Source organism: Mus musculus, chromosome 8 (assembly GCF_000001635.26).
Source record: "Mus musculus strain C57BL/6J chromosome 8, GRCm38.p6 C57BL/6J".
Lineage (NCBI taxonomy): Eukaryota > Metazoa > Chordata > Mammalia > Rodentia > Muridae > Mus > Mus musculus.
The window spans coordinates 125887295-125958036 of NC_000074.6; the positions used below are offsets into that span (position 1 = coordinate 125887295).

At 47.6% G+C, this 70742-nt stretch overlaps 2 protein-coding genes and 2 long non-coding RNA genes across 9 annotated transcripts in view; 3 read left to right on the forward strand and 1 right to left on the reverse strand.

Annotated features, from left to right (window-relative positions):
* Positions 1 to 11038, reverse strand: part of Pcnx2 (pecanex homolog 2) — a 146829-nt gene extending 135791 nt beyond the window's left edge. Inside the window, exons 1-5 of one of the 4 annotated variants that reach the window (XR_003947294.1) lie at positions 10635 to 11038; positions 4533 to 4738; positions 3741 to 3861; positions 2345 to 2381; positions 1 to 899 (exon numbers count right to left, since the gene is read on the reverse strand). The exon at positions 1 to 899 is cut by the window's left edge and continues 361 nt beyond it. Coding sequence is in view for 3 of the 4 variants with exons in the window: in XM_011248395.3 (XP_011246697.1) it covers positions 1 to 899; positions 2345 to 2381; positions 3741 to 3861; positions 4533 to 4738; positions 10635 to 10787 (1416 nt within the window). In the remaining variant the exon portion in view is untranslated. Of the gene's footprint in view, positions 900 to 2344; positions 2382 to 3740; positions 3862 to 3966; positions 4056 to 4532; positions 4739 to 10634 lie in introns of those variants that run through there. The other 3 variants (XM_011248395.3, NM_175561.4, XM_011248396.2) reach the window with 3 other exon arrangements.
* On the forward strand, positions 10620 to 20850 carry A730098A19Rik (RIKEN cDNA A730098A19 gene). Its single transcript, NR_155422.1, has 2 exons — positions 10620 to 11160; positions 20414 to 20850. It is a non-coding gene; the product is annotated as an RIKEN cDNA A730098A19 gene (long non-coding RNA).
* Positions 20851 to 23155: 2305 nt separating this feature from the next.
* Positions 23156 to 60146, forward strand: Map3k21 (mitogen-activated protein kinase kinase kinase 21). 2 transcript variants are annotated; one of them, NM_145608.2, is made up of 10 exons: positions 23156 to 24139; positions 36724 to 36904; positions 38781 to 38929; positions 40237 to 40412; positions 47635 to 47875; positions 49912 to 50034; positions 51407 to 51557; positions 52555 to 52652; positions 54259 to 55017; positions 57316 to 60145. In NM_145608.2, the coding sequence occupies exons 1-10, from the start codon at positions 23383 to 23385 to the stop codon at positions 57687 to 57689; spliced, it is 3009 nt and encodes a 1002-aa protein (NP_663583.2). In that variant the 5' UTR covers positions 23156 to 23382; the 3' UTR covers positions 57690 to 60145. The 2 variants fall into 2 exon arrangements, with proteins under 2 accessions (NP_663583.2, XP_006531034.1); XM_006530971.1 differs by lacking the exons at positions 23156 to 24139; positions 36724 to 36904 and having other exon boundaries at positions 38857 to 38929; positions 40290 to 40412; positions 57316 to 60146.
* A 9510-nt stretch (positions 60147 to 69656) lies between these two features.
* Positions 69657 to 70684, forward strand: Gm31069. Of its 2 annotated transcripts, XR_388207.3 has the most exons (3): positions 69657 to 69761; positions 70015 to 70147; positions 70455 to 70684. It is a non-coding gene; the product is annotated as a predicted gene, 31069 (long non-coding RNA). The 2 variants fall into 2 exon arrangements; XR_388208.3 differs by lacking the exon at positions 70015 to 70147.
* Positions 70685 to 70742: the final 58 nt, after the last annotated feature.

Genomic DNA, 70742 nt, shown 5'->3' on the forward strand with positions numbered 1-70742 from the left:
GGTGGGACTTCCATCCCCAGGCCCAGAGCCAGAACAACGATCAGGCGACATCACCTCCATTCTCTCTGGGGTCCTTTCTCCCCCATTCCCTTCAGAACAAGAGACGCCTCTTCCTCCTCCATCCTCCGTTAACTCAAGGGTGATCAAAGGGATTCTGACCTGCTCCGGGTCAGCAGGACCGGCCCCTCCTGAGCCAGCAGACTCTGCACTGGACCTGACACTGGTTCTGTCAGAGCTGGTTACCCTCAGGTGCAGGGAGCTCTCCAGGTCACTGATGGAGTTTTGGGTGCTGCTCATGGTGATTACTATCTTAATGGGTTCGTGAAGACTAAGTGGCTCTCCAGGCTGGGAGGTGTCGATGAGAGTCACTGCAACCTCGCCGTCTGAGTCGACCACTTCCTGGTTCAAGGGCAGTTCCACCTGCCCGGATGTCCTGGTCAGCTCCTCCTCTGTGGGTTTGGCTAGGACTGTGTTGCACTGACAGCAGCTGCTGCTCAGGCTGTCCTGAGGCGATCTGTTCTGTGGCTGTGCCCGGGTGGCGCCCTGGGTACAGTTGGGCTGTGGAAGCAGAACTGAGTGCTCACTGCCCCATGGCTGGAAGGAGATGTCAGTTTCTAGTAAGTCATACTGGGACAATGACAGCTGTGGCAACTTCTTCAAGGCTCCAGGGTTCACCAGGCCACTCTCGGACCTGTGGCGGGCTGGGCGCTGGGCAGTGCCCCCTGACTCTTTCCCTTTTCTTGCTGTGAAGAGTTCTGTGGTAACTGGCTTCAGTGGGCATGCCGGTCTGGGAGTGGGTTCTGGTGTACGCCCCTGAGAGGCGGGTAGACTTTCTGACTTCATGCCAGGTGAGGTAGATGACGCCAGTGCCTCAGGTTGATCTTCTGACAGAACGACACCTGAGATGGATGATAAGGTGATGTGAGACACATCTGTGGGGACGTATAATACCTCAGAGTGAGACATTCAAAACCAAAACCAAACCAGCAACAGATGCACCAAGATGGCTCTGTGTGTGTGTGTGTGTGCGTGTATATAAGTGTATGTGTGTGTGCGCACATGAGCATGCATGTGTATGTGTGTTTATGTGTGTGCAAGAATGAGTGTGTGCACACATGTGTATATGTGCATGTGTGTGTACCCATGAGTGTGTATGTGTGTGCATGTATGTGCATGTATGTGTGTGTGACTGTACATCCATGAGTGTATATGTGTGTGCACCCACGAGTGTGTGTGTGCATGCATAAATGTGTGCATGTGTGAGTGTGTGTGCATGTGCACATGAGTGCATACACTTGCATGCATAACTGCATACACATTCATGTGAGCATGTATGCACTTGTGCCTGTATGTGGAGGACCAAGGTTGACCTCAGCTGTCATTCTTTCAGATGCCATTCACCTTGTTCTTTGAAGCAGCGTCTCTCACACTAGCCTGAAACTCATGCACTGGGCTAGACACTGGCCAGTGAGCCTCAGGGATTTCCTGTCTCTGTCTCCTCAGTGCTGGAATTGTAAGCATGCACCACAAAACCCAGCTTTTTGTGCAGGTTCTGGGGACTTGACTTGGATCCCCGTGCTTATGCGGCAAGGACTTTACCTTCTGAGTGGTCCAAGCCCCTGGTGCTTCTTTGATAGGAACGTCCTGTGGCTCCTGAGACATCTATATTTACAACTGTGGCTCACACTTTTTTCTTTGCTGTGCTGCGGCCTCAAGAGGCAGAGCAGTGTGGTCTAAATCACAGGTACAGGCCTTGTGGTTGGGAAGAGCCAGGCTCTGCTCTCCACCACCTTCTCCTCTTGCGCAAGTTACTTGGTCCCTCTAAACCAAGGGAAACAACTGTGGTCCAGGGTACAGGCTAGACAAGCTCCTTCCTTGCTCTGGGGGATCGCTGTGTGCACCAGAGAATGCTAAGTATCATCCTGGCTTCTGTCTGGTCCATGTAGCTGCACTCTGTCCTCACTGTGACAATCAAAAAGCCTTAGGGAGGGTCACATGTCTTTGGGAAGCAGAACCCTCCAAGAAAGACTCACGGCTTGAACTTTAACATCTTCACCTCAGAGCTGAAGGGGCAGCTCAGAGTTAAGAGTGCTTACTGCTCTTGTAGAGGAGCCTAGTTCAGTTCTGGGCACTCACATCAGGCAATTCTCAATTGCCTGTAACCCCAGCTCGGGGAGGGGGGGGTCTGGCACCCTCTTCTGGCCTCTGTGGACACCTGCACTTACTCGTGGGAGCTAGTATGCACACATAGAAATATACACATACACGCATGACTGAAAATATATCTTCGTATTTCCCTGAGGATGCAGCTGTGATTTCATACCAAACAATAAAAACATTCTACCTTTGAGGTCTTCCACTGTCTCCTGTGCTGGCAACTCCTGCAGAAACAGAAAGCAACATCGAGATAGGATTCAGCTCGCTGCACATTTCACACAGTCCACACAGCTGACCACCGCCCTTCACCCCCCAGGGGCAGCTCAGTCTGTCTAACTGGTTCACAGGGAAGGGACCCCTCAGCCTCTTTGCTTCTTAACTGTTTATAAAATGGACAAAGAAACATGTCTAAGGGCAGACGTCCTCCCAAGATGGCTGCATGGTGACAGAAAGGAGGAGGATGCTAACAAAGACACAAAAACCAGAAGGAATAAGGTTTTCATCAATCGTGGGTGGAGACCTGTAAAGCTACCCAATGTGAGAGGTAATATATTGAGATTCCAAGAAGCAAGATTTAATGCAGAGAGCAGTGGAAAGGGAGAGACGGCAGTCCTTACAAGTGGGAAGTGTAAATGTAAATGTTGCTTTTATTTCCTCAGACGAAGTGATGAGATGAGAGCTGTACCCAAGTTCTATAAATACATGGCTTGGGCTGAGCCCAAAAGGTTTATATCTAACTTAAAGCCTTAAAGGCTTCAGCTTCCAGCCTCTGTCTGCTAACCTAGGCCAGAATGTTTCAGTCTCTCAGACTTACTTATTCAGAACTCACTTCTTTTAGCTCTTTCTGAGCTCTGGCTCACTGGCTCCACTCAACTATACTGGCTCAAACTCCTCTCCAAGCCAACTGATTCAAATTGGTTCCTCTTCGCTTCTAACTCAGTTGCTCTGTCTGGAAAAACAGTCTCTGAACTACACAGACTGGGTTGCTCCAAACTGAGCAGATCTGCTTTGAACCGAACTGATTCAATCTTCTCTCCCTCACTGCTTTCAAACGGCCTTCCTTTCCTGTCCAGTCTCCTGAGAGATGGGCATGTCCTACCTCTGACTCATTCTGTCAAATCGTTCTCTGATTTGACTTTGACTGCCCCTCAAGTAGAGGTCATCGTTTGGGATTAAAGGTGTGCTTATGGTGAGTCTGTATTCCAGCCAGAGGAATCAAAGGTGTGTGGTGTATTCCAGCCAGAGTCTATCATTGGATATGATCCCTTGCCTGAGCAGGCATGTTACTGGATTAAAATTCCTCTGCTGGGAAGCCCTGTCAATCTGACGACCTCATGGCTGACTGGAGAAGAGAAGAGGAGGGTAGAACTTTGCACTATGGTTCTCTGACAGGGAAAATAGCATGAGAGGCTGCTGCTGGTGTTCTGGAAACACACAGTAGGTAAAGTCTGATGTCCCAGGTATGCCCAGGGGCCATTTCCACAGCCCACAGCATGAGAACTACAAGGGGCCAACACAACCACCCACGCTGGATGTTCCATGATAAGGAGTGAACACCAAAACAACAGGAAGAGGTCACCAACCAATGGCCCCGAGGAATGCTGGGAGTGGACACTCTGCCCTCGGGAGCTGCAGCAGAGGGGTGGTGTGGTCAAGCTCCCTCGAGGCTCTTCCTTCTTGGTGCTGTGAATCTGCCTGTTATTGCTGACCCGGGGTGAGAAAGAGCAGATGTTACCAGAGAGCCAGGCTCTTCTGTGTGCCTTCCCAACTATGCCCCTTAGGTCTATCCCTCATACACAAAATACTTACAAGATAAAATACTTAAGTAGACTCTTTTGCATTGTTAAGCTTAAGCCAAATGAATTTCAGATCCTAGTGTAAAGCTAGAATGATGACCAGATAAGACATCCTGATTGTAAAAAAAAAAAAAAAAAAATCAATTCTATTAAGTTTAGTTTTAAATATAAGCAAAGTGTACAGACCTATGTCTGCCTGGAATTTTTACCCTTATATATAACTCATAAATAGAAGGCAACTTCTATTTATTTATTTATTTTTATTTTACTTTGAGCCTAAGTTTTGAGTGGCACACATTGGCCTGGAACTCACTATGCACCTATAGATGACCTTAAACTCCCAATCCACCCACCTCCACCTTCCATGTGCACAAATCACTAATACCAGACTTCGGTGGTGCCCAGCATTGAACCCTGGCCTTTGTGAGTGCTAGGCAAGTGTTCTGCAGGGTGAGAGACAACCCCACCGCAGACAGAAACATTGTAACTAAAAGCAGATCTTTTCCTTTGGGAGGAGCAGACAGTAACATTGTAACTAAGAGCTCTTTTGGGAGCTGGCACTCTCCTGGACAAGGATACCTTGGGTTTTTGTGCCTGGCGGTGTGCTGGCTGCTGGCCTCTCCCTCTGGCTTCCGCTTGCTTCTCTTTCTTGGGGATCGGTGCTGGATTGCTTCTCCCTTGTCGAACATGAGGTGCAGGCGGTAGCTGATAAGCTTGATGACTGCAAAGAAGATGGTCACAGAGCCGCAGTAGAACAGCGCTGTGAGGACATTTGGAGGAAAAGCCTGTGGGAGAGAAGAGGGAAGGGACACTCTTGCCGGCAGGCTTCCACTTCGCTTTAAACCTCTAAGCACAGTCAGCTCTTACCTGAATCTTTACTGAGCACAAGTCAGGGGAGATATCAATTGCTTCTGGTTGGGGACATTTTCTGGTTAGAATATCAATGGAAAGGAGTTATATTATCTATTTACCTTTGGTCTTTCCTGCTTCCCGAGTTCTCATCAGTCACTTTGATGACCAATGTTTCTCCTAAGCTCGTTGCTTTTTATATATGAATGTTTTATTACTGAATTTCGTTACTGAGGACGTTACGAGAAGTAGCAGGATTCAACCTTTACACAGTGTATGAACCAGTCTATGCATCAGTGTGCTGTTAGTACATGGGTTAAAATAGGCAGGGAACACAGCTCAGTGGTAGAGCACTTGCCTGTGTGGAGCCCTAAGCTCAATTCCCAGCACTGAGAGAGAAAGAAAAAACAAAAAAACAAAAAACAAAAAACAAAAAAAGAACAACTATTGAGGAAGGGGAGTTGGCTCAGCCTGTAAATGCTCACCACACAAACATGAAGACCAGAGTTCAATCTCTGAAACCCACATGAAGAAGCCAGGCACAGTAGCCTGAACTGATAACGCAGAGCCAGTGCTAAGAAGACAGAGCCAGGGGGATTCTGGGTGCCCAACAAACTCTGGGATGCTAGTGTCTCTAATTCCCACTGCCATCCTTGCTGCCACTACCCATCCTTCATCTTTAAAACTACACCTGGATGCTGGGTGTGGTGGCACATGCCTTTAATCCCAGCACTTGGGAGGCAGAGGCAGGCAAATTTCTGAGTTCAAGGCCAGCCTGGTCTACAAAGTGAGTTCCAGGACAGTCAGAGCTATACAGAGAAACCCTGTCTTGAAAAACAAAACAAAACAAAACAAAACAAACAAACAAACAAAAACCTACACCTGGATTTACTACTACTTATTAGCTAGTCTCCAGACCATAGATACTGTTAACAATTCAGGTAATAAAGTCAGATACAGTTTAAAAATGTAACAAGGAACTTCAGAGTAAATTCACACACACTTGCTCTTCTGGTACTGTAGCTGCTGAGCTTTCTCCCCATTTTCTATCTGCCTTTTCTTTTGAGATGGTAAAGATTTGGGATATATATATATATATATATATATATATATATATATATACATCTTTACATCAGAGAATTAAAGGACTAAAAGAGTCTTAATAGCTCTCAAAGACCAAAAAAAAAAAAAAACAAAAAACAAAAAACAAAACTATATTTCTTTTCTATATTTAAGACAAATCAATAGCCATAAATAAGCTAAAGCCATTGTTGTTTGATTTAATGCTCTATAATTTGTTTTTCAATGCTGAGGTATGAGGGATACTAGAGGGTGGCTATCACGCTAGAGATGATGGGAGGGAGGAAGAGAAGGAAGAAGGGAGGAAGGGAGGAAGGGAGGAAAGGAGGGAGGGAGGGAGGGAGGGAGGGAGGGAGGGAGGGAGGGAGGGAGGAAAGGAGGAGACTGTGAAGAGCTGAGGCAAGAAGCCACAGCCTGAAGGGCTGAGGATTTCAGACACCAGAGGCCTAAGAATTTTAATGCTAGCTGCTAGCCAAGAGCAGAGAGTCCAAGAGCTAGAGCTCTCACCCTTGTATTGGCTGAGCACCCCAATACTGGATGTCTTGGTTATGGTTTTACTGCTGTGAACAGACACCATGACCAAGGCAAGTCTTGTAAGGACAGCATTTAATTGGGTCTGACTTACAGGTTCAGAGGTTCAGTCCAGTATCATCAAGGTGGGATCAGGGCAGCATCTATGCAGGCAGAGCTGAGAGTTCTACATCTACACCTGAAGGCTGCTAATTGAACACTGACTTCCAGGCAGCTAGGATTAGGGTATTTAGACCCTCCCCGCTTGGTCACCAACTGAGAAAATGCCCCACAGTTCGATCTCATGGAGGCACTTCCCCAAGTGAAGCTCCCTTGTCTGTGATAACTTTAGCCTGGGTCAAGTTGACACACAAATCAGCCAGCACACAGGGGTTGTTGAAGACTATAGGAAAACACAGATATTTACAATAGGATTCATAGCAGTAGCAAAACTGCAGTTATCAAGTAGCAACAACAACAACAAAAAATACTTTTATGGTTGGGGGTCATCACAACATGAGGAACTATGTTAAAGGGTCGCAGCGTTAGGACGGTTTAGAACCTCTGGCCTAGAGTAATAGGCTTCTGCTTTCAGAGCTTAAGCTGCAGGTTCTGGGTCTTCCAGCGCACAGCTTGGACACCTGAGAACCCAGGATTCTGGTGACCAAATTGCATCTCCGTTAGTGCTAAGAGTCTCCATCCAAGTAGAGTAGAAAAGCCAGGGGCAGATGACTGATTATAGCTTCTCATCAAAGGAATTCTGAGGAGAAGGGATGGAGGTGCCTGCCACCTAAGCACGAGGACCCCAGTGACCCCTAGTACCCGTGTCAAAGGCACGTGTGGCTGTATATGCTTGCAATCCCAGATCTGGGAGGTGGAGATGGAATGATTCCTGGAACTCACTGGCCAACCTGCCTAGTACAACTGGGGGACTCCAGGTTATAAAGCAGAGATCAATGGAAGAAGACACCCTACCCCACGCCACAATGTGTCTCTACGCATTCATGGTTCACAAGCACATATCACACAGACAGAGAAAATAATGTCAACTACAACCAACAGAGCACACCTAGAGGGAGCAAGGTAAACGAACTCTCCCTTAAGAAGAATGATACCAACTGAGAAAGCTTGGAAGGACACAGATGCAAAATCAATTTCTTAAGCGCCATGGTGGTAAGTATTTTAAAGCAGGGTACGACAGCCACTGAGTTTAAAACTGTTGGGGATGAGATCTGTATAGTTCTCAATTTACCTATTACTGAGTGCAGAAAGGGAATATATACTTCACAACGCAGAAACTGGGCAGACTCTGCCCTGACTGGTGACCATGGTTAATGGTAGCATTAATGGACAGAGGGGTGGAGAATACACCATGCCCCTCTGTTGTGCTGCACAAGGACACAGCCTTGTTGGGTATTGCCTTCCGAAACTCCTAGTCAAACACATGATCCCAGAAAATGGAAACACAAGTTAAGAAACATTCTATAAATGTTATAAATTCTATAAGACAATTTTAAATGCTACAAAAGCCAAAAAGGGGCTGAGGACCCTCTGGAGTAAAGGTTAATTAAGGACCTAGAGGCCTTGCAAGCTCCTCTACTGAACCTTGGATCCAGAAAAAGCAAGATGCCCTTCCACCCAGAACATGATGGGGGAATCTGTATAGAAACCAGACATTAGACAAGAGAGTCATTTCAGTCACCATCTTAATGTGAGGATGATATAGTGACTGGCAGCCTTCTCAAGATATACAGTGCTGTCGTGATGCTGGCAGTGACTTGTGGCACATCACTTATTTTGAAATGCTACACCATGCATATATTAATACACAAGAGAGAACACTGAGGTATATGTGTGAAGCCTGTGATGGCGAATCCTGTCAATCGCACAGGATCTAGAGTCACATACAAGGCTAGCCTCTAGGCATGCCTGCAAGGGAGGTTCCAGACTGGGTACTTGAGGCTGGAGACCCCACCCTAAATGTGGATGGCCCCACCCCATGTGCTGGGTCCCAAACTGAATAGAGAGTATTTGGTGAGCTAAGCACAAGCATTCTCCTCTCTCTGCCTCCTGACTGAGTACATAACATGACCAGCGGCCTCACACTTCTGCCTCAAGGTCTCTCCCATCACGAAGGACTGCACCATCCAACTGTGAGCCTAGGGTGTTTTTTGGTGGGTATGTTGCCATAGCAATGAGGATGGTAAGTAATACACATGGTAAAATGCTAAGAATTGGTTTCTCTAGTGAATTTGGTGCAACACCCTTTGTACAAGTCTTGCAACTTTTCTAAATGTTAGACTTTTTTATCTCTCCACACTAACAACTGGAAGCCAGGGATGCTGGTATACACCTGTCATCTCAGCACTTAGGAGGGGGAGGCAGGCGAGTCAGAAGCTCAAGGACAGCCTGGGCTACATGAGATTCTGTCTCAAAACACAAAAACAGTAGCAAACAAAACAAAGCAAAAATGTGGGGATAGAAACTAATTCATACCCTATCTCAAGCTACTTGTTGTGTTTGTCTAAGTGTTTTTTTTAACTCTAGGTTTTTATTAACTATAGGTTAATAAGTCCTATAAGGTCCTAAAATGGTCCCAGACAATTTCTCTCAAAATGTCCTACCACCCTCCCTATTACATGACAATCTCATCTCTCTTTTTTCAGAAGTGGGAAAACACCATGACCATGGGAGTCCTTCCCTGTGCTGGGAGGCCCCCTGACTTCATGGACCATCTGTCGCCTTCTCTTCTTTGAGATCATAACCAGAAGACCGGGTGGCCATACACATGGGCCACTACTGTTCTCTGGAGAGACCTCCACTTAGAAAACTAAGGTCGGGGTAGGTCCAGTGTCAGTCTAATAAACCAGACTGTCCTGAAGAAGACTTCATATGTACTCTCGTTGAGCACCACGGCTGGCACAAACTGGTTCTAATGGCCAGTAAGATAGCTCAGAGAGTAAAGCTGCCTGCCACCAATCCTGATCCAAGGATCCCCCAGAGTGGAACCCCTGCCAAGTTGTCTTCTGATCTCTCTGCATGCTTTCAAGCACACACACACACACACACACACACACACACACACACACACACACACACAGGAGCAAGTATCTTGTTCTACAGCCAAGGAAAGTAAAATGTCAAAGTAAGTCAACTCCTTCCATGGTCCCAGAACTGGGAAAAGCTGGGCCCGGAGTTCAGCTGAGCCAGTCTGTTTCCAGAACCACAGCTCTGAACAGCCTGCCAGTAAAAGAGCCAGGGTCTAGGGGTGCCAAGCCACCAGGCATCTCGAAGGTCAGACTCAGGATCTGTCACCTATGCAAACTCATTGAAGATTTTGTGGAGCAGAACATGACCATGTACTGTTCTAGGGACAAAGTCCTTCACAGACACATCAGAGACGGCTCCTCGCCTCACCGGCAAGTTAACAGCAGGCAGCTTTTTAAGGGTGCCCCATCACGCCTTGCGCTACCTATATGTTTAACTGACCTATGAAGGTCATAGGTAACCATTCAGTAAGCATTCACTATCCCCCATTGTTGGCCATCCCAGAGGAGGAGCTGCCACACTGCTCTGGCATAGGTGTATGACATTTATCCACTCCTGTATATTTTTAATTTTTTTTCAGACTTCTCTACACCATAGTGAAACTGCAGAGTGATTGACAGTGGAATCTACCTTCCTAAAGCAAAACAAGAAGAGAAGAGTAGGAAAAAAGAAAAAACGACTAACAACCGAAATCAGGTCGCCCTGAGAGGGATTCGTACTGCCTTTTTATTGCGACTGCACCTGAGGTGTTATAGCTGGTGTTATAGCTGATATCATCCGAAGTCGTGAGGCTCCATGGTTGGTACCCATAAGCCAGTCTCAACCGTTCAGACAGCAGGGCCTGACTCATCCAGGCAGCCCACATCGATTTTTAATGAGCTCACAATCCCCAAAGTCCTACATACTTCTTTCCGGAGACTCTCCAGTGCCCTGCAGGACTGTTGTCCCAAAACCCCTTGCCTCATTCTTCCGTCCCTACTTCTCAAAGTCACTGATTCCTTCCCATCCTGGGCATCCTCTGTGGCTCCCCCTCCCCTTCTTTCATAACCTTACTTCCTATTTAGTTCTTCCCATCTCCTTCCTTCTCTCCCCCTTCCCTCTCTTCTCCTGTTAATTTTCCTTTCCGCTTCCTGTTTCTCCTCCTTTTCCTTTCCTCCTCCCCCTCCTCCACCCACCCCTAAACTGGGGACTCACCAGGTGCAGAGCCAGTGGCAGCAAGAGCAGGAACAGCCACAGGTAGAGGTGGCAGCTATTGGTGAATTTGCTATGCTCCGGGTCGTGGTACCAGCCCCCTGTGAGAGCGGCCCACACACCCTGCCTGAGCAGCTGCAGCACCTGGGACGCCATGCCCGCAGAGTCCGGCAGAAACCGAGCGTGCCCTGGGGCTCAGCACCCTAAGCTCAGCACCCTGGAGCTCAGTACGTCGGCGCGTGCCGGTGTGCTCCAGGCGCGGTCCCACCCCCGCCGCCACCGCCCAAACCGCGGTAGACGCTGAACAGTACGGACCGGCACAGCGCGGTGCTGGAGCCGGCTGGGGCTGCCAGGCAGGTGCGCGCCATGTCCAAGGGAAGGAGGATTTTCCCATCATGCTCTGCGATGGCTGCTCAAGGATGCTCCGGCGGCTCCGCCCTGCGCCCACACAAGTCTGCGAAGGAGCTCAGTCCCTCCCTCTCCTTGGTGGCTGGAGCTCCACCTGCCTTTTCTCCTGAATCTCCCAAGAGTAAGTTTGCAAGGTGTGAGAACCAAGAATGTTCCCGTGTGAGGACCACAGACAGGAAACTTCTTGGCTTTTGTTTTTGTTTTGTCTCCTGCCCCAAAAGGTTTGTATAATCTGGAGGCCTAGGCTTGCGGTACTCAAAGCGATGTCCTCTGAGCTCCACCTGCGGGGCTTTGATCCCTGTGACCTTGGTTGGCTACAGACTAGAGGCTCTAAAGTTTCATGTGCGACATGGTCTGCTCCCACTGACCTCTTTCCACCCTGACTTTTCTCCTCCACCCCCGATTACCTAATTGGACGCACAGAAATGATAACCGCCGTTCTGAAATAATCGTTGGAGCCTCAGTTAACCACACATTTTTACCTTACATTGTTTTATCTTACTGATAAGGCACGGTCTCACTCTGTAGACTGAATTGGCTTGGAAGGGATTATGTAGCTCGGGCTGGCCTGAAAATTCATGGCAATTCTCTATAGAGTATTGAGATTATGAGCATAAGCAACTACATCCAGCTTTCTTTCTTCTTATATATTTCCTGAACATAATCTGGGATAGCAATCTACCATTTCAACCAGGAGGAGAGGGGGGCGGGGAAGGGCGGGGGAAGAAGGGAGGAGAGAAAAAAAAGAGAAGAACAGATTTTGATTGCGGCGCTAGGTGGCGCTAGATCGCTGCTAGAACAGAGTAAAGCCCATTCTTGATATTGCCAAACCAGCAATGAATCCTAACCCTGATTAATAAGCAGGGATAATCCAATACAGCAGAAAGCTTGTTCACAAAATGAAGGGTCTAATCTTTACTTTAGTTTGTTTGCTCTTCACATGTGTCAGTGTGTGTTCTGTGTACCTTGTGGAGATATTGTTTATTTTTGGTCTTTTTTTCTTTCTTTCTTTTAATTTTCTATATGAGAGTCCCTGAAGCACAGGATAGAAATAATGGAAGGGAGATTTTGAGTTTCAGTTGAATACATTTTGAATAAATAAGAAAATGACTTTAAATATTAAATTAATGTGCCATGATCCCAAACTCTAAATGAGATTTTTAAAACCAAACAAAAGTCAGCTTTAAGTAAATCATAGAACCTTGACTTCTATAGCCATAAAGAACTGATGTACACTGTCTCAAAGAGACAAGAAAAATACAGACAAAGCAGCTAAAGCCAGCTATTCCCAACTCCAGAAATGCAGTAAAGCCCCAGACAAAATGGAAAATCATTTATTTAAAATATATATTAATCAAAGCAACTCTTTGTTGCATGTTTACCAGAGCTGCCTTCTCCATCACAGGCAAGAACCCTGCTCTGGGTTAGGAAAATGTAGAAAGGACCTGTCTTAGTCAGGGTTTCTATTCCTGCACAAACATCATGACCAAGAAACAAGTTGGGGAGGAAAGGGTTTATTCGGCTTACACTTCCATACTGCTGTTCATCACCAAAGGAAGTCAGGACTGGAACTCAAACAGGTCAGGGAGCAGGAGCTGATGCAGAGGCCATGGAGGGATGTTCTTTACTGGCTTGCCTCACCTGGCTTGCTCAGCCTGCTTTCTTATAGAACCAAGACTACCAGCCCAGAGATGGTCCCACCCACAAGGGGCCTTTCCCCCTTGATCACTAATTGAGAAAATGCCTTACAGTTGTATCTCATGGAGGCATTTCCTCAACTGAAGCTCCTTTCTCTGTGATAACTCCAGCTGTGTCAAGTTGACACAAAACTAGCCAGTACAGGACCACAGGTGACAACTTGACTTTTTGCAGTGACCCCCCACAGCCCTGCCAGGGAAGTTGTTAAACAGGCAACTACAAAGCAAGTATAAACATGTTCTATATATTGCTCCCCTTGTCCTGATGTCTGTTTAAAAGGACCACAGCAAAATGTAAAAATCATAAAACTGTGGCCAGTGAAATGGCCCAGAGGCTTCGAGCACTTTCTGTTTCTGCAGAGCACCAGAGTTTGGAGTCGGTAAGTCCAGCTCCAGGAGACCTGATACCCTGCTCTGGACTTCAAGGACACTGTGTTTGGACACAGCAGACATAAACACAGTCGAGATACCCTTGCACATAAAAGTAAAAATAAATAAATCTTTCTGAAAATAGGTTGTCATCTTCAGGTACTGGACAGTTATTGACAGCCACTGAATTGATCTGTGCAGGGAAAAGAAATGGTGTGTGTGTGTGTGTGTGTGAATATCTGTGCCTGTTAGGTGTTCCTTTCAGCAAATTATACAGAGAGGAAAGAATTCTTTTCAAATCAATATACCAGTCCCTTAGATGGCCTCATTGCACAGGGGCTGACTCCATAGCCTGAGTTACCCCCTCTCTCACAGGAAGTGACTCTGTTATAAATGAGCTCTTGTCTACTGTGTTGGGTCACATAGTAAGTACTGGCACCCCTTGGCAAGGACAGCTTAGCTCAGTTCAGTGAGCACAGGATGGCAGGAGAATCAAACAGACTTGGAAATCAAGGAGAAAGGAAAGACTGCAAGCCTAAAGAAAGCAGCAGAAGGTTTTAGTGGGTGTAAGTGAAGCAGCGAACATGTCAGAGAGGAGGAGAACCCTCGGAAATAAAAGGTAAGCACACAGGGTAAATGTGTGCCCTGGCGGTGTGGGGCCATAAAACAGGTAAATCAATGGCTCACCTCAGCAGAGAGAGGGTAACCACGACTACACCAGGGCTTGGGGGAGGGTAAAATAATAGAAAAAAGACATGAAAAGACTACAACTGTGTAATTAAATGTGAGGGCACATGATAGCTTCAGAAGTGTCTTGAAGACATGTTTGCTGAAATTGCTAAAGTAGGGCTTGGGGTGGAGAGAGAAATGGCTCAGCAGCTGAGCTCACCTTCTGTTCTTTCAGAGGATCTGAGTTTAATTTCTAGTACCCATAAGGTGGCTTACAGCCATCTGTAAACGTCAACTCCAGGGGATCTGATGCCCTCTTCTGACTTCTGAGGGCATTGCACGCACACACACATGCTAATAAAGAAAAATAAAATAAATATTTTTTTAAAAGTGAAATGCTAAAGTAGTTTTTACATATATATTACATTAATATATTAGAATGAAGTTATATATGCCAGGTGGCTGTCAGGTGGGATTCTTTTAATCCCAGCAGTCAGAAGGCAGAGGCAGGTGGATCTTTCTTGGTTTCAAGACTAGCCTAGTGAGCCCCAAGACAGCCCAGCAGTCAGAAGGCAGAGGCAGGTGGATCTTTCTTGGTTTCAAGGCTAGCCTAGTGAGCCCCAAGACAGCCAGGACTACATAGATAAAGATACTCTGTCTCAAAGATAGTGTATATATGTGTGTGCATGCATGTATGTATGTATATGTAAAGTGTCCTATAAAGGATATATATTTGGACAAATTTGTCTCTCATGTATAATTGGATCTGCTCTTGGAGATATAAATTTAAACTCTGAAGCAAGAAAACAGATGGCCAGAGGATGGAGGGAATGTGGGGGAGAAAATTAACTTTTAGATATAAAAACATGTATTTTTCTCATATTTTTATAATGAATATGAAAAATAAAATAGTAGTTATATTTAGATTTTTTTTCTTGGTTCCCATAAGGTAGCTTCTAAACACAGAAAACATTTTTTTTAAATGAAGAAAGATTATTCAGAGATAAATAAACGAATAGGAGACAATCAATTTCATTTTTAGAAATCACCATAGAATCAACCCCAGTGGGGAAACAGGTTTCCAGTACCCAAGTTAATATGAAGGAGAATTTATACGCCTGATAAATGAAGCTGGCTGACGTAATGTTGGCCGTCATGAGGTAATGCTGGCCATCATGGCTTTGGGCCTAGACACTCTTACAGAAAAAGCAGTGAGAACCAAGGCCAGTTCTCTTGAGAGAGAGAGACACACACACACACACATATATATATATATATGTGTGTGTGTGTGTGTGTGTGTGTGTGTGTGTGTGTGTGTGTGTGTATGTATGTATATACCTGTAGCACATTGTAAAGCATCAGTCATTATGGTTGAAAAGAGTCAAGGACATTATAAATAAAATGCAACAGAAACTGTAGGAGCAGGGGGCAGGTGGACAGGCTGGTGCCAGAGTGGAGCCCAAGGTCATGAGTACTATGGTTCTGGGAAGGCAGGGATATCAGCAAGGATGGAGAGTGACCTTGGCATTCTAGAAGCCTTCGGCCTTTCTTCACACTGTAGCACTGCTTAATAAAGTGGTCCATTGTTCTTCTCCACAGCCCTGTTGTAATCTGTAACTCCTGGGCTCTATCTGCAAGGCTGCAGCTTGGCCCCGGGGGATTAAAGTAACAGAAATCTTACAACTCAGGATGACTTTGTCTCAGGCACAGCGCCAGCTGAAACCCAGAATAAACAGTTACCTGATACACAGTCAGCACTCAGAGGTTTTCTTGTAACTCTTGTTGCTCTTCTTGTTCATTTCATTCATCTAACTCCACATTTTAAGGTTGGTGAGGATGGAGACAGAGGGAGGAGCAAGAGCAGCAGGCTAACTCCCAGTCTCACAAGGCGCTGGAAAGGTACCAGGCTGCGTCACGACGAGCTTCTGACTAAGAAACTGAGACCTCCAGCAAACAGCTGCTTCCGAACACTTCGGTGGGATGCTGGCTGCTTCCACTTTGCACTTGCTCGAATCCCTCTGTCCTCTAAGTCTTTGCTCAAGTCTTGCTTTCTGCACAAGACCTCTCTCTAGTCCACCCTTTTGAAGAGCTCCACTGGTTCATGTCACCTCCTCTAACAATTCTTGACCCATCATCCCCTGAAGTCTTTTTTATGTTTATAGCGGTTATTAAATTCTAAGCTAGGCATGGTGGTAAAGGCCTATAATCCCAGTACAGCGGAGACAGGAGGATCAGGAGTTCAAGGCCAGTCTAGGCTGCATAATGAGTCTGTGGCTAGTGTGAGAAGCATGAGAACACTGACCAGAGGGAAAGAAGGATGGGAAGAGGAGGGGGAGTGAAGGAAGTGGAAGGGGAGGAGAGAGGGAGGGGAACGGGAGGGAAGGGAAGGGGAGGGGAGGGGAGGGGAGGGGAGGGAAGGGGAAGGAAGGGGAAGGTAAGAAAAGAGGAAGAGAAGAAGATATGAGAAGAGGAAGAGGGGAGGGAAGGAGAGGATGTTGGGTTTAATTTGAGGCCATGAATATAGAGCTTCAGTGAAGAGCTGGTCTAGAGTGAACAAGGCCCCAGTTCAGTTTCCAGCACAAAAATAAACCTGTAATTATAAAATTCTTGTGCATAACTAAATCAAATAAACCTGTTTCATGGATTCCTGAGGAATGTTGGCTTTGTCTAACTGGCAGAAATATTCTATATTGAACTTATTTCTGGATATGTGGACAGCCTGAAACCTAACACTCTCTCTCTCTCTCTCCCCCCCTCTCCCTCTCTCTCTCTCTCTCTCTCTCTCTCCCTCTCCCTCTCTCTCTCTCTCTCTCTCTCTCTCTCTCTCTCTCGTGTCCATGTGGTTTCACCTGTGTGCTATAATTTAATATGATGGTCCAACTGTATTCATTCTGCCTGTTTGTTTTCATCAAAATCTGGTAAAATATGAGTTCTGTAATGACTAGCATTTCATCTTATCACTTTTTATATCTCAAGCACCCAGAGGGTCCCCACCATCCTATCTGCTGAGTAGCCAGCCATGTCTTCCTGTCTGTCTGTCCTCTCTGTTACCAATGATATGAGTATATTTTTACTGTAGCATTGTTCATAATAAATAAAGTGTGCTGGTGCCAGGTGGACCTAAGGTCCACTTAGCCTCAGGTCGTAGAATTAGCTTAGCTCACAAAAGCTACACGAGGAACTGGCCCACTAGCTGCTCTGGCAGAGGACCTAAGTAGTACTTCTAGCACCCATCTGGTCCCTCTCAACTGTTGAGGTTTGGTCTGTTGCTATGTATTGCAATGCTAGATTCTATACAGGAAGGTCTAGGCCTATGAGTGACTTCTCATGTTTTCAAACTTTTGTTTTACAAAACTTGTTCCTTGATTTAAAACTATACTGGTTAAATAAAATTGGTTGCAGCCAATTACTGGAAGGTGGTTATTATTATTAGAGGTAGGTGGGTTTGGAGAGACCTGTTTTAGGGACAGAGAGGTGGAGTAGGAAGAAGAAGAGAGAGGAGAGAAGAAGCTGTCAGGAGGGGAGACGGACCATGAGTGTGTGGCCAGGAGAAATAGCAAGTATCTGGAGTATACCGCTGGGGAAGGAGCACATGGGCACGCACAATCACACTCGTACACATGCATGCACGCATACACACACATGCACACACACTGACACCCATGCATACACACACACATGCACACGCACACTTACACTCCTACACACACACACACACACACACACACACACACACACGCACACATATGTGCACATGCACACACAGAGTTAGGTCTCAGGCTGTTCACATATCTAGAAATAAGTTCAATATGGACTATTGTAGTGGTGAATTAGTTAAATCGCTTTGTCAGGTCACACTTGCACACTTGCCCAAGAGCTCTCTGGATTCTCCAATGAAAGACATACATAGACCAGCTTAATTTTAATATGTGTTGACTAACTCAATGGCTGGACACTTCTAAACCCTCCCCCCAACCCCCCTGCAGCCAGGAAATACTCCTGCTGGGTTAATATCTTTTAAAATCTATATTTTATCTTTGCTTCTCTGGCTCCTTCTTTCTTTGCTACCCAAGATGCTTCTGAGCAGCCCTTCCAGGGCTGCTTTTCTTTCTTGTACCTACATTATGGCCATTACTCCCTCCTGTTCCTTCCCATGGTTCATCCTACCATTTCTCCTGGTGGCCTTTTCTTTCTCCTCCTCATTCTCCCCCCCTGCCCCCCAGGAACCTAAAAGTCCCTCCTCTTTCATCCTGCCCAGCCATTGGCCATTGGCTCTTTATTAATTAATCAAAAACCAATTGGGGACAGGGACCTTCAGCATTTGGACATGCAGGTTCCCGATTTTGGGGGCTGAATGAAGACAAAGCATTAGAACTAAATCCTAACAGACTATTTCTGGCTGTTAGATAAAAGTCATTGTTCCTCAAGATCCTGTGAAACAGGTTTTCAGTCCCCAGAAAGGCTTCACTTCCCTGACCTCTGGCAGAAGGGCTCTCCGACTGGTACTTGTGGAGCCTCTCAGCAAAGTAAAGCCAAGGCTGCCTTCTGGGCTCCTTAACATCACAAGTACCTGTTATATACATCAAAATCTATACCAGCATCCCAGTCTCTGTCTCTGTCTCTGTCTCTGTCTCTGTCTCTGTCTCTGTCTCTGTCTCTGTGTCTGTGTCTGTGTCTGTGTCTGTGTCTGTGTCTGTGTCTGTGTCTGTCTCTGTCTCTGTGTCTGTCTGTCTGTCTGTCTGTCTCTTTCTCTCCTCTCACCATCACTCTCTACATTTATTCACTATCTCTGCTCTGAACTTTTCTAGATGCTTCTGTGTATTTCTGCTTCCTTATGCACGTGCGTGTGCGCGCGCGCCCCCCCCAAACTTCCTCCTAGTAATGGAGAGATCATGTCAACAGTTTCTTTACTCCATCCCCTCTCATATAGCACACACACATACATACACACACCTACATATACACATGCACATACATACATACACACATGCACATACATATACACATACATACACACATATATAAACATGCACACAATACATACACACATGCACACATATATACAAATAAATACATACATACACATACGTATATACCATACACACACACACACACACACACACACTCACATGCATGCATGCATGCATGTACACATGCTCACACACACTCTTGACTCTTGACCCTCAGGTAGGATCCAAGTTGGTGTTTCTGAATTTCAAAGCTTTCTTCAACATTCCTTTTATCTTGAAATTAGCCACAGGATCCAGCAAAGGCAAACCCACAAAACTGTTATCTTCCTGCAATTCTGTTTTCTGAATAGAATTATGAGAGGGAGGAGGCTTGGAGATAAGTAAACATCAGGGAAAATATTTTTCTATCCCTAGGATTTTTTTTTCAGATCAAAATGTTAAATTACATTTGGTGTGTGTGTGTGTGTGTGTGTGTGTGTGTGTGTGTGTGGTGTGTGTGTGTCCATGTACATACACACATGCACCAAGTATACACGTGGAGGTCAGAGGACAACTTGAGGACTCGCTTTTCTCTTTTACTATGTGGCTCCTGTGGATTAAACTTGGGTTATTCGCTGAACCACCTCACTGGCCTTTCCCCTACCCCCAGATTTTAAACCCTCGCTCTTGCCCCAGGTCTTGAGAAAATACCTCTCTTACTCCTTGGCTCTCTCTGGCTTCTGGTCTCTCCCAGAACTCCGTAGAGACTCAGTCTTACAGTCATCTATACTCTCTAGCTTCCTCCTCAGCTCTTTCCAGGCAAGCATCTGTCCCTGACATTGAGTGGCATCAGAGCTGGCAATTCCATGTTGTCCTGTTTGTGATCTATTTCCATTCTTCATCCACCCCTACGCTCCAACAAGGGCCCACTCAAGTGACCTCTGTTCGGTTAGAAACTCTTGTTTTGAAGGTGGTCAGTCTCTTGGCATGTCAGTGCTGACTGTCCTGTGACTAGGAGCCCAGGGCAGGTCAATGTACATGTGACACCCCTTGTCATCGATACCCAGACTTCTGCTGCTTTATAATCTCCTATGACCTTCAGGACCTGTCTTTATCTTTAGAGTTATTTCCTCATGCCTCTAAGAGTTGATACTCTCAGATTCCAAAGTCAAGGGCAAGTCTAGGTTAGCTTCCACTCTCTCCATTTCCTCATTTCAGTTCTTGGTTTGTGATTTTGAGACAGTGCTTCCCTTTGTAGCCTAGGCTAGCCTAGAATTCATGATCCTCCTGCTCCTGCCTCCCAAGTGCTGAGATTACAGATGTGAGCCTCCATGGCAAGTTCATCTCTTGTTTATTTGTTTTCCCCAATAACATTATCCCCTGCCACATTACAGAAGCATATTTTAACTTTTAAAAATATTATTTTATGTGCACGCCTCTGTGCCCAAGTGTATGTGCACCAGGTGCATGCAATACCCACAGAAGCCATTAGAGGGCATCAGATTCCTTCGGACTGGGGTTGCAGGCAGTTGAGAGCTACCATGTGAGTGTGGGGGAAACCAACTCACATCCTCTGGAAGAGCAGCAACCAACTTAGCAGCCTGGACCATCTTCCAAAACCCACAGAAGTGAGGTTTTAGACATTAAGCTCTCTCCTTTGCTGATAGGATGCCCTCCTCTTCTTCTGTAGGCCCCTGGCTCCCTTTGACAGAGAAGCTCTTTGCTGAATTGACCCATGGAGTTCCTATCAGACAAGAAACAAAAGTGGAAGCTGGCTGCGGAGGAGGGTGAAGACACTTCTCAGCCTACACCCTCTGAGTTTTTTCTTGGAAACCTGTGCCCTCGGACTTTTAGCATGACCATTATTATTATTATTATTATTATTATTTTGGTATCATTTCACAAGCTTTTCCTTTCAAGCTGGTTCACATTAAACTTAATCATGTGAGTCTTGACTTCATTGCTTGCAGGGGGAAATCCATATTATATGTCAGAAGCAAAAGCCAATAATAGTGTAAATATTAGAAAAATGGAAAAGTTAGAACTGGAGAGATGGCTCGGTGGGTCCAGGCATTTGCTGCAAAAGCATGAAGATTTGGGTTTGGATCCAAATAAAAAAACCCAGATAAAAACCATGGTGTAGCCATCTCTGTATCATGGGAGGAGAGAGCATCTCTGTACCATGGGAGGAGAGAGCCTCCCAAGGGCTTGCTGACTGCCAACCTGGCTCCAGGTTCAGTGAGAGATTTTATCTCAAAAGTGTACAACTGAGAAAGGCAACACCAGATGTCCTTTTCCAGTCTCCACTCCTGGGCTCTCGCACGTGCATGCACGCACACACACGTGTACACACACACACACACACACACACACACACACACACACACACACGTGTACACACACACACACACTATTGTGTTTTATGAACCCAGGTATAATTCGTCAGGAGGGAGCAGGCAAGGGTATCTCCCTGAACAATCAAGCCATAGGACAGACCTAGTATGAAGAAGGTTTGTGGATAGGAAGGGAAGGAGACCTGAAAAAGGGGTAGAGGCAGAGCAAGGGGGACAGAGAAGGACAGAGAGAGGAAGAGGTCAGTGGGGAACATGCTGGAGAGAGAGGAAATAGGAGATGGTGAGAGAGGGAAGGAGGGAGGGAGGAAGGGAGGGAGGGAGAGAGAGAGAGAGAGAGAGAGAGCGGGAGCTGAGCAGTCCTTATAGGCCAGGATGGCTTACACCTTGTAGGCTACTATGTAGCTTTTGGGCAGAGCCTGGAAGACTCCGAAACAGACACAATAACAATTATAAGAATAGTTATAAGAATAGAAAAGCCAGAAAATATGTTAATGAAAGGGGTGCTGGCAGACATCTGCTTGCTCTATCAGGGAGTGCCAGGCTTGGCTGATGGCGCACACTCATAATCCCAGCCTTCAGGAGGCTGAGAGCTCACTGTTCTGAGTTCCCGGCAAACCTGTGTTCTAAAGTATGTACAAGGTCAGCATAGGCAGCCGGACAAAACTCTGCCTCAAAATAAAAAGTATTAATATTGGTGTGAATTATTATTCAACAAACACCCTCCAGGCTCTTCTCAGCTACCACGCGAGGTTACCGTTTTACAGATGAGCAAATTTAGACACTGCGAACAAACAAAACGGCAAAGAGCCGAAGCAAAACAAAACCTCCTTATGTGCTCTCGTGTTAGGAGCATCCTACACCGGCCAGGACGCTCAGGCTTAGCACACGTTGTGTTCTGGTGTCGTGAACCAATTTTGCAACTGTATTCTCTACTTTTTAAAGCTTCATCAGTTGTGTCACCCTGGCAACCTGTAGCTCATAGGTGCCTCCAAGGTAGTCTACATCGGAGTCTGAGGGTACACAGGGTTAGACGGGACCTGGGGATTCCTGACATCGGAGCACTGTAGGCACAGGAACGCGCCAGCTTTCGGGGTTATGAGACTGTGGTTCCCTATGTCTGTAACCTGGAGACTTTCCATGCCTGCAGTCCGGTGAGATCAAGCACACTAGACCTCTGTCTGGAACCGCGCTCCAGGATCCGAACGTCTATCTGTTGCTGGGATGGTCTGTCACTTTACATCTAGAGCTCCAGGGTCCTCTTCTCTCCATCTCCTCTCTCTTTTCACTGAGGAGTCCAACCATCTTCGAGCACCATGATCTCTCTCTTTAACTTTCTGGAAAACTTTAAGTGGCCCCAGGCTTACTCCGCCATCGAGGCCAAGAGGGCGCCTGAGGTGTAGTGGAGACGCCAGAGGGCGGGCTCAGAATAGGTCACGCGTGGAGGTGAAAAGGCTGACAGTCTGGGGGCGGGGTCAGAATGGACCTAGAAAGCGGAGGCGGTCCCCGAAGGGCGGTCGAGGGGACCCGGCTGTTTAGAGGATCGTCAGTAAGGGACCTTGAGTAATGGATTTGGAACGGGTGGGACAGATCCAGGAGATCAAAAGAAGGTGGTCCTTATGAACTCAGAGCAGAGAGTGGGCCTAAGAAGACTGCCCCAGCGCGAAGTAAATGGACCTAGAGGTGTGGATCCAGGAGCACCAATGAACTTAGAGAATGAACTTGGGAAAGGGCGGGCACCAGGGGTGGAACCAGGAAGACTTGGAGGGAGGACGAATCTCGGCAAAGCAAAATTACAGGGGCAGAAACGCCAACCTGGCGGAATGGGTTTGCTGGGGGCGTGTCGGGCACAGGAGACTCAGGTTCAGGTTAGACTCAGAGAGAGTTCTAGGGGTTAAAGAACCTGGAGGGCGGGACTGGCACTAGGGAGGGACTAATGGAGGGTGGAACCCAGGGGTAACGAACCCGGCGGGGCCAGAGCTAGTGCCAAGGGGAAAGGACCTGGAGGGTGGAGTGGCCAAGGAGGAGGGGCTGAGGGTGGGGGCGACTTCTGGGGAGCGCGCGTAAGTCTAAGCAGGTCCAGCACCGCCACCGGTTGTCCGCGCTAGCGGCTGCGGGGAAGAACTAGCCAAACTGGAGGCAGAGCAGAGGTCAGAGCCCCCGGGCAGTGGTCGTAACCTCTGTAGTCCTGCTCCAGCCCTGCACCCTTCCCTGTTAGCTCGGACCGATGATACGCGTCGCTGGAGACCCGGAAAGCTGAGGTTGTGGCTGTCGCACTTGGTCCACTAGCGACCTCTCAATCGCCCCTATGGCTCTACCTGTAGCCGAGGGCACGGCTGACACGCCGCTGTCCCCGGCCCGGGACGACTCGGGGAGTACCTCCTCCGGGATGTGGGCCGCGCTTTATGATTACGAAGCGCGCGGTGAGGACGAGCTGAGCCTGAGGCGCGGTCAGCTGGTCGAGGTACTGTCGCAGGACGCCGCGGTGTCAGGAGACGAGGGCTGGTGGGCCGGCCAAGTGCAGCGGCGCCTGGGCATCTTTCCGGCCAGCTACGTGGCGCCCTGTGGCCCGGTGCCGCCGCCGGCGCCGCCCCCGCCGAGACCCTGCTCGCCTGTGCACGTAGACTTCGAGCGCCTGGAGCTCAAGGAGCTGATCGGCGCCGGCGGCTTCGGTCAGGTGTACCGCGCCACCTGGCAGGGCCAGGAGGTGGCGGTGAAGGCGGCGCGCCGGGACCCGGAGCAGGACGCGGCGGCGGCGGCCGAGAGCGTACGGCGCGAGGCGCGGCTCTTCGCTATGCTGCGGCACCCCAACATCATCCAGCTGCGGGGTGTGTGCCTGCGGCAGCCGCACCTCTGCCTGGTGCTGGAGTTCGCGCGTGGCGGCGCGCTCAACCGCGCGCTGGCGGCGGCAGCATCGGATCCGCGAGCGCCCGGCCCCCGCCGCGCGCGCCGCATCCCCCCACAGGTTCTGGTCAACTGGGCGGTGCAGATCGCCCGCGGCATGCTGTACCTGCACGAGGAGGCGGTGGTGCCCATCCTGCACCGTGACCTCAAGTCCAGCAACAGTAAGTGAGGCTAGCCCCAAGGGAATTAGGTTCCAGGAGCCAAGAGAGGGGTCTGGCTCTGACACAGAGTGGGAAGACAGGCTCTGGTTAACTTGCTTTAGGGAAGTTCGTACTTACCCTGGCGTTATTACCTGTGAGCACCCCTTTAAAAGACAGGGTCAGGAGCTTGTAGATAAATTTTTTTTTACTCTCCGGACCTATCGGACACTACACATATAATCTGTGTAGGTCTCCCAATACGCTTGCACGGGACTTTACCAGCCCTGGCCTTAAACAGAGCATGTTTAGCCTGGTGGCCACATTACCTGCACTCCGTCAGTCATTTCCTTCCACTTTACAAGTGTCTTATTAAAGTTTCTAATTCTTTTCTCCTGGTACGCTCTGCAAAAGCTGGGCTTCACGCATTCCAAGCAGGCATTCTGCCGCTGAGCTCTACCCCACCACCCACCCCAAACCATGTTCACTGTGAACATGGCTTCTTGCCCTTGGTCTTTCCTTACGGGTCAGAAGTCTCTGTCTCTGAAACATGACTGTACTGTTAGGAGAAATCTTTTCTGCACATTGGAAAGCACCCATTTGGGCCGAGAACAAGTGCACGGATCCTGTACGGTACTGGAAATATCAGGTTGTGTCAGTCGCCTGATCTGGAAGTCAGAGTGGACTTTCCAGGCATTAGCAGGGAGCTCCCATGCAATCTAAACACAAACCATCAGCATGAACGTCTAAGAGAGCTGGAGTCCAGGATTGCTGTTTGCAGTTGCTCTCCACTACTGGAGAGCCTTCCCCTCCCCAGAGTGAAATGGAATCTCTTGCAAGTCTAAAGGATTCAGCCAAAGCTGGTGCTGACCAGGCACAGTTGCAAACCCCTCAGTCATCCTAAACTTGCTAGGACAGGAGCTAGCTGGAAGGACCTCAGTGTCTTCGGAGAGCAGAAAGACAGTAGCCAGCAGCCAGCAGCCAGGGCAGTAAGCGGTACTTTATATGCTGGCACATATTCCCTCTGGCTGTCAAAATCCTTCAGTACAGAAATGCACCTGAAAGATAAAAAGCATTCTCTCCATTATGCAAATTATGAATAACTGGGAGGTTGCAGCTGTGGGTGAGCACAGGATGGCTCTCCACCCCTCCCCCAGTCCACCTCATTTAGGCCTCAGCTGCTCCAGCCATGAGCCACAAGCCTAGGGAAGCTTGCCTTGACACCACGTGTCTCCAGCTGACTGCATGGGACTCCTGAAGTGGTTTGCCTTGAGGGTTCTGTCATACTTAATACACAGCATGTCTTTCTTTTGTGTGTATGTATTCACGTGTGTCCAGGTGCACATGTGTGAGGGTAGGTGGGTGTTCCTTTGTTCGAAGGCCTGAGGTAAACCCTGAGTGTACCTTCCTCCGGGCCTCTTTATTGAAACAGTTTCTCACATTCCTGGAATTCACCAGATTTGGCTAGGCAGGGAGGCCATTGAGTCCCATGGGCTCTCCCACCTGGGCCTCCCCACTACTGGGATCCTAAGAGTGTGCTGCCTGCCAAGCCAGACTTTTGATGTGAGTCCTAAAGATGGAACCCAGGTTCTGTCCTTGTGCTTGTAGAACAAGCTCTTTTCTGACCAAGCCATTCTTTTGCACCATGGCATGATCTTTAAGGAGCGTATTTATGTACATACTTCATATTTGCTAGTTCCCACTACTTGTCCTTATTTCCTAAAGTATGTTGTCACTGAGAGCACTATGTAGGTAGCCTGCTGCCACAGGACACGGTGAGCCTCCACTTGCCTTGCAAACCTGAGTGCTCGAGGCTTCTTCTGAAGGACAGGTAGACGGCCCCCAGACAGGACAGCACGTCACACCAGGCCCTCCTCTGCAGGAGCTTCAGGATAACACAGAACCTGGCATTCTTCAAATTAATCCTGCCAAAACTAATGCTTATGACACATCACTCCTTGCAACAAAGGTTCAAGGCCACTGATACTGCTTTGGCATTGCACCCAGTCTGGTGTGTGTGTGTGTGTGTGTGTGTGTGTGTGTGTGTGTGTGTGTGTGTGCAGTTGCAAGCACACACATGTGTGGAGACCAGAGGACAACCTCAGAACTCCTTTGTTCCTCCAGTGCCTTTCACCTCTGACTGAGACAGAATCTCTGACCTAGGAACTTATACAAGGCGAGGCTGGGTGGCTAGGAAGCCCCAGGATTTCACCTGTCTCTTCCTCAGCCCTGGGATTACAAGCACGTGCCAGCATTCCTGCCTTTTTGCATGTGGGTTCTAGAACTCTCTCCTGGGCGTGCATGCTTGCAGGCAAGAGCTATACTATCCTGTCTGAGCTACCTCCCTCTTCCTGCTCAGTGCATCCCGAGGGCCGCATCACATGTCCACAAGCAGTGCTTGTTTGCTAGGTATGTGTAGAGCCCAGGAGGGCTTGGGGGTCCCGCTGTATGCTTGCGCGTGAAAGGTGATCTTTTAAAGAGTTCCTTTTATCTGTAAATGGTTTGTAAAATAAGACTAGTAAAACGGTTTCTGTTGATCCCGCCAACACGAGACACTGCCTGTCTGGGAGATTCTTGGTCTTTTATTGGCAGTTCCCTCCTACGTTAGCTTTTGGAAATCTTTTCACCCTCAGGACAAGTAGCCCAACTTTCTGGGGTTCTTTTAATTTCTTCAAAGACAGACTAGATTTCCTTTATTTTACAATGTTATTATCACAGTTCCTACAGTGCTTTCTTAGCATGGGGGCCCCTTCATCTCCAGCACCCCATAAACACACACACACACACACACACACACACACACACACACACTTAAAAAAGAAACCAGCACTCTAAATGGATTTGTTGGCTAGATACTAGCTTGGCCAAGGATTTGCTGGGTTACCTCCACAAGTTTAATTAGTTAATTAGAATGACGTGAGATATTTGAGTGACTATGTAGTTTACCGTGTTCACATCAGGAGCCGAGCTGCACAAGGCTCTGTCCTCCATGTCTGCTTGTGAATAGTGGAAGGTTTTGGAATTCCCTCTGTGGTGTGTGGCTGTACCTTCTCTCTGACTGTGCAGCGTAGTGACACGGTTTCGGCAGGTTGGGTTCGACTGTGTTATTTGCTGACGGCAGACATGAATTACTAGCTGTAAACAGGGCTTTGAGTCAATATTGAGCTTATTCCACGCTGCATCCAACCCACGTGACAGTGGGCAGTGGGGGAGGGCTGACTCCCAGTCGGTGGGAATTACTGTTAGAACAAATGCTTGAATTTGTAGGAAGATTCTGCACCTTTTGATAGATTTTTCTTTTCTAGTTTTTTTAACTCTTACTTCTTGGGGACTTGTCTGTGATAAAGCACCGGTGACTCAGACAACTTTGCCCTTTCTGACAGACAGCTACTGAAAGTCAAGCCAAACTTGCAGTGTGCGTGTGCGTGCGTGCGTGCGTGCGTGTGTGTGTGTGTGTGTGTGTGTGTGATGTGTATGAGTGTATGTGTGTGCACTGTATGTTTGTTAGTATTTGCCTAGTGTCTGTGCATGTGTGTGTTTGCTGTGCCATGTGTTTGCTATGTGTATGTGTGTGCCCTATGTGTCTCCTGTGTGTATTTGTGTGTGTGTGCCACATGTGGGAGTATGTGTATGTGTGTGCCATGTGTGTTCAGAAAAGTGTATGTGTGTGTCTGAGTGTGTCTGTGTGTACAATGTGTGTGTCGTGGGTGTGAATATGTGAGTGTATGTATATGTCACGTATGTGTGACATGTATGTTTCATGTGTGTTCCAAGTGTGAGTGTGTCTGAGTGTGTGTATGTATGTACCATGTGTGAGTGTGTGTGCCATGTGTGAGAGTATGTGTGTGAGTGTGTATGTCTGAGTGTGTGTATGTGTGTACCATGTGTGAGTGTGTGTGCCATGTGTGAGAGTATGCATGTGAGTGTGTATGTCTGAGTGTGTGTATGTGTGTAGCATGTGTGAGTGTGTGTGCTGTGTGTGTATGTGTGTGAGTGAGTATGTGTGTCATATGTGAGTGTATGTGTGTGTAGAGGCCAGAGGTCAGCCTCAGATGCCATTCCTCAGGGTCTTGCTAGTTTGGCTAGGTTTGCTGGCCGTCTAGCGCCAGGGCTCCTGCTGTCTCCGCTTCCCCGGCACTGGATTCATGTTGCCACGCCTGACTTTTTCATGCGGGTTCTGTGAGATCACTCTGGTCCTCATGCACAGCAAGCACCTCACCCACTGAACCATCGCCCCCTGCGGCCCCAAACTTGCAGGCTTTGAGCTTCCTGGTGGTGAAGACATGCTGAGCCCTTGAGATTCCCAGGAAGCACAGCAAAGAACAAGCCCTGCTAAGCTGTCTGTCTGCCCTTGTGCCATGCTGAAGAAGGAAACAAGATAGCTCTGAGGAGCCCTGCAAACTACCCCCTGTCCCAGTACTAAGGATGGAGCCCAGGGTCTCACCAGAAAATTGGCAAGCGCCCTCTGAGCTTCATCCTCAGATCTCCTTCTGTTTCTACTCTGAGACATGGTATGGCTACTGAGTACAGGCTGGCATTGAAAGAACTCTGCAGCCCATGCAAGCCTTGAACTTTCAAACCTCAGCCTCGAGAGCAGCTGCAATGAGTCTGAGCTGGCAGAGCAGTGGGTTTTACGTGTACAATCAGAGACGAAAAAAAAAAAAAAGCAAAACAAAACTCCTTGTGGTTGAGGACACATTTAAACCTTCTCTGGCTCTTTCAGGGTCACGGGAACACAGTGACAAGGCAAGCGACAGTGACAGTGTCCGCCATCGGAGTCCATTGAGGAAGGACAGGTAGTCATTCATGCTGGGTTAGTGTTAGCATGTCTACCAGGTAACCAAGCTGGTGAGAGAGGGGGTGGTGGTGGAGGAGAGATAACCATCTCAGAGCAAGGGCCACAGAAAGCTGGTGAAGCAGCCTGGTGCAGAGAGCTGGAGTCCAGGTACACATGGCCAGACCTGTGGGCTCATGGCACTCTGACGTCTCTGCCTGGGAGCCTGGGACCCTGGGACCCTGGGAGCTTGGGAGCATTTTGTATCCAGATCTGACTTGTGCTACATAAATATATATCATATATACTATACTATAAATGGTATACTATATGCATATTTAACATGATCATATATATAATACACATACACACATTTTTCATTGCTGGGGATGGAACACAGGGCTAGGCAAGTATGTGCTATGCAAATGCTCTATCACTAGGCTACATCCCATCTCTGACTCATGTTTTAATGACTAGCCAGTGAGCAGAAGGGGTCATGTCAGGTGTGAAGTGAGTGAAGGCTGTCATTGCAGTCCCAGGAAAATGGCTTTCAGGAGTCTAGGGACGGGGTCTGAGATACTTGGTCTAGTCCTTGCTAGTTCACACTAGCGTGAGAACGTCTAGCATTACCAGAATCCTAAAAGGCTGGGGCATTAACTTAAAGTCACTCAGACCTGGTTTTAGTATGTATGTATGTATGTATGTATGTATGTATGTATTTTGAGACAGAGTCTGGTGTATAACAGGTTGGCCACACCTCTATAAATAGACCGGGATGACCTTGAACTTCCGATCCTTCTGTCTCTACTTCCGAGTGCTGAGAGAGATTACAAGTCACCGCTCCCTCTTGTGCGGTATGGGAGTGAAATGGAACCCTTATCTCCCTCCATGCTAGGCTAGCCCTCACCATTGAGCCACACCCCCAGTCCTGGACTTGAATGTGTCATCTCTCGTGGCTGTGTAGCCATGGTCAAGTTAAGGAACACCCTGATTTGTGACATTGTGTACAGAGTTCCTCTCATGGAGACCGACTCCGTCCTGTGGGGAAATCTGTCCCGTGGTTTTTAACACTTCAAAGGCGGTTGGGTAAACATTGCCATGGAGGCATTATAAGGAACAGCGAGCAGTTACAGGTGTGGCTGGAAGGAAGGGCTGGAATGGGTTTGTGGGAGGGAACGCTTCCAATGTAGCCAGGCACCAAGCTTTTGGTGCCATGCGAGGGTGTGTGTGCGGAGGGAGCAGAGGAACAAAATGCCATTGTCTGCTTTATGGTGGTAGAGCCAGAGATTGCCTAATAGCAGCAGTAAAAACAAAGTGACCCTCAGAGGTCAGCCTCATGCACATTGTTGATAAATTATGAGCAAATCATTGTATGCTTTGATTTTTGAATCCCTGGAGACTTGGACTATATTAATTTGGTTCACCTTTCAGTTGCAATTTTTCTTTTTCTTTTTTTTTTAAATCCTTTATTTCCTTTTTATTTTATATGTATGGCTATTCTGCCTACATGTATATCTGTTCACCAGGTACATGCCTGGTGCCCACTAAAGGCAGAAAAGGCTATCAGACTTGTAGTATTAGTGTTAGAGATGGTTGTGAATTGCCATGGAGATGCTGGGAATCAAATCTGAGTCTTCTGGAAGAGCAGCCAGTGTTCTTAACCCCGACCCATCTCCCCACACACTAAATGGAGAGATGTTCAGATTATATGCACACACACACACATATCACACTTAATGAAGAGATGCTCAGACCACACACACACGTTATTTATTAACAAATAAATAACCTGTGTATTAGGTGTAAGGAATTCTTCTAGGCTCTTCATTCTCTGTAGTGAACAAAGTAGAACCAAGCTCTTCCGCCTAGTGCATGAAACAGCTATTAAATCTGTCAGTTGGTTAGGATGCTTAGCCTTCATGCTCAGGTTGGAAGGGAGATGACAGTCAGGTGTGGTGAGCTCATGCTTGAAATATTAGCATTTGGGAGGCGGAGGCAGGAGGATTCCTGGGAGTCTGAATCCACCGTGAGCTACATGGTAAATTCCACGTCAGCCTGAGCTCTATACAGAGAAAGACCCTCTCTCATAACCGAACAACAGCAAGAAAGCTGGACATGCCAGTGCAGGCAGGACAGCTAGCCTGGACTACAAAGTGAGACCCAGTCTCAAGGAAAATAAAAAGAACAAGCCGTTTTGTTAGGATGAGCAGCAATGTTGACTGTCCTTCAAAAGAAAGGACGTGGAAGAAAAGAAGCCTGTTCCTATGGGAAGTGAAGGGAGCTGTGTCCGGTTCCTGGCAGGAAGCTGCTGAGGAGGGAGAAGGTAGAAATGAGAGAGAAGAGAGCACCTGTCCAACCCTTAGGGCCTGCACTACAGAGCCACAGGCTCTGACTGCGACTGAAGGCTTGAACAAAGCTCTGTGTAGTCTCTTTCTGTCTTGTGTATGTTTTTGGTTCTTTGAATGTGAAGGGTGACAGATTCAGGCCAGATGCAGAGGGCCCTGGTTGGAGTGAAAGTTTGGCAGTCAGAAAGAGAGACAGGGAGGGGAGTCAGAAAAGCCAGGGACCCTGGACTGATATCTGGAGATCTTTTGGGAAGAGGAGATGCAAGCAGGAGGGGCAGGAAGGTGAAGCAAGTGAGGAGAGGGGTTCTCTAAGGCCAGCAGAGGTGGGGCTAGGGCATGGGGAGCAGTGTGCTCTGAAGCCTGGATTCACACACCTGCGGGGCTCTGATTATTTTTACAGCCTCTTTCTTTGTGAATGGGTGTGGCCCTCTCAGGAGGGCAGAGGCAAATGGTTTTACACCTAGCAGGTGATTTAAGGCCAAAGAGCTTATGATAAGTTCTCTTTCTCTGGCCAGTTCCTCCTACACAGTCTTGGTTATTTGGTTACTCATTCAGCTAACAAAGATACAATGAGGAGCGGAGCATACAAATACCAGGTCGGCTTGCCATATTCCCAGCATCCACAAAGAGGCCGTGGCAGCTTCAGTTGCAGGGCATCTGACTCCCTGTTCTGGCGTCCGAGGGCACTGTAGGCACACAGTACGCACATACACATAAAAAAATATAAATCTTTAGAAGAAAATAGAGAACCTTCTAGTCAAGTTAGAGGGAAAGCAGCAGGAAGGGGCGCTTTATAGATTCTTCCGTACAGAAGCAGGGTCCCGTAGGGATCCCAGAGATGATGATAGCCACATAGGGGTTCAGGACCCCTGGTTACGGGTAGAGAGTATTCACTCAGTGAGCAGGCGCTGGGAGCTGGGGTGCCAGAGTCAACACAGTGATGTTTATTCTTGTTTTAAATTTGCAATGACTTTAGAAACCAGAGTTGTTAGGACGTGGGGTTCATGTGGAAAATACCAGAATGAGCTGGAAAGATCACATCAAAAGAGGGCAAATAGACTCGAAAGCTCGGTGAGATTCAGGCCTTTCTTCCAAGGCTCAGGGGGGAGAGAGGAGAGGAGGAGAGAGATGAGGAGATATGCGTTAACACCAGTGTGGTACGGTGCATGAAGACAGTATGGTACGGTGCTCCATTCCAGACCCAGTGCCCCCTATTGTGTACAGAGCGCACATTCACAAGGTGACCTTATGACCCTAGGCAGAGCAGTGATGCTTGTAAATCTGTTCCACTTTGTTCCCCCTTCTTCCCACTTGCTGGCTTTTTTTTTTTTAATAATACATTCCTAGTTAACGATTAATTGAAACCCATCTGTCTCACAGAATAGTCTGGATTCAGTGACCCCATAAATGTTGGAGAAACCAGAATACGTATGTTGTGATCGTTTAAAAAACAAAAACAAACAAACAAACAAAAAACCAAATTCACAATGGAGAGCAGGAGATTTAGAGATGTTGGGGGGCTTGCTGCCTGATGGTTGGGGTGTGTGTGTGTGTGTGTGTGTGTGTGTGTGTGGCCAAGTGCAAGGCTGAAGAGAGAAGCCCACGGACCAGGGTTGTGAGTTCGCGCTGCAGTCTCAGAGAGGGTTCTCATGGCTCGGCTGCTAAGGAGGATTAGCAGGTGCCCAGGAATCCCACCTGCTTGGTGTGACTCCGAGCCAGACTTGTTGATAGCCTTTCCGAAAACTTTGAGGGGCCGGAAGTGGAAGCAGGCCCAACCTATGTGCACCCGAAACCTGGCGAGACCTGGAGGGAGGCCCGGGTCTAATTTAACTGTTGAGGTGGCGTGTTGTGGTTTCGGTCACATTGCCCAAAAGATAAGGAATTTCAGGAATTCTGCCATGCCAGTTGGAAACAGAGTCCCACACAATGGGCCTTTCATGGAGCCCTGGCCTACAGTTGGCACTGAGGTGTTATTTTAATTCGGTTTGTGTTGATCTGGAGTGTGCAGTGCCAGTTGCTAGGGGGAATTTTGGACCTGGGAAAAGAGAAGCTGGGTTCTAAACTGTGGCAGGATAGATGCTAATTGCATGGGCTGCCCCTCTCGCTCCCACCGCTTAGGAAAGAAGCTGGCTGGTTGCTGGTCAGAGCGGAGTTCCCCTCCTAGCTGCTCTCCTGGCTAGTAGAGTCCAGGCTCTGGCCTTCCCACGTGTGGATCTGATGACTAGGGACATTTTGAGGTCCGCGTTCAGTGCTGCTGCTGAGTCTTCTGCATTAGTGACTTCTCTCATTGTTGTGACCAGATCAAACTCTTAAGGGATGTGGGGGAGCCACAGCAGCAGGAGCGTGAGGCAGCCGGTCACCTTCTGTGAGAAAGCAGAGCGTGAACAGGAAGTGGGGCCAAGCTATAATACCTCAAGGTCTGCCTGCTGTAACTTCTCTGGACCGGCAGGCTCCGCTTCCTGAAGGTTCCACAGCATTCCAAAGCAGTGCTGTCCTGTGGGGGTCAGTTCTCACTCAGATCACACCCTCCTGCCCATCCTCCACAAGAGTGGGGTGATGAAGAAGGAAGACTCGGAAGGAGCTAATCGTTTGTATTGTTTCTGTGGTTAAGAGTACCCACTTAAAGGATTGGAGGGCACATCTCTTTTTAAATAGGATTCTTTTTTTTTTTTTTTTAATTCACAAGGACAAAATGGGCTTTTAGCTTACAGGGAAGAAATGTCTCAGCACCTGTGATGGTTTGTATATGCTCGGCTCAGGGAGTGCCACTATTAGGAGATATGGTCTTGTTGGAGCAAGTGTGTCACTGTGGGACTGTGGGTGTGGGCTTTAAGACCCTCATCTTAGCTGCCTGGAAGTGAGTCTTCCTCTAGCAGCCTTCAGATGAAGAGGTAGAACTCTCAGCTCTGCCTGCACCATGCCTGCCTGGATGCTGCCATGCTCCTGCCTTGATAATAATGGACTGAACCTCTGAACCTGTAAGCCAGCCTCAATTAAATGTTGTCCTTATAAGATTTGCCTTGGTCATGGTGTCTGTTCACAACAGTAAAACCCTAACTAAGATAGCACCCATTCAGTCAGCAGGCATTTCTGATCACCTTGCCTCCTTGGCACAACTTGGCAGGGCTGGAGAATATCAGAGATCTTCCACATGGGGTATCTTAGCTAGAGTTTCTATTGCTGCTATAAACAATTAAAACAAAATAACAAAACAAAACCTATTATGACAAAAAGCAAGTTGTAGAACAGAGGGTTTATTCATTTTATACTTCCAAATCACCAAAAATGTCAGGACAAGAACTCAAATGAGGAAGAGACCTGGAGGCAGGAGTGATGCAGAGGCCATGGAGGGATGCCGCTTACTGGCTTGCTTAGCCTGCTTTCTTATAGAACCTAGGACCACCATGCCAGGGATGGCACCACCCACCATGGGCCATGCCCTATCCCACTGATCACTAGTATAGAAAGTGTCTACAGCTGGATGTCACAGAGGCATTTCCTCAACTGAGGCTCTTTCTTCTCTGATGACTGTAGCTTATGTCAAGTTGACACACAAAACCAGCCAGTACACAGGGACGTCTCTGCATATAGCCCTGGGATCTCCAGTGACATTTTTTTGGACTGTAATCTGAAGGTCTTAGTTCTTCCTAACTGACTGGAGAAACAGCTTTGCTCATTAGGGGGTGATTGTTGGCACCAAGTATTGACTGCTCGAGGGGTAATAATGTAGCATTGATGAAGGCTAGAGGTGTATAGGCTACAGTGTTGCTGTGGGCACTGTGGGAGTGATTAAATAGTTTCTGGAGTTAAGTTTTATATGCAAAGAAGTATCAGGTAAAAGGAAAAGTAACAGACAAGAGAGATGGGCAGGCATCAGCAGGTGTGGGCTGACCTGGGTGGTCCTGGTATCTCACAGTTCATCTCCATGGGTTCAGACGTCTGTAGGGTTTTGCAGAAGCCGGCGTTCCATAATGAACTATGTTAATATGTCACCTATTGGTGCAGCTTCCTGTGCACTCAGCAGGAAAGACTCTGCTTTGATGAGGATGGAATTTCTAGGAGTGAGACATTTATTTTTCTTGTCATGTTGGCTTTGATAACTGATCTTAGTCTAGATGGCTTGGTGAAAGGCTCTTGGCCCTGAGAATCATTTACTTTCTGCCTAAGCTGTTCCATTCTGGAAGATATTCTTAAAATTTTACCTAGCCATGCTGCAAGTTGAACAAAGTGGCAGAAATACAAATTCATTCTCTGTGACTCTGGTAGCTACTGCGAGATGGAAATTTACTTACTTATTTATTTATTTAATATTTATTTATTTAATATTTATTCAATATCTAAAGGAGCTGACATTTTTATGTTCACATCTCACATTACAATGGAAACTTCATTTTAAAATTCTACTTCTCCATCCAAGATTGTTCTTTTCGCTAGGAAGCTGAGGCAGGGTTTCCTTGACAGGCTCAACACTGCACCCTCCTAGTAAAATAGAACAAATAATACAGGACAAAGAAAAAGTCCACTCTGCTCTTATCTGTCTGTCTGGGTCATGCCAGGCTAGTGGGTATCATTGTAGGGTGAGTGGGAGTTCTTGACATTGGCAGTCCAGGCCTCATGGACAGACGGCTTCCCAAAGGGTGACTTCATTCAGGAGAGGATCCCACAGACATTATCTCAGGGCAGGAGGGTCTCCTCCATGGGGCGCTGGGATCATACTTGGTGAGGAGTAATCAGGAGACTCGTGGGGAGGAGGGATCAACATCCATGCAAGAAGAACAGTGTTACATACAAGTCTCTATGGTCAAAATGTTTTTTTTTAATGGAAAGAATTTTGCTATTGAAAATTATCTTAGTTGAGTTTTACTGCTGTGAACAGACACTGTGACCAATTTAACTCTTATAAAGAACAACTTTTAAAAAAAGATTTATTTATTTTATTGTATATATAACTATACTGTAGCTGTCTTCAGACACACCACAAGAGGGCATCAGATCCCATTACAGATGGTTGTGAACCACCATGTGGTTGCTGAGAATTGAACTCAGGACTTCTGGAAGAGTGGTTAAGTGCTCTTAACCGCTGAGCCATCTCTCCAGCCCAAAGAACAACATTCAATTGGGGCTAGCTTACAGGTTCAGAGGTTCAGTCCATTATCATCCAGGAGGAAACATGGCAGCATCCAGGCAGGCAATGGTGCAAGAGGAAATGAGAGGTCTACATCTTCATGTGAAGGCTGCTAGCAGAATACTGCTAGGGTGAGGGTCTTAAAGCCAACTCCCACAGTGACACACCCACTCCAACAAAGCCACACCCACTCCAACAAAGCCACACCCACTCCACCAAGGCCACACCTTCTAATAGTACCACTCTCAGGGCCAAGCATATACAAACCACTACAAAAATATAAAGCAAAATAATAAATGACTTAGAAGACTTGGGCTGGTGGTTGGATCATGCGCCAAAGCCCTTCCCACTCCTCTCCCTGTAGTTTTGCTGCTGGAGAAGATAGAACATGATGACATTTGCAACAAGACCCTGAAGATCACGGACTTTGGGCTAGCGAGGGAATGGCACAGGACCACCAGGATGAGCGCAGCAGGGACCTACGCCTGGATGGCTCCCGAGGTCATCAGGTCCTCCCTGTTCTCCAAGGGCAGCGACATCTGGAGGTAAGAACGCGCCTGGGCTTTGTCCATCTGCAACCTCCGGCTGTTGTCTTTGAGTCTGCAGGGCTTCGTGATTCTGCTGTGAAGAGCGAAGTGCTTGTGAGTGGTGTTGATTCAGACAGGAGGACGAGAGATGGCTGCTCAGCTTTCTGTCCTATGATAACAGTGTCTGGGGCGATTATATTAAAGAGGGAGAGCTTTATTTTGACTCAGTGTTTTAGACGTCTCAGTTCACCCATGGTAGGACTGTAAAGCATCCATGAACTTCAGTCCTTGAAGAGGCCAAATCATGGCTGGAAGCTTGTGGCAGACGAAAGCTGCTCTACAGTCTTAAGAGACAGCAGGCTTTCCCCAGCTGTTCCTGTGCAAAGTATTGTCTTCTTTTTAATGCTGACAATCTCTTTAACAACTAGGCCTGTCTGCCAGGTGGAAATGTTACTTTTCTGGCTAAAGTATTTGGAATATTTCCACTTTCTCCTTCTCCTGATCCTCATTGCTAAAAGCAGCCTGTGATAACCATGCTATAACCCAACTGTTGGGCTGTATTGAAATCTTCCCTCTCAGATTGCTGAGTTCCCTGCCTTCAAATTTCAGCCTCAACTAAAGTCTCAGGGCAAAATGTAGCTATTACTGAAATGTAATTCAAGAGGTTTGTGGAGTTGTCCCTGCTGGAGCACAGCTGTCACCCACCATGTTTCGTTCAGAATCCTCATCTTGTGTCCCACAAGAGCTGCCCATTACTTTTGGCTTCCAGCCTCTCTAGGCTCCTTCTACAAACTCTACCATACTCCCAGGCTTCACCACAGAAATGTCTTGTGTTGACTGTGTTCTAGTCAGCTTTCTGTGGCTGTGACACAATTCCTGAGATGATCAGGCCATAAGAAGGAAAGATGATTTGTTTGGGCTCAGAGTTCGAGGTTTCTTCCCACGACTGTTTGCCTCTGTTGTTTCTTGGGCCAATGGTGAGGCAGAGAATTATGGCAGGGAGATTTATAGAAGAATAAAACTGCTCATATCCTGTCATCTAGGAAGTAGTGAGAGTAAGCAAGAGAGAGAGAGACAGAGACCGAGACACACAGAGAGAGAGACAGAGAAACAGAGAGAGGAAGAGAGAGAGGAAGTGGGGTACATGCCACGATGTGGACTGAGCCTGCTTCCCTGTGTCTTCCCCACCATAGTGGACTGCACTCTCTTAAACTATGAGTGAGGACACATTTCTGCTCTGGTAATCAGTTCCTTTCAGCTTTTATCACCGTGGCAAGGAAGCTAATGTATAAGATAATCATGAGAACCTTTCTTCAAAAAGGTTATGTCAAACTCCCCAAGTCACCATCGACGTTTTAATCTTTGTGTCCACCAGAAGTCACTCCCTCACTTCTATACTCGAAGTCCTTGGCAGAGACTCTTCTCAAGTCCAACCAGAGAAGAGTTAGCTACCCCCATAACTGTCCTGCCACAGTCGTATCAGTGGGCCCCTCTTGCTGGGTAGGTTGGTCTTGAAGGTAAATTGATGGAATCAGACAAAATTATATTGAGTAAAGTAAACCAGGCGAGAAAGAGAAATACTGGATGTTCTCCTTCATGGTTGGATGTAGCTTCTAACCTGGAACCACAGTGCTTGCAGAAGCCAGTGCTCTTTTAGCTGATGAGCTATTCCTTCAGATCTTTTCTGGGGGAGTTTTTAAGATAGGGTTGCACTGTGTAGCCCAGACTAGCTGGGGCTCATAATCCTCCTGCCTCAGTCTCCCGAATGCTGGCGGCAGTGCAGGTGTGTACCACCATGCTCCAGCTGTTCTGGGAGAGCTGTGGCTTTGTTGGGTCAGCTGGGAGTGGGGCAGGCTCAGGAGCCCCAGTCGCTAACGGGAGCTTTGCCTTCTAGCTATGGAGTGCTGTTGTGGGAGCTGCTCACTGGTGAGGTCCCGTACCGTGGCATCGATGGACTGGCTGTGGCGTACGGGGTGGCTGTCAACAAGCTCACACTGCCTATTCCATCCACCTGCCCTGAACCGTTTGCAAAACTCATGAAAGGTAATGTTCAGCCCTGAGCTAAGGGGAGTCTGGTCAAGGGAAGTCATGCATAGGGGCAACAGATACTGTTTTTGTTTTTTTTTTTTTCTTTCTATTTTTAAGAAAGCATTATGTGTACTGCTGAGATGGCTTGGGAAATAAAAGCATTTGCCACCAAGGCTGACAGTCTGAGTTCAGCTTCCACGTGGAAGAAGAGATCAGCTTCCTATGGGTGCTCCTCTGACTTCTAACTATATGCAATGGCACACCTAAACCTACACACATAAACAAACAAACAAACAAACAAACAAACAAATGTGTAAAGTTTAAAAAGCCAAGGAAATGTTAAGCTTCACCCAGTAGTTCATGTCAGTAATCCCGGTATTCAAGAATCTGAGGCAGGAGAATTGCTTTGAGTTCTCAGGCCAGCCTGAGCTAATATGAGACCCTGTCTCAAAAAAGAAAAAAAAATCCAATTGTTTTCAAGTGTGTTATTCTAAGAACTTCTGCTAGAGTGCTGAGGCCCAGGCATGGTCAGCTATGCAGCTTAAAGGCCCCTGAGCTTTATCAGCGGTGCCTTCCCTTCCCTGTGGAACTTGGCACAGTGACAGTGATGCTGTCACTGTCCTCCTGTCCCCTAGCAGAGCCCTCAACTGGCTCCAAGCCATCCAGGTAGTGGTCACAGCAGCATGGCCGTGCTTGGATGTAGCGTCTCCTCTCTTGTTAAAGCTCGTTCCCTTGCTCTGTGAGCTGTGAATTAACCTTGTCAGTTAATAAGGTATAAGATAGGGTTTTTCTATGTATACCAGGCTGGCCTTGAATCCACTCTATCCTACAGTAGATGAAAATTTATTATATATTTCATGGAGTCCTCAAACTCACTCTGTAGCCCAGGCTGGCTGCAAATTCACTATGTAATCAAGGCTGGGCTTTGGATCCTGCCTTGACCTCTCTGGTGTTGGGATTGCTGGCATGAGCCACTGTGTCCAGCGTTGTTATTTCTTAGAACTACAGATTTGATCAGGTTTCTAGACTTTGGTTTGGGACTTGTGTTTCACAGCCATGTAATTCTGCCATGGCAGCTCCGCCTCAGCACAAAAGACCAAAACAGAAGCAAGACCAAACATGCATGTGCGGCCTGTCTCTGTGACTCTGCTCACCCCCGGCCTGGGTGCTGGCACAAAGGCACTCAGGGGCTCACTGGTATGCACTTAGGATTTCCAGGAGCCGACACCACAGACAGGGACTCCTGGTTTGGAGTGACAGGTGTCAATCTGGGGACTCCACTGTCTGGGAGAGGAAAGTAATGTGATTCTCATTTGTCGCAGAGTGCTGGGAACAAGACCCTCATATCCGCCCCTCGTTTGCCTTAATTCTTCAGCAGCTGACTGCGATCGAAGAGGCAGTGTTGACCAACATGCCCCAGGAGTCCTTCCATTCCATGCAGGAAGACTGGAAACTGGAGATTCAGCAAATGTTCAGTGAGCTGCGAACCAAGGAGAAGGTAAGAGAGTGGTCTCACCACACAGTACATATGTGTTCACATCACAGTACACACATGTTCACTGCACAGTACATACATGATCATATCATAGTAAATATATGTCCACATCCCAGTACATACATGGTCAATGCACAAAATACACACGCTCACTGCACAGTACATATATGTTCACATTACAGTACATAGATGATCACTGCACAGCACACATATGGTCACCACACAGCACACACATGGTCAACACACAGTACACATGTGATCACTGCACAGTACACACAGAATCACTGCATAGTATATACGTGCTCACCACACAGCACACACATGGTCACCACATAGTACACACATGCTTACTGCACAGTACACAGATGATTGCTGCATAGCACACACATGCTCACTGCACAATATGGACATGTTCACCACACAGTACACACATGATCACTGCACAGTACACAGATGATTATTGTATAGCACACACATGCTCACTGCACAATACGGACATGTTCACCACACAGTACACACATGATCACCACATAGCACACATATGAGCCACAGGGACACCAGCAGGGACCTCTGCTGGTATCCTGCTATGTCTCAGTGATTATTAATACTTGCTTTCCTTTAGGTTAAAAATAACGAATACTAAAAGCATACAGTTGGAAAGAAACCCTTTTATTGGGAAATTTCCAAAAGGAAAACAGATAAGAAGTAGCATAAAATACCCATACATCAATGAGCCTTGCTGAATGCCCAGTTTTGAACACTTTACACACTTCTCCCTGTTATTTCCTGAAACTGGAGGTTTTAAAATTAAACCCTCACCTCATACTACTTTTATATATCTTCCTTGAAAATTTTGATGTGTGTGATGTGATATGGTATGGTGCAGTATGGTGTGGTATGTGTGCAGTGTGTGTGTGTGCATGTGTGGTGTGTATGTGCATATGTGTGGTGTGTATGTGTGTATGTGTGGTGTGTACGTGTGGTATGTGTGTGTTGTGAGTGTGCATGTGTGGTGTGAATGTGTATATGTGTGGTGTGTATGTGTGGTGTGTATGTGTATATATGTGGTGTATATGTGTATATGTGTGTTGTGTGTGTGGTGTATAGGCTTGCCAGTGTCATGGCACACACGCAGGAGTCAGAGGATATCTTTGGAGACTCCTTATCTCTTTCCACCTTGTTAAGGCAGGTACTCCAAGCTGGCTGGCCCATGGGATTCCAAATGATTCTCCTGCCTCCACCTCCCATCTTACTGTGGATTGCTGGGATTAGAGTTGGGAGTACCTCTGTCTAGCTTTTTGTGGGTTCTACTGTCTGAGAGTTTTGAAGTTGGATTCCTGTGAGCATCCCAAGGACTGGTTCCCTCAGACTGGAAGTCCAGGGGTGTTTTGCTTGCCAGAGGGCTTGGATGCTCCATGTTTAGTGTCCCTCTCTGGTGCTTGGGCAGAATGACCAAGATCGCCTGTAGATATTCAGCCGAGTGCCTGGAGCTCTGGGTCAGACAGGCTGGCTGTCTCTGAGCTCAGCCAGTGGCCTCTGTCACTGGGTGTCACAGAAGGGAGTGTGAACTGCGAGGGGTGTGAACTGTGAGAATGGTCCCCAGTTCAAACTCCCTGCTTAGTGTGTGTGTGTGTGTGTGTGCCTCAGGAGAAAACGCAGCCTCCCTGACCTCTGGGAACCAGTTGGAAGAGGAAGCCATGAAGGCCACTTCCTGAGGGATGGCTTCTTCTGTCGAGACTCTTCTGTAGAGTTCTGGAAACACACATTTGACTTAAAATGATAGGAATATTTTTTGTACACTTATCCAGTTCATTTTTAAGAGTTCTGAAGTGAGATTTTTAAACCCACAACCAAACTTGACTTGGGGGGGGGCAGGTGATTTTGAGGAAAAAACCAGCCTCAAATAACACGATCAAAGTTTGAGAGGATCATTATTCAGAATAATAATTCTTATAATTCTTTTGTTTAATTAATGATGGCTGGTTTTGAAACTACGGGATGTAAGTGCAGGGGTCCTCATGTTTAAGCGTGAAATAATAAAACAGTGCTCATGGGATGCACTGCAGCCTCTCTGGGTTCACAGCGGCTCTTAAATTCTTGTTTTTCTTTCTTCCCATCTGTGCTGCAGGGTCTTGCTTAGTATCCTAGGCTCCATGACATTCTCTTTGTGGTTTAGGCTGGTTGTGAACTCACAGTAATCCTCCTGCCTTAGCCTCAGAGGTGCTAGGATTATAGGCATATCACCCCCACCTCCCACACCACCATTTTCTTACTATTCTTTTTTTTTTTTTTTCGAGACAGGGTTTCTCTGTGTAGCCCTGGCTGTCCTGGCACTCACTTTGTAGACCAGGCTGGCCTCAAACTCAGAAATCCGCCTGGCTCTGCCTCCCGAATGCTGGGATTAAAGGCATGCACCACCACGCCCGGCCTTACTATTCTTTTGGATCGCCCTCTTCCCCTGGTGTGTCCTGTGTCTTGTTTGACTGTGGCTCATCATGTCTCCAAGCTACCCTCCTGGCCTTGGGATCTGTGATGAGAGTGTATGAGACAATGTTTCTCTTTGTGCTAGGTGGTTCCGATCTCATCTTCCTGGGGAGGGAACACCTCCTGTACACGATCTATCTCTCTTTTCCACTCACTGACTGAGGGAGGAAGCCCCAGGTGGCTCTCATCCATGTTAGGCTGTACACGGTGAACCCTCCCTCCCTGCGGCTCCTATCCAAGTACGCTGTACACAGTTAGCCCTCCCTCTCTGAGCTCAGGCTTCCTATTGCTGTCTGTCTCTGGGTCCCTGTGTGCAGCCAGCACAGGCCCTTGAGGATGGCTTGTCCTTATTAACCATTAACCTTTCCTGCAGGGAAATGGTTTGGCCATGACCAGAAAGCTCCAGCCAAGCCTTCGGGCAAGTGCTCCTGCTAGTAAACACACAGACAGAAGGAAGGCTTTCGTGCTTCATGATTTCAGATGTGTTCACATGTATGTTCACACATGTTCTGATACTTCTGAGGTCTTCTTCCATTTTCTCAAGCTTATTTTATAATTTGTGTGTGTGTGTGTGTGTGTGTGTGAGAGAGAGAGAGAGAGAGAGAGAGAACACTTGTGTGCATGTGTGTGTACGTGTAGGTCAGAGTTCAACCTCAGATATCTTCCTCAATCACTATCTACCTTGCTTTGAGGCCAGGCCTCTCACTGGAACGTTGAACCCAGTTCTGCCAGGCTGACTTGCTGGCGGCCCCAGGAATCCTCCTATCTGTAGTTAAGTGTATGCCCAGGCCTTGGTTTTATCCGTGTTTTTCTGGGGGATTGAATTCAGGTGCCACACAAGCACCTTACCAACTGAGCCATGGCCCTAGCCCAGGCTCCAGATTTAAAATTCTACTTAATAAAGTGTGTGGTCCCACAGCTTCCTCATCAACTGTGTTTGTGCTTTCCCTCTTAGGGAGTCTTCCAGTTTGTTGTTGCTGATGCTGACATTGTAGGGGTTGGACACTTGTTGACGGGGACTTAGACGTGAAAGTGTTTATTTACTCAATCTATATAGAGACAAGTGTAGGAGGGGTTTCTGTCTCCAGTTAGCAGCAACCGGGGCTTAACACCACTGAAAAAGACTCTCAGGAGAAGGGTGGTGTCTTAGAGTTTTATCGCTGTGAACAGACACCATGACCAAGGTAACTCTTATAAGGACAACATTTAATTAGGGCTGGCTTACAGGTTCAGAGATTCAGTCCATTATCATCAAGGTCAGAGCATGGCAGCATCCAGGCAGGCATGGTACAGGAAGAGCTGAGAGTTCTACATCTTCATCTAAAGTCCCGTAGGATGCCCTAAACTGCTTCCAGGTAGAGAGGAGGAGGGTCTTAAAGCCCTGGCTCTGCCCCACAAGGATACATGTCCTCCACTAAGGCCACACCTTCTAATAGTGTTACTCCCTGTGCCAAGCCTATTCAAGTCACCATAGGTGGGTACTTGAAAGAGTTAGAAACCACCCTCTGTCTTCCATTACTCTGTAACCAGTCTCCAGTGTGGACACACTTCAAAGCTGTTTCACAGCAGTTGTGACTTCAGGTTGCCCTCAGCTGTGACCCCTGCACTCAGGAAGCAGAGGCAGGAGAAACAAGTTCAAGGCCAGCCTGGGCTACAGAAGGCCTTATCTTTTAAAGAAAAATTACAGATTTTTAGAAATTACACAGCATTTCTTTTTCTTTTCCAGTGATAAACAGTGGTTTATACCTGGCACGTGCCAATGAGGAGACACTGACCGACCTGTAAATCAGAGCCAGCTGGCACGCGGTAGGGAGAATGGCTGCGAAGCCTGTGAGTCAGAGCCAGCCGCTTCTCCAGCTGGGTGTATATGAATTATTTAGGGAAACAAGTCAATCTCAGAGACTTCAGAACTGAGTGCCTGCCCCTTCAGTGCAGTTGCCACAGACTGGGGAATCCTTTGATTTGAAGGATCTGTTTCTCTGTCACATGGATGCTCTGCCCCAGCTCTGTTTTGTCCTGTTGGTTGGACTGTGCCTTACTGTATATCTTTTTTCTTTATGAAGAATGTGTTTGTAGATATTATTTGTAGATTGGCTCAAATTACCCTGGAGACCATCTAGAGAAAGTCCAAAGGCACAGTAGACTTGGATGTCAAGTCTCTGGCTGCCTGTAGCTCCTCGCAGTGTTTCTTAGTAGATGAGTTTCTTGAGGGGTTCCTGTTTAAGCTCTTGTCTGTCACATAGATCCAGGAGTGTCTGCTTGTCTTTCAAGGCTCAGGAAGTGCACAGCCCTACCTGAGACTCTTCTGCCGTTCCTACAGGAGCTTGGCTTGAGGCTCTGCTAAGATGGAGCAATGGCTGTCGGCCTGAATGCTCTGATATCTGTGTGCTGACACAATCACCCAAAATATTTTTCCCCCATAAAGAAGAGAACACATTGGAGAGATGGTTTGGAAGTTTGCAGGATTCTCGGTTTCCCCCAAAGGGATTACGAACTACAGTCATAACAAGTAACTATAAGTGTTATCCTTTAACTCATTGAGTTGTGACTGAAGGTTGTATTTTGAAATGGGTCACTCATGAGGCTAAGCGGCGAAGCTTGTTGGTGGAGGCCTTGCTTGGGTTTCGTGGTGCCCTGGGCTCTATCCCAGAACTCCATAAACCTGAGAGTGTGAATAACATGAGAGTGCCAATAACATGCTATTCAGAGCACTCAGGAGGTAGAGGCAGGAGGATTACAAGTTCCAGGTTATCATGGTTGCTGCAGACCCTCTTGGGTCCCTTGTCTGCATAGGGCGGGTCTCTAGGTGCAGATGGGCAAGGAGTCAGTGAAAATGACAGACAGATGCACACAGGAGGTTGTGTAGAATCCGAATGTAATCTGTCAAGTTGAGCATCGAACATTTTATACAGAAGAATAAGAAGAAACCAGGCGAGATACAATCCACCGAGTTACAGTGACACAATACAAAAGGAATGTATACATCAAAAGAAGGCGGGGACCAGGCCGCTGCCACTAAGAAGGGAGCCAGGTGTAATGCTAGTCTATTGTTAAGCCCACCACCAGGGGTTCTGCTCTAGCAGACCTGCTCATGAATAATGCAATACCACAACCCCCCTATTTCCTGGGCCCTGATAAATTCTTGTATGAGTGTAACTTTTAAGTATCTGTGGAGAGTCTCTATTTGTCAGAAGAATTCACCAACTTGCTTCTAATATGCAATGTAGCCTGCTATACCTGGCTATGGTGAAGATCCCTGTCTCAGTGGGATTCCCTAGCTCTTTCATGGTAAACCCACCTATTAGCTAGGCCATTGTGTATGGGTGAGACTGGCTACTGCCTCACATAAACACTCTGCAGACCAGCCCTGAGCTATTCCCGCTCCTCTTCTTCAAGCATTGGAACACTGGTGGAGGCTTAGCTATGCCAGAATTCAATCCTAAAAGGCACTTATAATAAAACAATACTAAAAGAGAGCACATGGATCCATACACCAGACTAACTTGGGGATAGGGTATGAGTATACAGGTTATGAGAACGCCAAAGTTCCAGGAGGTGAGTTTCTTTGAAACTCTTTGCCTCATGAGTGCGCCCAGGCCTCTCGGCCTGCCAAGCAAACTTCACTGGAGTGTGCGTAGCACATGGTGAGCTTGAGGTCAGCCTAAGCTACATAGACCAGGACTCAAAGCATAAATAAGTAAATTGGGTCACTCACAGATGTTCTTTGTTGATGGCTATTGATGTATGATTTATGTTAGTTCAATGGTCTGCAGCCTTCCTGAATGCTTCAGCTCTTTTTTTCCCACTAATTAATTTATTTATTCACTTTGCATCCCATCCCCTTCCTCCAGGCCCCTCTCCTATCCCCCCTCCCCTTCACCTCTGAGGAGGGCGAGGTCCCCCTGAGGAGCAACCCATCCTGGATCCTCAAGTCACAGTAGGACTAGGCACACCCTCTCCACCCTGGGCCCAACAAGGCAGCCCAGTTAGGAGCATAGGATTCACAGGCTGTCAGACTACAGATTCAGGGACAGCCCCCTCCATTGTTAGAGGACCCACATAAAGACCAAACTACACATCTGTTACATATGTGCAGGGGCCCTAGGTGGAGGGGGCCCTTGTATGCTCTTTGGTTGGTAGTTCATTCTCCGGGAACCTCAAAGGGTCTAGGTTAGTTGACTCTGTTGGTCTTCCTGTGGAATTCCTATCCCATCCCGGTTCCTCAATCCTTTCCCCAACCACAAGACTCCCAAGCTCTGTCTAATGCTTGGCCATGGGTCTCTGCATCTGTTTTAGTCAACTGCTGGGCAGAGCCTCTCAGGAGACAGTTATGTTAGGCCCCTGTTTGCGAGCATAATAGAGTACCCTTAGTTCTTTATGTTGTGGTGACCGACCCTTCAACCATAAAATTATTTTGTTGCTACTTTATAACTGTAGTTTTGCTACTCTTATGAATTGTGATGTAAATATCAAATATTCAGGAGGTCTGGTATTTGGCCCATGAGCACTGATGTGTTACCCGTTCATAAAGGTTAGAGGGAAGACAAATGATAACCTCTGGTGTGAACGTGAAGCGATGCCTTTCCCTGTCAGGAACTAACAGAGGAGAAGGGATCTGGCATTAGTTTCCCCTAGGTTAATAATAGGCTAGGTTACCGGCAGCTCACACCATCTTGGGTGAAGGAATCTGGGAATGGTACAGGAAGCCCGTGTTGATCTCCGTTTGGGCCTGACTTTGCAGGAGCTGCGTTCCCGAGAGGAGGAGCTGAGCCGAGCTGCCTTGCAACAGAAATCGCAGGAACTGCTGCTCAGACGCCGCGAGCAGCAGCTCGCGGAGCGTGAGATCGACGTGCTGGAGCGCGAGCTGAACGTGCTCATCTTCCAGCTGAGCCAGGAGGCTCCCCACGTGAAGAAGAGGAAGGGAAGGTTCAGGAGAGGACGGCTGAGGCTCAAAGACGGCCACCGCATCAGCCTGCCTTCAGGTTTGTGCCTTCACAACACAACACAAAAGTTGGGTGCCCGTCCTTGCGTCTGAATATTTGTCTCTCAGCGCGAAGGGTCAGAGATGGGCGTCTAGACTCACCTAAGAGGCAAGCTGCTGGTCATGTCTGTGAAGGAATTTCGACATTAACCGGGAAGGCACACCCTAGTTATGGGTGACGCTATTACGTGAGCTGGAGTCCCAGACTGAATAAAAAGGAGAAGGCAAGCTGGCAGTCAGCACTTACAGCCTCTCCTTTGTCATAGTTAATATTTGTGCTGTCCTGGGTGTACTGTAGCAGTTAACACGAATGAGTTCCTAAACTTGGGGGTGGGAAACGACTAGCAGAACTCAGTCAGAACTCCTGCTTTTCAATACGAGAGATGGAACAACATTCCGAATTCTCAAGGGCAGCCATTGCTCTTGGCTGATGCATGTATTTTGAGGCAGAATTAATGTAATTGGCTATTTTTTGTAAGATTCTCAAAAACAATCTTGCACTTTAGTATTTGGCATTTCCCTTTCTGAAAACAAAGAGGCCATTTCAGCTACATATTTATTTCTTTCTGGCACCTGATACAAGATTTCAGTTATGAGGACTTCTATCACGAAGAGAAGATTTAGCATGCAGTAGCACGCTTGGACCACAAGATGGCGGCACACGTTGTAATTCTAGTCCAGGAGTGTGACCATCTGTTGGCATTTGGAGCTCTCACCCTTAGTTCCTGTGCAGACACAGAACCACGTGCACACACACACTCTTACCTGTGCGGCACCCAGAACGGGACAGCTTTGGTAATGAAGAGATAGCAGTGATCTCTGTCTTGTTTACACACTCTTACCTGTGCGGCACCCAGAACGGGACAGCTTTGGTAATGAAGAGATAGCAGTGATCTCTGTCTTGTTTCCCCAAGAGAGATTTTGTTCTTGTCATTTTTACCAGGCAGAAAGTTCTTCGAGTTCTTGAGTCCAGGACTGTTGGAATGGCCTGAGATTTAAAAAAGACTCACTGAGGGGTACAGCTTGCCCTTCTCTGGGTTTACATACCAAATTCTTGGACTTTTACAGTAGTCTGGCAACTCCCACGCTACACTTTGGAAGTACACTTTGTATTGTTAGTATTTTCTTCAGAATTTGTGGGAGAAAGCCCGGTGAAAGGGGAAAGCTTTGACATGGTGATGGGTTCAAGTTGTATCCTGAACAGGCATAACGTCAAAGTAAAGAAGGTCCAGGCGTCCCCAGTTGGCACAGCTCTGAAGCAGCACATTTTAAGTTGCACCTAAATCAGACGGAGCCAAAACCCAATGAAGAGCAGCCGTTTGTGCATGTGTAAGAGTGACAGAGAGGGCACACAGGAGAGCAGAAACGAATCTTTAAATTCTGAGCCCCACCCCATGCTCCCCCAATGACACACTTCCTCCAGGAAGGCCATGTCTCCCAAACCCATCCAAATAGCCCCACCAACCGAGGGCCGGGTATCCAAATGCCCGTTCCTTTGGGGAACATTTATCATTCAAACCACCACACAGAACATATCCTGTAATATAGTTTTGTATCTTTTAGACACTGGTACCCTGGGTTCTAGACTGAGCCAACTTAGCTTGAATAATTATTCTACCTCTTTCTAGCTCTGTTCCCCAGGCCTACAGTGCCAACAGAAAGGAAACTACAGCACAGGAAGTATCTGTTGCTGTATTAAATCACCCTGACAAAGGCGAGGGCAAACCTGACTTCAGCAGGTGGCCAGCCATCATTGCAGGGAGCTCAAGGCAGGACCTTGACACAGCAAGCCACATCCACAGTCCGGAGTGGAGAGAAATGAACACACACCTCCTTGTGCCTAACAGAATAATGTGTCATTACCTGTTGACCTGAGTCTCTGAGAAGGGACACAAGGCCATGCTAAGAAACACACTCAGTAATTAGTCCACATGCCTGAAAGAGTTGCTGTCTGGTTATGATGCTCTTGGTTATGAAAAGACAACAAGGGAGAAAAATAATAAGAATCCCTGAGAATCTGGTTCCTTTCTTTTTCAGATTTCCAGCACAAGATCACAGTGCAGGCTTCCCCGACGCTGGACAAGCGCCGAAGCTCAGACAGCGGACTGTGCAGCCCACCCGGCAGCCCCTTGATGCTCCCCCGCCTCCGGGCTATTCAGTGTGAGCTTCCAGCCTTTCTCTTCATCAGCGCTACACCTACCACGTGGTCACGCAGGATGAGCGTGGTTCTATAGTGGTCTGTGTGAGTGGGGTTGGTAAGCAAACAGTGTTGAAGACATAGAAAGAACAGCCAACCTTGGGGCTGGCTCTGGTGGCACATTCCAGTAATCCCAGCACGTGGGGATTACCCGAGGAAAACCAAAGGCAGCCTCAGCCATATAATGAGTTCAAGACCAGCCTGACTCTTTCAGGCATGTGAACTAATTCCTGAGTGTGTTTCTTAGCATGGCCCTGTGTCTCGTCTCAAAGACTCAGGTCAACAGATAATGACACATTAATTCTGTCAGGCACAAGGAGGTATGTGTTCATTTCCCTCTGCTCCTGGCTGTGGATGTAGCTAGCTGTTTCACATTCCTGCCTTGAGCACAGAATACCCTGAAAGAAAGGAAAACAGAAATAAAATAAATACCACAAAGAAGCTTGTCTTGGGTCTTAGGCCATAAATATGACATTGTATCAACGCAGTGAGGACCTGGAGCCAGGAGTCCAGGTCATTCAGGGACACTGCCACATCAGACAGCATCATCTCTTCTGCTGAGGTGGCTGGGGATACAGCTCAGGGGTAGAACACTTGCTTAGCTAAGTATAGGAGGCTCCACATCTAACCCCAGAAAAGCAATACATTCAGGAACGCGACATGCCCCCAGCACTTCACAGCCAATGTCAAGACGATATGTTTCCCTGTTTACAGAGGTCCTCTCTCTAAAAGGCGAGTGTCTGGTCAAAAGTTTGATGTCTGTCTCTATGGAATTCCCCTCCATGTATGCATGGAGAATCAATCACACAAGTCTTAAAAGCTTTATTTTACATTTATTGTAAACCAGGCTGGCCTTGAACTCACAGAGATACACCTGCCGCCTCCTGAGTGCGGGGATTAAAGGAGTGCGCCACCGTGCCCAATACTAGTCAGACCATTTTAAAGGAATGTATGGTTTGCAGTTTTTAAATCGTCTGTGTGTGCGTGTGTACGGTGTATGTCCATGCATGTGTTCGACTGTCTACATGTGTGTGCCACAGAGTGGGTGGCAGCTGGAGAACAGGTTCAGGTGTGGGCCTCAGCGCTTACCTTCTTTGGGACGGGTTCCCAGACCTGTTGGCTAGTGACCTGGGGATTTTCCTGTCTTTACTCTTCTGGTACATTCCCTTTTTTCTAGCTGTCCCTCGCATACACACACACACACAATTCAGTTTTCCAAGGTGGGTGAGTGAATTTTTCCGACTGTTCTGTGAGGAGCCTTCACTCCATCTAAAGCCTTCGAGGATTCTGAGACCTTTTATTGAAATCAGAAGTAACAGTGGTTTTCCTGTGTAGTAACTTCAGATGAGAACAATAAAACCCGGGGAAGGAACATGGTCTTCCGCCAAGAAGACTTTGAAGACGTGAAAAGGAGTTTCAAGAAAAAAGGATGTACGTGGGGACCAAGCTCCGTTCAAACAAAGGAAAGACCAGAAGGCAGAGAGAGGTAAGGGTGTGAAGAAGGCTCGAGGCACACACTGGGTAGTAGCGCTATCTATTGTGCATGTGACCATGTGGCTCAACCTGCCTCTTGGGAAGCAATTATATGGATGCTAACTTAATGTTCAGTCAGCATGCTGAGCTGACTTCGTGAAATAACTATTAGTTCAGTACACAATTCAACATCTTTATGTATCACTTCATAGTTTGTGTATGGGGGTGGCGGTGGTGGAGAGATTGCCCAGTCCTGCAGAGGACCTGAGTTTGATTTCCAGCACCAACATGATGTCTTACAGCCACCCCTTACTCCATTTACAGGGGATCCATCACCCTCTTCCGACCTCTGTGTGCACCAGACATGCATGTGGTTTGCATGCATATGTTTGGGCAAAACACTTATACACATAAATAAGTCTAAAATACTTTTAAAAGATTTTATCAGATTTTCAAAATTCAGAAGCACAAAGTGGGTATTGTCTTTGTATCTTTAAAAATACCGCAGCTGGACTGAGATGTTCGGCAGATGAAATGCTTGTCAGATGCAGAGTTCAATCCCCAACACTCAGGTAAAAGCTGGGCAGGCATGGTATCGGTCTGTAATCTTAGACCATCAAGACCTGAGACCCTGCGCTCCCAGACTCCAAGGCACCAAGGCAGAGGGTCCTGTGGCTCTAAGGAAGTCTTAGAAGAGACAAGGGACCTCTAGGGCAAACTGGCTTGCTACCCTAGCCAGAACTGGTGAGAGACCCTGCCTCAATATAGTAACAATAAAGAGCAAGTGAGGAAGACATATGATGTTAGCTTCTACCCTACACACACACACACACACACACACACACACACACACACACACACAGAGAGAGAGAGAGAGAGAGAGAGAGAGAGAGAGAGAGAGAATGAGAGAATCATGTATACATACCAAAACCTTCATCGCTAACCTGTATCTGCTGCATCCGAGTGTCCTGAAGTTCCCTGACGTGAACACAAATGTCCTTCTCTCATAGGGTCAGACCTCTCTCAGATGGCAACAGCCCTTGGTCATCTCTTTTAATAAAAAGCCAGAAAACCACACCCTTGGCTTCACTGTTTGTGGACCAGCCAGGTAACTGTGTCTCAGGAGGCGGATGTGCTGGGGTGCTCTTGACTTTCGGGACTCTGGATTATCTCATGTGGCCCTTAAGGATGCTGAAAGGGTGACAGCAGGTCTTTTAGAGCTTTACTTAAGCCCAGAGGTTAATTTGCATCCCGACTTCATGGCACTAAGGAAACGGGCTCCCCGAGACTGGGGGAGATTGGGAGCTCATGTCTCCATATCTTACCAGAAGAAAAAAACTAGCATCCCACTTCACCATGACATGAGTTTGGCATAGATTAAGGATGGGCTGGAGCGATATCCTGTGTAGAATGAGTTCAAGAAGTGAAATGATTGAAAACTTTCAAAGATGGCTGTTAGCAAAAAAGAACTGGTCTTTTATACCCGAGTGTGTTCGATGGCCTTTTATACCGTGATGAAACTGGAGCTGCAGGTGTTGAGTGTATTCTGGGTGCTCGGCTTGCCTGCATTGTCCCCTCCTCTTGAGGGAGTAAGCAAGGGATTTGAATAACAGCTAGAGCAGGGTCAGCAGTAGAGGGAAAGGGGCTTCGTGAGCAGAGGTACTCATGGGAAATGCAGGCCTGTGTTCAGAGAATCCAGCGTGCTGACGACTGTCGTGTAGAGTGGCTTTCCTGATGAGAGTGCCTGTCTAGAAGACAGTGGGTTTATGCCCCAAAGGATGCCACTCTGGAAAACCAAGCAGGTCTATTGTGTTTACCGTGGAGCCCAGCACAAGGAAGTTGTTGCTGTTGCCGCATGCATACAGGAGAGCTTCACCCTCTCCCTTAGCCAGTGCACTTAGTGACCCCCAGAGGGCTCCAGCCTCTTTGGAGAATCACTCACCGCACTACCATTGCACTAGCTCCAGCTTGGGGACAGGTCTGTCACATAGCAGCTTTATGGCTCCTTCTCAGGACTTTTGGTTTTGCGCCAGGTCGGGTAAGAACTTGGGTGTTTTAATTGCCCGTGGGTTGGGTGCTACCCTTGAGAACCTGTGTAGTGCTGTGTAGCAGTCCTGTGTGCAAAGTGAGAATTGGATGGGGCTGTGCCCTTTGGTGAAGCAATGCAGTGTGTTCATTTTGTGGAATGGTGTGTGTGTGTGTGTGTCTGTGTTTGTGTGAGTGCATGCATGTGTATGTTGGTGTGTGTGCATATGTATGTGTATGTGCATATGTGTGTTTGTGTGCATAGGTATATGTCTGTGTTTGTGTGTGTGTGTGTGTGCATGCATGTGTATGTTGGTGTGTGTGCACATGTGTGTGAACATGTGTGCATGTGTGTGCACATGCCTATGTGTGTTTGTGTGTGCACGAGTGTGTGTGTTGGTGTTTGTGTGTGTTTCCATATTGGTGTTTCTGTCTCCACACTGATTTCTGTCACTGCTGATGAGGAACACTTTCCTGAAGGGTAGGAAGCATCAATAACTTTCATACAACCCTTGGGTGCCTGCGTCCAGGGCTCTGGACTTTTCTCACCAGAGTTCTTCCACTGAAAGACCTCTGCATGTTCTGTGTAGTGTGGTGGCTCATGGGTTCTAGGGTGTCAGTGCACCGTTTCAGTGGTGGTGTTTGCTGTGCAATTGTTCTGCAGTGTTTACATTTGTCCCTTTGCTTAGGTTCTTGTGAGGAGCAGAAACTTGTCCCTGAAGGATTAGAACATAGAAAACCAAAGCAAACGAAGTTCCCTGGCCAGGCCCACGTTGGTCTACCTCTTTGCAAAGACAGCCAGAGAGAAGACTCATCAGAGGCTGAGAGTCGGGAGGAGGGATCCCCTAAGGGGTCCCCGGTGAACAACGTGGGTGCACCCATGCTGAGGAAGAAAACGGAGTCAGCGCTGTGTGAGTGTGGGATGCTGCTGGCATCGATGGCTTTGGGACTGGATGTCAGGAAACTTCACGGAGCCCAGGCCCCCGCAAAACCATCACCCAAGATGGAAAAGAAGGAAGAGGGTGCCCTCCAACCTGCCTCCAGGTGCCAATCAAGTCCCAGTTCCCTTCTGAGGCAGCCATCTGCAGGCAGGGCACCCAGCGGTGGCTCCACGCTCCTGCTGCCCAGTGCCCCAAGCCATTCCTCAAAGTCTTCTCTCTCCATGAAGTGTTTGCTGCAGGCTGGTAAGGAGGAGTCATCTTTGGGGAATGCTCGGGACTTGTGTGGTCCTACGACGCTCACTCCAGATCCTGGCTCTGCCGCACCAGAGAGCGGCTGTGAACTCATCCCCGGACTGAGACCTAAGACTGACTATGGTGTGTTGAGAAGCATGCCGCATGCCATCCTGGAGCAGACAGGGGAGAGACTGCCAGGCTGTGCCATTGTAGGAGACAAAGGATGCCACCACATGCAGATGGGATCTGAAGAAACTCCTCTCTGGCTCCAAAGTAGGTGGCAGCAGTTGGGTCGGTGGAAAGGACATGGGTGGGGGTAGAAGGGTGTGGACTGGACAGGCAGTTTCCCCCCGGTCTAGTGATTGCAATTAGTAACTTGACATTGTTCACGTAGCACTTGAGTGTTGTCCTTCTGTGTTATAATTTTAATATCCCTAGAGCGTCGATTCTGAAAAGAGGCTTGATCAGGATCTAGTAACTTTGGATCGTACGATCCTGTAAGTGCAAGCCATGCGATAAATGATGCATGGGGTCAGAGATGGGTCACAAGCCCAAATCCCAGCAAAAAGACAGTGGAAGAGCTGACTGCAGACCCGAACCATAGCCATCAACCCCCACCCTAAAACACTCACCCCAACTGAACCCTAAACCTAAACACTAACTAACCTTAACCCTAAACCTAAACCCTATCCTTAACCAGAAACAATAATGCTAAACACTTAACCTTACCTCTAAAGTACTCAACAACATTGAATACTAAACCCTAGCCCTAACCCTAAACCCTAATCCTAAACGCTAGCCATAAACCCTAACCCTAACCCTAAACCCTAGCCCTAACTCTAAACCCTGATCTTAACCTTAAACACTAACCCTAACCCTAATCCTTAACCCATAAACACTCACCCCAACTGAGCCCTAAACCTAAACACTAACCTTAACCAGAAACAATAATGCTAAACACTTAACCCTGACTCCAAACCACTCACCCACACTGAACACTAAACCCTGATCCTAAACACTGACCCTAACCCTAACCTAAGCACTAACCTTAACCCTCAGCCCTAATCTTAACCCTAAACACTGTCCTTAACCTAAGCACTGACCTTAACCCTAAACCTAACCTCTAACCTAGACATAAACCCCAATCCTAACCCTAAGCCCTGCCTCTATTACCTGACTACAAACCCCAGTCCTAACCCTCTGACCCGAATGATAACCAAAAGCCATCTTCAGGCTCCCCCTGGGACATTCTGGTGTCACCTGCTGTGGCTGTGTTGGTCCCTGTCATGTCTGACAGGTTGGTGTGTAAAGCTTGCAGCCAGAGTGGCTTAAACAGGAGCCCGTCTTGCCCCGCTGTGCTGAAGGCAGAAGTTGTGGCACGAGTGTAGGCAGGACTGGGTCTTCCTGAGACCTCTCTGCTGGGCTAGCTCACACGCTCTCCCTATATCCTGACATGATGGTTTTTCTGGGTGTTTGTGTCTGAATACTATAAAGCCCATAGTGAGACTACACTGGGGCCTGCCCATGCGAATTTATTTTAACTTAACCACCTGCGAGGACCCCCATCTCTAGGGTTGGGGAGACATCTCAGTAAGTAAAATGATTGCTGCACATATAACAGGACTCAAATTCAACCCTCAGAACCCACATTGGGTGCGTTGATGCACACCTGTAATCGCAGTACTTGAGGAGACAGGCAGGTGCCTGGGGCTTGCACACATACATGCATGTACACACAGACACATGGCTACATGCATGCATGTACACACACATGCATACATACCTGTACACAGACATATGGACACACACACACCATGTACACACACATGATACACATGCAGACACACATATGACACATAGACACAACACACACACACACACATAACACACAGACACATGGATACATGTACTTGAGTGCATACACATATGCGTGCATACATATACACACAGACGTACACCCCCTCATTATACACATATACAGATATGTATACACAGACACACAGATACATAGACATATGCATGTACACACAGACACCCACATGTGCACACACACACAAACACATGCACAGGTCATGGTGATGTCACAGTTAACTGTGTAAAAGCTCGTGCTCGGGCTTGCTGAATGTGACCTTGGGTCCATTGTTGCAGCATGCTTGTCTCCTGCTAACCTACATCGCCTCTCCTCTCAATTGGAGTGGGGTACAGAACTGTGAACAGGCACTACTGTGACTCTCCTTTTGTACGTGGAAGTAGTTCTACTGATATCATACATGTATTCTCTGAAGCTATGGCTATGGAAAGCCATTTGAGCCGGGCACCGTGGCTCTTGTCTGACATCCTAGTTATGACGGCGGCTCCGTGAAATGGCTGGGAGAACCTCTCTGGGTCCAGTGGCATAGTTTCACTAAGGAAAGCATGCTCTGGTGCCTAGGGATGGTTTGCGTAATTAATGTTGAAACTTGAGATAATGTCATTATCTGCTTGAATTGTCCCCGTCTTTCTCTTCCCTCACTGCTTCAGAAGTCTGTCTTCTCCTTACACACTGTCTGACTTGGCTTTCTTCACCCACAGGTGCCCCTGAAGACTCTGGATTACCACACTCTCCCTCCCCTGGACCTCAAAGGGACCTGGCCAGCCAGGCCTCTCTTGTGAAACCTGAAGGTGTTCTGGGCGAGTGCCAGGCATGCCCGGCTCTGCCACAAAGGCCACACACTGCTTCGGTGAGAACAACATCTCCACCTACCTGGGTTTGTGACAAGGACCATCAGGTGCCAGCCCTTGCCTGCTTGCTTGGTGCTCAGGAGAGAAGCAGGTGTCAGACTCCTTCCTTGCTGGATGCCAGCATAGAAGGTCAGAAGAAGGACTGTGCCATGCCCTTGTGTAGAGTGAAGAGCGTGATGTGTCAGCCGTCCATCTACGCCCTGGAGAAAGACTTTCTGACCTGATGACTTCTGCCTTCCCGCCATGATCATTTGATGGGGGCACACGGAGGCACCATGTGTCTTGTGCTGATTCTGAGGAGCACTAGTGACTGCTATTAGCTGCTGTATCACGGCCACTTCATGCTAGTTACCCAGTGACTTGAAGTACACAGAAGTTCAAATGAGTGTCAGCGGAGGTGGGGCCTTCCTAGCCAGTTCCTGTGCTTCAGTCTTACGTATGTCCTGCCCATGAGGACACAATTGGCGAAACTGCAATGGCCGATTCTCGTAGCTTCCTGCCTTCATCCTTTTCTCTCTTTTAAAAAGTCCTTTTGGGGTTTTATTTGTTTGTTTTTATACAACAAAAAAGCCAAGAAATAATTATTCCCTTCTTGCCAATAATAATGTGATGTTAAAAGTAAACATATTTATTTATGGAGCAGGGAAAAGGTCCTACTGTGTGGAGTTAATTCAGGGTCCTATTTAAACTTCCCAGAGAAAGCAGTAGCCTTGTAATGTGGAAGTGTGTCCATTGACTCCTGAGTTACACAAAGATAGCCCTCTTCCAGGAGGTTTTACTGGACGTAGCCTATGAAAGCTTTATTGAGGCCTGAAGAGATGGCTAAACAGTTAAGCATGCATATCACACATTTGCAGGGCCCAAGTTCAGTTCCAGGCACCCATATCAGAGAGCTCACACCTATCTATGACTACAGTTCCAGGGCATCCAATGGCCTCTTCTGGCTTCCACTGGCACCTCCTTTCATATGCATGTACCACCACACAGATGTACACAGACACATACTTAAAAGTTAAAGTATTTTGAAAGTTTGATCGAATATATTATATTGTTGTCTCATGTAACCAAAATGCCCTAGAACAACTTAAAGGGAGGCACTAGTTACTCGGCTCATGGTTTTGGAGGGATCAGTGCAACAGTGGGAAGGGCTGAGTGGGCTGTCTTCACATCACAGAGGACAGAAAGCAGAAGAGGGGGGAGACAGGAAGAAAACAGGGCAAGGTTTTTTTTAGCAGTAACTGCCGAGCATCACTGAGACCAGGCATTCATATTTGGCACCCTGCACAAGGCCACTCTGTAGGTTTCCCTGAAGAAACGGCTCATCATTAGTAGCCAGAGGTGGGAAATTCCTTCATGCTCTTGTAGTCTTTAAAAATTAAAAGACCCATGGCTGGTTATGTGCGAAGAACCCGTGTGCTGTGGACATGCATGTTGTGTGGTTTTAAGTCTCCCTGAGCCTGCAGTTTTGCCAACGCTAACAACACTGCTGTGCAGGAGATGGCAGGACAGGTTTCCAGTCAGCTTTTCATGCTCCACTGAACTCCGAGTCAACATGTGCATCTGTGAGGGTGAGCAGGCATGGCGGGAAGACACAGATGACTTCTGGAAGTGACTTTGGGGAGCAGATGTGATTGGAAACAACTTAAAGCTATTCACGAGTCACCTGCGTAACTTCACAGAGAGAGCGGTGCATCATCGGGGCTGGGCGACTGACTCTTCAGGAGCTCAGTGCCCTTGTCTGGGTTTCTTGAGTACTGTGATCCCCTTCTGTCTGTCACCAGAACATAGTTATTTGAGAGGCAGATAGTAAATACTTAAATTCTGACACAGTAGGAAGCTAAATTATCCGTAGCCCTTACGTCTTATTTAACATTGTATCTCGACTTACCGATAATAGCAGGAATTTAAAGGGGATTAAATAGGTGCGATGACAGATCTGAGTCCCATACAGGCTTGTCAGCAGGTGACCTTCGGGGAAGATCTCGCTGCCTGCTCTACGCAGGTTTCAGGTGCTCAGAGCAAAACTTTAGGTTTTCACCAGACTTCCTGTGTTGTTTCCACTCTCCGACTTTGCTTCACCTCAGTGTTTATTAAATGGTCTAACAGGGGCGCAGTTGGCTCGACATTTGTCACATTGGGTAGACCATTTGGCCTCTTCTCTTCACGAGACGCTAAAAGTAAAAGACGTGCCCCCAAATACCCAGTGCACGGAAGGAAAATACTGAAACAGATGGTGTGCTCAGCTTTGCTTCTGCCCCAGCCTTCCTCAGAGTGTGTGTATGACGGAGATGGTGAAATCAGACCTGTCTATGTGTCACGTCCTCTCTAGCTCTGTGTTCCAGCCTCCCTTCTCTTCATTTTGCTCCACTGTGATGAATTTAGAAAGGAAGCCATGCTAAAACATAAGGAGCCAATCCGACTCACTGCTGCTGGGGTTTTCACTGACATCCCAGATTTTCGGTGCATGCTACACACCTAGCAGGACCTGGACTTTCATTTTCTGTGGACCTTGGTGACCCAATAGATCATTTAATCTGGTTCCTACTGACCCATACTCTGCTTTTTCCTCTCACAGCAGACTAACATCTGGGGTCCGGACACGCTATGATCAGAAGCCTGTGGCTGACAAAAATGTTTACATATGTTGTCTAGTTTTTTAATAAACCTTTTTTTAAAGCTTGTCTGTTGGCTTAGTGGCTTTGATGTCCTCCTAAATGGTCACAGTGGTTTGCTCTGTATTCAGCGAGGAGAGCATGCAGGGGTGAGGCTTGCTGTGCTGATGTGGAGACCTGAGTCCCACCTCCAGGACCCTTGCAAAACAGAAAGTCCTTGTGCTGTTCCCTCGTGGTCCCACAGAGAGGTGGGGATCTGGGACTCACTGGACAGCCTGTCTAGCGGAACCAGCAAGCCCCGGGACTAAGGGAGACCTGGTGCCAAAAACACGGCGGATGACCCCTGAGGATTAACACCTAAGGGTGGCCTCTGGTTCCACATGCATACACGTGTGTCCAAATGCATGTGTGCATGCACACACACACACACACACACACACACACACACACACTCATACACACACACCTATGATATACACACTCAAATATAAGAATAAATCAAAAAGTTTAAATCTAGTTACATGGGGTGCCTCCCGCATGTGTTCCCATCTAGTTCTCCACGGCCACTACCTTGAACCTCTTACTCATTTCCTGGCTGCTCAGTATTATGTCAGCTTGGCACAAGCTAGAGCCATCTAGAAGAGGAACCTCAATGTAAAGGAAAGAGAAAAATCTCTCTATTAGACCGGCCAGTAGGCAAGTCTGTGGGGACACTTTCCTGATGTGGGAGGACCTAGGCCATGAAAGGCAGTGCCACCCCTGAGCAAGCCCTGGAGAGCTAGTAGGTAGGACCCCTCGGTGGTCGCTGCTTCAGTTCCTGCCTCCAGGTTCCTGCTGAGTCCCTGCCCTGACTTCCATCCATGATAGACTGTGCTTGGGCAGTGTAACGGTCCAAGCAAACTCTTTCTCCTCCCAAGTTGCTTTTAGTCATGATGCCTTAGCATAGCACCAGACAGTAGCTAATCCACTTCCAAACAGGGGCTCACCCGCTTTTATTTTCACCTGGCCCTAAATGGCTTAGATAAAACCCCAGACTTAAGGCTGGAGAGATGGCTCAGCGGTTAAGAGCACTGACTGATCTTCCAGAGGTCCTGAGTTCAATTCCCAACAACCACATGGTGGCTCACAACCATCTGTAATGGGATCTGATGCCCTCTTCTGGTGTGTCTGAAGATAGCTACAGTGCACATATATAACAAACAAATTAAAAAAAAAAAAACAGATTTATACCCTCCTCTAGTCACCCCCACCCCATCAATCTTCTCAGTAAAAAACCCACAAGTGTGAGTCAGAGGCCTCCAGTACTGAAAACCTAGCCACCCAGAGACATCTGTATAGCTGAGGATTGTCCATAACTGGATGATTTCCACCTTGCTGATAAGCTGAGCCTTAGGGCGATTAGGTAAATTGCACTTGAATCCTGCCTTGCCTATCAACCTCCAAACCACAGGGGAGGAGAAGTCTGCTGGTTATTGGTTGGTTTTCAGTAAGTGTTACTGTTGATAAGTGCGTCCAGGGGCAGCTCAAAGAAAGCAGTGTGGACTCTGGCCCCTGGAGGCCTCTGCACGCCACCCTGAAAACCTGACACGGGGTTGGCATCCGCTGTGAAGAATTTCAGGCTTTTAGTTTAGAGTATGCATTCTTTTAGAGAGAGACATTTCCTAGAAACCGGCTCATGACAGAGCTGATGTTGCCAAGCCTGAGTTCTGCAGGGCAGGCTATGGACCCGGGGAGGAATGGAGGTTACACAGTGGCGCCTGCTCTAAATGTTTCCGACCCTGAGATTAGAGGGTGCAGCTATTCAGTCCTGTCTGTCACTGTGAGCAAGCACTGGCTGAAGCACCCAAGGGGGGGTGGTCCTGTTTGGGGTCAAGGAAGGTATGGAGGGCACTGTGGACCAACTAGCAGCAGAGGGAGCTTGGAGAAGCTGAGCATCATGACAGCAGAGGGAAGCAGAGTATAATGGTTATTCCTGGTTGTCACCTTGACTAAATCTGGAATGAATGACAACCTAGAATTGGAGGGCACACCTGTGATCTAGATCTTGAGGCTGGAAGACATAAGTTTCTGACCTGGATCTTGGCATGGAGATCTTGAGGCACAGCGGCTATGAAAAGCTTAGGCCCAGGCAAGGCAGTGCACGCCTTTAATCCCAGGAGACTAAAGCAAGGAGCTCTCCGAGTTCAAAGTCAGCCTGGGACAAAGCAAGTCCCAGATCCAGGCATGGTGGTACACACCTTTAATCTGGGCCACAGCTTCTGCTGGAGACCTACACGAGGACATTGAAGAAGGAAGACTCGCTCTTCCTTGCCTGCTTGCACTTACTTGCCAGCACATCCTTTGGAATCTCCTTCTACAGAAGACCAGCTGAAACAACTGGCTTCGTGGACTAGATCCTTAGACTTCCATTCACAGCTGACCATTGTTGGGGTAGTTGGACTATAGTCGGTAAGTCATCAAAACAAATTCCTTCAATATAGAGAGACATTCCCTAAGTTATGTGACTCTAGAAAACTCTAATACACAAAGAAAAGCTAAAGCCCTTGAAACCCACCCAACCCAGTGGCCTATATCTGCCTGTTGTGCCCATGTCCAGAAGGCTCCACTGCCTTCCGAGGGTTCAAACACAGGAGCCTGTGGAGGAACAGCTAGGCACTGACTAGTTTTGGGCTTAGCCACGGTGTAATTCAAACATATTGATTGTTAGTTCAAGTCTCCAAACCATCTGGGCTCTTGATGTACTGAGGCCTCTGATAAAGGCACCCTCCTGGTGTGGGTCCAGCTCGTTTATAGCCAGACACAGAGTGGGAGAGACTCAGGCTGGTGGAGGCACCCAGGTGTGCTTCACTGAGACCGAGCTCACCATCCGGGTCTGTCTCTGGAGTTTGCAGCTACATACGGGATACAAGCGTAATTCAAGCCCACGAACTTGGTAATGCTGGTTTCTCTTCACCCAGACTCAAAAGTTTCCAACTATGGAAACCCGCTTTTGTATTGGGCTTTATGCTTCCTGTCCACGAGGTGGCGCTAACTACACGTGACGGTAATGTTGGATTCTCCTCACCCAGACTCAAAGTCGCAAACGTTTTTGTATTGGGCTTTATGCTTCATGTCCACTAGGTGGCGCTAAATACACATGACTTCACAGATCAGGGCGCTCAAGGGCTTGGGTGGAGAATCAGTCACAATCACCCTTAGAAGCAAAAGGCTGAAGGACAGGGCTTGGGAAGATGTGGGATGGAGGGGAAGAGAATGAGTCATTCGCAGCACGTGTGCGGGGAGGGGAGCTCTCACGTGTAGCTCAGCTGTGTGTCTGCAATGAGCAGGATTTTAAAACTCCAAGCAAGGACGGTCTCCAGTGTTTGCGCTCAGTTTAGGCAGAGGTGAACCGTGTCTCAAGTAGAAGCTGCTACCCCCTCCTCAGACACTAGCAAAGGAAAGTACTTCCTTCCACATCAGGGTTCTCTAGTGGGACAGAAACAATGGGATGAGAATCTAGGGGAACCCAGAGGGAAAGGAGGAGGGGGAGGGGAGGAAGCAGAAGAGGGAGAGAAAGATTGCATGTGTGTGGAATGTACTGGTGTGTGGAGGTTCAAGGACAACCTCGGGGTTTGCTCTTCAGGAGACATCCCTCTTGGTTCTTTGAAATGGAGATTCTCTCTGGGCTGGAACTCACCAAGTAGGGCTAGCTGGGCTGGCCAGCAAACCCCAGAGATACACTTGTCTTTGCCTCTCTGGTGCTGGGATTGCAGGTGTGAATCACCAGCCCTGGGTTTTTGAAATGTACCCTCTGGGGGATGAACTCAGGTTCCCTGGGTTTTCGAGGCGAGCCCTTTACCAACTGAGCCATGCGCTCGGCCGAGATATACAGCTTTTAAAGCTACACTGTCTTAGACACTCTAGGTTGTGTGTCGTAACTACACACAGGATAAGAGGCTTATTGGACATGTCCCAAGTACTTGGTCAATAAGGAACCCCCAAGGCCTAGAATTTCCCATCACATTCCCTCTGTGGAGATCTGTGGGCCTGCAGCCCAGTCTTTAAACCTTCTCCTTCCCAATTCACCTCTTATACTTGGAATTGCCTTTACCTGCAGTTACACAAAACCTGCGGCTGAAGTCAGGTCAGGTAACGTAAGAGACTGGATCTGTGGGCCCTGTGTTACTAAGGAGAGAAGACGGTATAACCCCACGCTTGCTCACGCTCTTGTCCTGTAGGGGAGCCAGCTGCTGCTGGAAGATAAGGGAGATACAGTCACACCTGCTGGGAGGGAAGACCCAGCAACAGTGGGGACAAAGGACACAAGCAGAGAGAAACACGCTCTGCCTTGGCCTTCAGGAAGGGAGTTGCAGATCACCCGAGTCTCCCGTGCTTGGATGTGGTCTCCGGTTTGACTAGGAAGCACAGCACAAGTGACAGCCATGTTCTATGCATGTGTCCATGCGTGTTTCTATTCGCCCACACCCACTAGACTCTACATTTAAATGGGGGCATTTTACTGAATGTTCACCGCATGCCTCTCAGTGCCTGACAGCCAGGGCCACACCACCCTGAGTAGCTGAATGAGCTGGCTCTATTGGTCATTGCATTGCCACCAAGCAAAACCTCCGGTGGGTGCCAGGAACTGGTTACATCTTGTTGACTCATTGGCCAAAGGGGGTCCCATAGATGCTTCCCTAAACGTTACAAGCTATTACCAAGGCTATTGGGTGCTCTCTACAACCTGATGGTTAGACTCCAGTGCTGAAGAGAGCATTTCCTTACATCATTGGACATGGAAAGGCCAAGCTGGTGTCTTACTAGCAGCTTCACCCTACTTAGCATTCATACTGTGATGGTGTCTGCATGACACTGAGGAGAAACATAATAATCTTTGTTACCCGGCTTGCGACATAGAGTGGTGGAATAGTGAAACAAATTTTGTGTGAGCAACCAATCACGTTTTGATTGGATGTAAGGCCCATACCTGACACTGTTAAAGCGGCCAAGAACCCAAGACTATACGGGGCATGTGCATAAGAGAAAACATATTGCTATCATTCTGCCAAAGAAAGAGCGATAACATGACTCCTGATGACATACTCGCATGCTCACAGATCAGAGCCTCTCTCCACCCTCACCAGAGAAGCCTCTTCTTGCTGTAGGTGGGAATCAACACAGGGACCCACAACTGGGCAGTGTGTAGAGTGAGAGACTTTGAGGCGCTCAGTCCTAAATAGAATGTCTGCATCAGTCCCTTCCCCTACAGTTCAGAGGTTTATGTGGAAGAAGAGGCAGAAAGATAACAAAGGCCAGAGGTAGTTGGTGGCTCTGAGGAAACAGCCTTCCAGACACAGCAGGGTAGATGTACGTAAGAACTCACAGAGATTGTAGCAGCTTGTGTACAGGTTCAAGTCGGATGGCGTCCCAGCACTGAGAGGTAAGTGGACACGGGGTCCCGCCTCAGCCAAGATTCTATATGTAACTGATACCTGCTGGCACATCACCCACGCCTTCACTTTCACTTACAGACTGTGTCTCTTTGTTGTGATTTCTGACATCAGCAACCAAAATCATCTTAGATTCCACGGTATCCTTTCCCCCTCCTGCTCAGAGGCCAGGACTTCTCCATGGCGATATCCCACTGAAACCCAGCCCATTTTTTTTTTTTCAACATGAAAAGCATGGTAAGGGAATTCTATTGACCATTTCATCGAATCATGATTGACCGGGGACAGTTCCGGTGGGAGAGAGATACCTTACCATTAACATCCAAAGCTGCTTTGCATGGGCTTGCCCTGGTGGCTGGTTTGTGCTGGGGTCTGGAGTAGTTAATAACAGGTTCATGGAAAACAGATTCAGTAAAATCCCTTCTCTCCCCTTGTGCCCAGATGCAACTGCAAGCCAATGTTAACAGGCATGTTACACGGAGGCCACAATGGCTCCTGTGCCCCAAAGGGCAGAAGTGTGGGGGTGGGGGCTTCATCCAAGGAGAAGAAATTCCCAGGGTTCCAGGGAAGCAAGGTGTGATGGTTTGTATATGCTTGGGCCAGGGAGTGACACTGTTGGAAGGTGTGGCCTTGTTGGAGTAGGTGTGTCACTGTGGGCATGGGCTTTAAGACCCTCATCCTAGCTACCTGGAAGCCAGTCTTCTGCTAGCAGCCTTCAGATGAGGATGTAGAACTCTCAGCTCCTCCTGCACCATGTCTGCCTGGATGCTGCCAGGCTCCCACCTTGATGATAATGGACTGAACCTCTGAATCTATAAGCTAGCCCCAATTAAATGTTATCCTTATAAGAGTTGCCATGGACATGGTGTCTGTTCAAAGCAGTAAAACCCTAAGACACAAGACTTCTTTTTCTTTTCTTTTTTTCTTTTTTGGTTTTTCGAGACAGGGTTTCTCTGTATAGCCCTGGCTGTTCTGGAACTCACTCTGTAGACCAGGCTGGCCTTGAACTCAGAAATCTGCCTGCCTCTTCCTCCCAAATGCTGGGATTAGAGGCATGCGCCACCACTGCTTGGCCGACATAAGACTTCTTAAATTAAAACAAAAACATTATATGTAGAAATGGGGACATCAGAGGGAGAATCAACCCATTACCTCCATGGTCACTGAACAAAGAAGCTGGTGTCCTGGGCTTCAAGATAAGGGGTGTCCGTGTGCATGCCCACTGTCCTCATCTCAAGGGCACCAGAAGTCTCCCTCTAGGAGGTGCTGGGTGCTGTATCTGGCTTGTATTAGTTGGAGTTCTCTAGAGGAACAGAACAAAGAGAATGGATATATAATACAAAAGAGGTTTGTTAGATCAGCTTATGTGATATTGTCCACATACTGGAGAACCCTCAGTATCCTAGGCAGTCCTCAAAGCCTTGGGAATCCTAGAGCCTCTGGTCTCCAGTCCACATTGGAAGGCCAAAGAAGTTGGATTCTGATGTCAGGCAAGAGTGACAGCAACAGCAACAGCGTGGATTTGCTTAGTAACGTGATGCAGAGGCAGACAGGCAGTACTAATTCCCTCTCAGTCTTCTTTGTATCTGGGCAACCGCTGGAAGGTGTTGCCCACTCTAGGTGAGGGTCTTCTTTCCTCAGTTAATTCTCCCCGGAAATACCTTCACAGAGAGACCCAAAGGTTTGTCTCTTAGTTGATTCCAGATTCCAACAAGTTGACACTCAAGATTCATCCTTATACCACCATGGGCTCTCGGGAAGCCAAGACCAAGATGATCAACCCACTCTTAGCTCATTATCTGGAGCCAAAGCTGCTCATACCTGCAGGTCCCTTTGGGCCCCCGACTCTCTTGCATACCTCCATGAAGCGCCAAGAGGAAGTAGGAAGGAGATGGAACCAGATCTGCACATTACAATCAAAGAACACTATATACTTGGTAATATATATATATCCCATGGAATATCATACAGGTGGTAAAAATAAATAAAATAAAATAAAATAAAATAAATAAGAAAAAGTAAAGGAAAAGGCCAGAGTCTGTCTACATCTGACATGGAAGGACATGCCAACATCACCATATTCAGAACATTCCCTGTTGTTTGAGGTGCTCACAATAGCCATGTCTTGTCTAATTCTTCCAATTAGAATATTCATATAGTTTGGAATTTCCCAAGCAGATAAGGTTTAAAAACCCAACCAAGATGGCAATTGATGTAGATACAACTAGCTAAGGTGCAAAAAATTAAGAGTGCTCAGCCCTGAGTGGGCGTGTCTGTATCGCATACCTACCACCAAATGCTCTCAGATCCTTGTGGGAGAGGGGAGAGGGAAGACTGTGAGAGTCGGAGGTGTCGGGCGACTATGTGAAACAGTATCTTTTGGACCTGATAGGATTGTTGTGCACCCGAGTTCACAGCCGGGACTGCACGTGCAAGACTTACACAACATCAAGCCAGTCGAAACCCCAGTGTGCTTCATAAAACCCTACCCCTGTGAAGAGCTGTTGGCAACTGGTGGCTTTTGGGGGAGAGTGGGTCGGGTTTCTTTGGAGATTCTGCCTCTTGTAGGTTACCCAAGCCCCGGCAGGTGACTCTGCATTGTGCCCATATTAACAGCGCCACGTGGTTTACGAGTTCAAACCCTATGCATGTTGGTACCTCAATCTGCCGCTTAGCAGAGCCCAGCAGACCCTGGCACACCACAATGTCCCCCCCCACACACACACCAATACTGTGGGGTGAGATCCCACAGATCCTGGTGGCTGTTCTGTGTTGTGCTAAGAGGGCATTTCATTTCTTGGGCGAGAACAACCAGAAAGACCAAATGTGGTCTCTACTGAAAACTGTCCGTGTGAATGGCGGGCTGTATTTCGCAGCCAGCGCAGTGAGACCTTTACGGGGGCTCTTTGGGATTATCGCTGCCCACTGACATTGGGCACAGTGAAAGGAAAAGGAACCAGAGCAAACCAGGAACACGGGAGCAAAGCAGGGAGACAGACATAAAAAACCATGGTGGTCAGACTTGGTATTTCTCCAGAGACACCACACGGGGGCGCTCTAAACCTGGATACTCTACCAACCCCAGACTTCAGTTTGAGGCTTAGAGGCTTAATTTGCTGTGTGTCCTTTAGAGACAGGGTCCTAATAACCAAGTACAAAGCGGCGACATAGAAAAGATGAACAAAAACTCATCGATTCAGGGACTCAGATGGTCACTGGCTGTGGCTCAGTGCGATCTGAAGGCACTATTTGGGGGTATTTTGTAGATCTGTGGGGTCTACTAGGCAAAGATAGATGATGGTTTCTATTTCTATCTAGATTGAGCTGAGCTGGTGACAATGGTGGCATCTCACTTGTGAGCTTGCTTTTGTGGGGACAACTGGGATGACAGGGCATGAGTTGACCTTGCTTTGAGGGCTGTTTGGTGACAACAGGTCATTTCTTTCTTTCTTTCCACCAATTATTGTTCTTACAGCTTTTCCCCCATGGGTTCTGGGTAACCATATCCAGGTTCCCAGGCTTGTGAGAGAACCGCTTTACTAGTTAAACCACCTCCCCCATCCCTGGGGCGGAACGTCTTATTTATGCCATTCATTGGGCTTTACCAAAGACACAACCCAGCTCCCTCTTGGGTTGGTTGCCATATTGAATCAATGGTCAATTTCCAGATTTCTATATATTCTCCAAAATTCTTCCTCAATGATATACATAAGCACCTTCAAAGAACAAGGAGAATGAGTCCTGGCAGGAAAGCACACATCCACTGTTTGAGGTGTGCACACATGTGTGTAAGAATACCCTTGGAGAGCACACCCTAACACCTGCCCTGACCAGGCCGCATGTGCTTCTGGGAAAATCACAGTAACTCGAGTTGTCCCCCACCCAGTGACACCTGCTTAACTGTTTTCAGATTTTTAAATCCAGGTGACATGTTGGGAAATCTGGAGTTTCTGTGAGGCAAGCAAGATATTCCCTGTCCCTGCTTGGTGTCTATGGACACACTGTAAAATTCTTCACCGCTGCCTGAGAAAATGACCCCAGGGAGCTCCTGGTGATTCGACCAGGGATGCTGGGCAGAGGGTTCCCGGCAAGAATGCAGAGAGCCTCTTTTACCCCTGCCCTCCTTTGCCTCTTGCTTGTGCGAGCTGTTGGCATCCCCCACTGCCACGGGAGCCCAGCCTCTTCAGCTTTCCAGCAGGACTGAAGGCTAGCAGCTCTCTGGGAATCCTCCAGGCCTTCAGTAAGATTGTGACTGGTAAGTCGGCTCGCCTCCCGGTTGTCAGTTACAGTTAGATTGTCCTCCCTGTATCCCGTAAGCCAATCTAATAAATTTAGTATATACTCTGTCTGTTGGTCCTGTCTCTCACCATGATGAGTAAACAAAGAATATTTTGTTATCAGAGACTCAGGACATCCTAGGACATCGTGGTTGGACTCTGGACACATGGTCCAGAGTGTCTTTAATGATGTCATAGGAACTCAAATCAAACCTACTTTTTTTTTTCTAGGTCGTACTAAGGCTTGGGTTAAGCAGAAGGAGAAAAAAGGAAATGGGCATAAATTTCAGAGAGCCTCTGAAGCCCATATCGATTCAGAGCCTGGGACTCAAACGAGTGGATCAATGTGTTCTTGTTGTCAAAGGTGCCAAGTCCTATTTTCTGCCCTGCTGAGATCCACAGGACGAGCGGTCTGACTAAGTGAGCCCGTGCAGCTCTAATGGCTCTCTGATGAGCTCTCACGCTGTGGTCTGACTTGCAAAAAAAAAAAAATTACCAATATTTTTAGGCCCTGAAGGAAAAGTCCAGCTGCCCTGGCTCTTTAATGATGGTGTAATAAAATTTTTCTGACAGTCACAGCAGACTTTATTAGGGGAAAATTTAAGTGGTGACTGCCCTGAGAGGCATTTTCTACTCAAAATTGCTTAGCGTCCTTCTGTTCCTTCCCGCAGCCATAACTGGCATTCCACACAGGAAAGGAAGAATTTGTTCCAGTCACCTCTGGTTGGCTTGTGAGGACCAACAGTTGAACATGGAAATGACGTCAGCTGACTGCGCTGGATGAGCAATAAGCAAGACTTAGTTATTCAGGCTGAAAGGAGAGTGTGAAACGAAGATGATGCAGTGGTTTGCGCACCTCATTCCTTTCCTTAAATGTTCATTAAATGAGGTTACAAAAGCATCCTTATCTGGTTATTGAAAAGGTTATTTCAGAAACTAGGATCATGCTTCAACTCTGA

Coding starts and splice junctions, on each gene's coding strand:
- Map3k21 (NM_145608.2), top strand. CDS start 23,383: ATGGCTCTACCTGTAGCCGAGGGCACGGCTGACACGCCGCTGTCCCCG. Junction 40,413..47,634: donor AGCTGCGAACCAAGGAGAAG/GTAAGAGAGTGG, acceptor CTGACTTTGCAG/GAGCTGCGTTCCCGAGAGGA. Junction 47,876..49,911: donor CCGCATCAGCCTGCCTTCAG/GTTTGTGCCTTC, acceptor TTTCTTTTTCAG/ATTTCCAGCACAAGATCACA.